This window comes from Uloborus diversus, chromosome 4, assembly GCF_026930045.1.
Source record: "Uloborus diversus isolate 005 chromosome 4, Udiv.v.3.1, whole genome shotgun sequence".
NCBI lineage: Eukaryota > Metazoa > Arthropoda > Arachnida > Araneae > Uloboridae > Uloborus > Uloborus diversus.
The window spans coordinates 152,670,167-152,726,186 of record NC_072734.1 but is presented as its reverse complement, the minus strand read 5'-3'; the positions used below and the strand labels follow the sequence as shown (position 1 = coordinate 152,726,186).

The 56,020-nt window shown below is 34.6% G+C and overlaps 1 protein-coding gene across 2 annotated transcripts; it reads right to left on the bottom strand.

The window, feature by feature from the left end:
* Positions 1–344: 344 nt before the first annotated feature.
* On the bottom strand, positions 345–31,203 carry LOC129221599 (uncharacterized). 2 transcript variants are annotated; one of them, XM_054856119.1, is made up of 3 exons: positions 31,070–31,191; positions 19,646–19,811; positions 345–5,626 (listed from the first exon to the last, which is right to left on the bottom strand). In XM_054856119.1, exon 3 carries the CDS (start codon positions 5,541–5,543, stop codon positions 477–479), a length of 5,067 nt encoding a protein of 1,688 aa, XP_054712094.1. In that variant the 5' UTR covers positions 5,544–5,626; positions 19,646–19,811; positions 31,070–31,191; the 3' UTR covers positions 345–476. The 2 variants fall into 2 exon arrangements, with proteins under 2 accessions (XP_054712094.1, XP_054712093.1); XM_054856118.1 differs by lacking the exon at positions 19,646–19,811 and having other exon boundaries at positions 31,070–31,203.
* Positions 31,204–56,020: the final 24,817 nt, after the last annotated feature.

Sequence of the window (56,020 nt, the reverse complement as noted above, 5' to 3'; positions counted from 1 at the left end):
GCGTTATTGAAATTTTTAAGGGCGGTTGTTTTGAGGGGTGTTTTTCTCATTTGGGGGGGGGACTCTTGCTTTAGGGGGGAGTCTCCGTGATATTCAGGGGGAAGCTGTCTTGCCCTTTAAGGGGTGGGCAACCCTGCACTACTGGTGTGCTTACATTACTGTTGTTTGGAATGTGAGCGGAGGAAAATTTTCGCACTTTACCTATTAATGAAAATACTTGAAACGTCCTTCTTTTTTTCTGATGCAAAAACAGAATGTTGATTATGATGATTAATAGTTGATGATTAATTGATGAAAAGCAAAACAGAATTACTGATACAAAAAGACAGACAAAAGTGCATAGGTACAATGGAAATATAGAATTTAATTTGTTAACTGTTGAAATTACAGCAAATATTTCACTTCTTCTGGAAGTGATTAAAGTCAAAAAATAGGGAAACTATGAATTTCAAGTTAAAGAGCGAGACTTTTCCTACTTAAGTGGGAAGAAAAGAAGAAAAATAGGAGAAGTAGGACGAAAACGAGCTCTGCGATTGTGCGTCCTTTTCTGCGTGATGAAAGTTGCCTAAAATGAGCATCTCGCCCGGTACGGCCACTTTTTCAAAATTAATGTAATTATCTTTTGGGAAGAGCAAATTTTTAATCGCGAACAACGAGACTGGAGCAAAGCTGATCTTGTCCAGATATAGCACGATTTTCGGAGGAACTTGATGCTGTAATATTTTATTAATTTTGGCTCCAGCGTCATCCTCACCACAAGGGCCCCCTCCGGATACATGGCCACTGGCAATCAGGGTCGAGTTCTTTATTTTCGAGATAAAAGTTTGGTCACGCTCAGCGCCCTCTATATCATTTTCTATGACAGCACTGACGTTCGAGAGTATCTTGGTCTGAATATCTTTCTGACTGTGAGAATGACCTGTAAAAAAACTGTAGATATCCCAATATTCAATAACATTAGTCACGTGCTCCTTCGAAGAAAACAGTTGAATCTGCCCGTCACTCTGTGGCTTCATTGTCATCCCCGATAAATTCCAAACGATCTTATTTTCAGGGAGAGAGTAATGATAATATACGGGATCACTGTACATGGAAAAACGAAAAGTATAACTCAACGAACTCAAATCAATGTCGGTAGCTGAAACGGGCGCATTGGTGAACTCCCCGTACCATTTTTTACTGTCTAGGGATTCTTTTCCTATCAAACTCCACGCTGTAGACTTATCCAAGCTCTGCGGCAGAACTTCCGAAAAGAATAAGCCACTGCGGACGAGCAGCGAAGCCTCACTGCCTTCCGGTAATGGTTCGGGCACGTTGTTTAGGTAAGCCTGAGTCTCGTTTTTGAGAGCGCGATTTCCCGTTTGGATGAAGAGCTGCAAGATGCCCACGTTGGCTTCCGTCTTCAACAACTTAAACAGAAATCCGTTCGGCTTCATGGCGTCGGTGACGGGACTGTGAGTGAGGTCTAGCCTGTTGATGAGATACTCCACTCTGTTGTCAACGAAATAAGCCTTGATTTTTCTACTCAGCTCGACCTTCTCCTCGTCACTTATTTCGATGTCTTCCACGCTGAAAGCACCCTCGGCCATGTTTAGCTTTACGTCCAACGTGTTGTTGCCCTCCGGAGTCCTTCCCGACACCTTCGACAGTTCGACATAGGCGGTGAGCGTGTTTCCCGCTATGCTGACCTCTCGATCACACTCCTCCGGATTGTCTTCGTACCTATCGCACTTGGTCAACGTTCCCTTTTCAATCGGCATAGCCAGCTTGACAGTCTTGGCATTGTTCTCATCAAAAGTTAACAGCGGGTAACCGTATTCCAAGTGGAACTTTTTGATCGTCGTGACTCGACTCGTTTCTTTGATTTCCGTGACTGCATCGATAATGTTTCCGTACGTGGTGTTGTCCTTGAGATCGTCGTACTGGTCCCGTAATGCCCTGTTGATCGGTTCGAGTGCCATATTGAAGACGACATCCCAGCCGTTGGTCGCGTTGTTAGCGTCGTATAACGTTTTGATTAGGCTGTCCTGCGAACCTCTAATGCCAGCTTGTGCCACGGCGTTTCTGTGCAGAGTTTCGACTTTTAAGGCACGGGCGACGATTTGCGCACCATCTACGACTCTTGTCGGCGCATCGACGATTCTGGCTTTGACGGTGAACTTCAGCCGGATGTCGACGGTAACGCCGTTTTCGAAAACCAGCCCGCGATTGATCTGTGTTTTGGGCAGCGATACCGACCAGGATCCGAAAGGCGTAACGCAGTTCACCCCTTCGGACCACGAGTTTCCTTCGTCGGCGAAATTCGGCTCTCCCGTAGCCACGTCGTACTCGTAAGTGCGTTCGCGCCGTGGGGTGTGAAAGCGAATGTTTTCGCGATCGACGTTGCGGTCGACGAAGGGCTTGTTTTCGAAAGTCAACTTAACGAGGAGTTTTCCACTTTCGGTAGATTTTACGCCCACGACTTCGGCGACTGCAGATAGAACGCGAAGGTTGACGTATTCCCTAAATCGAGGATGGTTGGGGTCGATCGTGATCTCGAACGCACTCCCGTTGCTGACGCTATCGGCTATCACCCCCTTGATGTCGATGCCGATGGGTTTGGTCGTCGAAGCTTGATACTGCAGCAACAGGGATTTAGCTCTTTCCGTTTCCTGGCTTTGCGTGATGCGAGAGCGCATGAGAGTCAACAGACTATAACTCGCTATCGGCGTCGGATTCTGCAGCCACGCGTACTGCAAAGCCCGATCCTGAATCCGAAAAGATTTAGCCAATGTCGCGAACATCTGCTGGCGCTGGTAGTCCAAACTGCGGGTCAATCCGACGAGGTCGATGGACTCTCTGTCCAGCTCTTGAATTTTCTTTGGATGTAAGGTGCCGACTAACTTTTCCAGGCGGTCTGCTTCACGCTTACTGAATGATTTTTGGCACCGAGTGGTGTAAATGTCGCGCTGGATCTGCAGCAGATTTGACTGAGCACTGGCTAATGCCTTGCCACGGGCAACGAGGGTCTTGAAAGCGTTAACGACTCCGTCTTTCTCGGGAATACTCGGTCCATAAGCCATTACTGTACCCAAATTTAGGAGCAATTCTTCCCAATGTAACACTGTTATATCGCCATAACCCTTGCCGTCCATGCCATCCAGCGCTTTTTGGGCGTCATCGATATTCTGTATCGAGCCAGACAGTGAACTGTAGACTTTCATCGCGGCATTAAGCACATTCAGCAGCTTCTGGACACGCTGTGCTATTGTGCACAGCTCTTTTACTCCCTCAAGCGTACTGGACGGAATTGCAATGGCAGTGCCCAAGCTAAAAATGTTGGTTACTACGTCTAAGCCGCACTTGATGGCTTCCATAGTTTCCCATTTTTCAACAGCAGCTTTGTATCTTTGCCCAGCGTTATCGACTTCAACTTGCTGCTCGAAAACACAATTCGATAAAGCGTCGATTTTGTTCTGCTGAGCCTTGGCTTCTTTCTCATTTGCAGCAACGACAGAATCGTAGTAACCAGACAAGTCTTTTGATGATTGAGCATTCGCTTTGATCAGACCAACGAGTAGTTTCCCGGACTGTACAATATTTTCGTTTAAAGTTTCGGCAGTGACGTTCGTTAATTCGGCTAGTCTGCGTTGATTAATTTGGATGGTGTTTTCATTTATTTCACGCTGGATTTCTTGGAGGAAATTCAGAATTTTCTTCACTGAAGTTTCGTACTCGGTCGCCGGTAAAATCGGCACGAATGCCCCATATCCGCAGTTGGGGGAGTAGTTGCTCAAGTCGAGCGCTCGGAAGCGCAGAGTCAGCAGGTCTCCGTCTTGGGTATCTGACGGAATGACCTTCCCGACCCATTTCAGGTAGCCGCGGGCGAGCTGTTGCGTTGGGCTATCACCTTCTGTGCCAGTTTGTACTCCGAGGACAGCCTCACCAAACGCCAGCGAAAACTCGATACTGTCTTTCAAGTCCGATAAATAGGCGGCATTCGGCGGTCGCCTGACGTCATCGGTGACAGACGGCCAGCCATTTTCATCCAAATCGTAGCGTAAACCGTCGGCTACCAGAAAATGTTTATTCCCGTCGACGGTCTGGAAACGTGCCACGCCGAGGAAATGCTCGCAACCGAGCTGCAGACCATCGAATCCTTTTCGACTCAGCGAGATGATGTTGGGTCGACCGGTTGCCCTCATGTCCAACTTGTATCCGAATAATCGGACATTTTCTCCAGGCAAATCGACAGCTTCCTTTGACGTGCCGCTGATGACATATCCGTAAGAGGTAAAAAATTTCACTTCTTCCTGCGTCCTAAACTGCATTCCATCCAGGTCTAGTCGCGCTTTGTAGACATTGATGGTCGGAGTAGCGATGGTCGAAACGACACCGGGTGTGTCTTCGAGAATCATTTTAGAAAAATCAGGGTCGGCTCGCGGTTTGAAATTAGGATTAATGGCGTCACCGAAAACTGTCGACATGGCTCTTTTAAAAATGCGACGCCACAAGGTCGCTCGCCTGTCCTCGGTAACTGTTGATAGTGGGGCGAGGGTAAGTCCGATAGGTGCCTGTCCCGTGAGATTTTCATTCAACCACGTGCGAGAGACACCGGTATCTTCGCTGAAAATCTGGAACACGCTGTCGTGTTTGGCCCAAAAGTTCTCCTTCCACAACCCTTTGCTCAAGCTATTCCGAAATGCTTTGCTATTGCTGAAGCAGAGAATATTCCCGTACTTTTTCACGTAGCCGAAATGCCCCGCATTTGCATCCGTTGTATAATACGCGAACTCGGCAGCCGCACAGCCAGCGAAATCGTTTTTTTCAAAACTTTCTTTCACTTTCTCGAAACGTGTTGCGTCGTAAGCAAACACTTGGACAACTTGGTCACCAACAGACACCGACGAAACGAAGTGGGTGCCGTATTGCGCGAACTGAGCCAAGTAGGCGTTGGCGTCCTCTCGCGTCAAAACAGGGAACGTATCCTCAGTCGCCGACGCTGGAAAATGGCGCAGGCTTGCCATGGAACGCGTGAATTCGGTCTTAACCCCGATCCGGGGGTCAGGTCGTGAAACGGGGACTGTGGTCCAAAAGTCATGCTGCTTGATCGCATGAAGCACTGTCTCGTCCTGGCGAATGAGTTTGACGAGGACATAACGGAGATTGGGATCTTCCAGAGGGACGCCTATAATGTCCGTCAGCTCTTTCGTTGCCCTTTGCCCCGTCGGCGCAGATAGTAGCAGGGGCCCTGCCGGAAGAGAAGGGGGCGCACCGTCTATAGCTGAAGCGTCATCTATCTCGTACCCAAGCAATTCAGTCATCAGACTTTCTGCAGTTTCGTGCAAGCTTATCACAGGGTAGCCCCACTCACCTCTTTCTCCAGAGGGCGCTGGAGATTGTAGGCTTATGGGTTGCTCATTCGGCCTGTTGAGGATGTCTAGCTTCCCATTCGCGGGGTTCCAGCCGGGCGCATACCCCTTCACTAGGTTAGCGGCGACTCCCAGTTCCAACTGAAGGGAGTTGCTGTGCTTTGAATCGTCGACTTTGATTGTTTCCGTCATTTTTGCTTCCCTGATCGTTTTTCTGTTGATGTGAATTTGTATTTTTATGAAGCCCCTGGCGTCATTTCGTGTCTCTTGCTTCACTGAAAAAAAAAAAAAAAGACAAATCAATAGGTTTCTTTTGCCAATTGAATTTTTTAACATTCACACATTCCAGAAATCATTCCTCAAGTACGTTATTTAAGTGGAAGCATAGAACTGAATACATGAATTTTAACACCAGCGTATCGAGGTCTCCAGAATGCCAATTGGTCGGTAAACTAGAACAAGTATGACATTTTCGTCGAAGTTTTGTATCAAAAAAAAGTTTAAATTTGGAAAAGAGATGTAGGGGAGGGTGGCCCAAAGCGGGTAGGTTTTCGAAGAACTCTCGAAAATTATAGTTTAGGGATTTTTATGGCAAAAACTTTGGTTTTGTTTCCTTGCAGGGTTCTTGAACTTCAAAATAAAAAGTGATTTTTGTATTCTTTCAAATCCAATATTTATTTTTTATCAAACTTTACAAACATTTGAAAAACCCGCTTTTCCCTACTTGGGAGCCTAAAGCGGGTAAGTTTACCTAATTGTGGTTTGGTACATTTGCCAATCAAACATGAAGTTATAAACAATTAAAGTAGTTGACTGGCTACCTGGCATTATATAAAAATATATAAAACAGTTGAACTTATGCAATTTCAAGTCAGCACAATTGTTTATAAAACATAAAGAAATAGCTGATTAAATTAATAGACTAATTAATTGCCATCCTAAAAAATAACATTTTAAAGCTATACCTTTATATTGAAATAGAAAATCTAAGTCAGCACAAGAGTCAAGAAATTATAAATAAATATATGATTAAATCCGGTACCCGCTTTGCCCGAAGGCACGTTTTTAAGACACACACATTAAGTTCACAGAAACAAACGAAATGGCTACCGCAGTTTGTAGGTGGATGATGTCAGAATAACATAATATTATTGACAAGCAATAAAATAAGCTGGTCTTCGACTAATCACAAGTTACAAAACTTCCTTTTTTTTTGAGCAATCAAGATTGCTTATTGTTCTCACTTAACTGTTTTGATGTCCTATGATTTTATTTTCCCACCAGCACCCTCTGCAGTACCACCGTCGACCGGCCGCCTCACGATGCTGCTCCTATAGCGAAAACCGTCTCCAGGTTGCGTCAATATCCTACACACACACGCATACATACACACACACACACACACACATACACACGCCGACACACACATACACACATACAAACACAACACACACTCGAACACATACACACACGCATACATACACACACCTACACACACTCATGCCTGCACACACACACACACACACACGCCGACACACACATACAAACACAACACACACTCGAACACATACACACACGCATACATACACACACCTACACACACTCATGCCTGCACACAGACACAAACACATATCCTTACACACACATACATTCCCTACCCCCACACAAATACTCATACACACAACTACCCACACACTCATACCTGCACACAGACACAAACACATATGCCTACACACACATACCCCCTACACACAAACACACATACCCCACACACACGCCTACATGCACACACACACACACACTCGTGATTTCGAAAAACATAATTTGAATTCAAAAGGTCAAAATTCAAATCAATTTTTTTTATTTTTATTTATTTTTTTTAAAGAAATGTTATGTATGTATCATTTTTTGTTTAGTTTTAAACCTGGTTGCGCCCTGCCGCTTCACTGCTGACTCGCTGGGACTGATTAAAACACGGAAGTGTTCATGTAAACACGACATACGTATGCATCGCCGCGTATATACCATGGGGGGGGGGGGCATACCAAGGCCTACCCGCTTTGGGCCACCCTCCCCTATGGCAAGATATTACTCCCAAACAGTTTAAGGGGTCTAAGGACCCTTAACCTTCAAAATGTTCGATTCCTGGAAAAAATATATCGACTGGAAAAAATATATGTTATGCCTGATTTAATTCTGAACAATTTGATACCTTATTTATTACCATACGCAAAAAACTTTTCAAGTTATCGAAAAAAAGCGTATACTTTCCCCATAGAGATTTATGTTAACAGCAGCTGTTTAACCCTCTTTTTCTCGGGTGCCGGTTTCTCAGGTTTCTCGTTTTGAGAGCATATCTCAGAAAGTTTCTTATATATTTCCATAAAACTTTTTGTGCATGTTTGTCTGGTTTATTTTTATGATCTAAACCTAAATTTATTTATTTTTTTTTAAATTATTTATTTATTTTTTTTTAAATTATTTATTTATTTTTTTTGAAATTTTATAAGTTAATATCAAAATTTTCCAAAATTTTGGGGGGGAATATATATATTTTTTAATATTAACTTTTACTTTTAGTTAAAATTTAGGTTCAGATCATAAAAATAAACCAGACAAACATGCATGAAAAGTTTTATGGAAATACATAAGAAACTTTCTAAGATATCATGCGCGCAAAACGAGAAACCGGCACTTGAGAAAAGGAGGCTTAAACAGCTGCTGTAAACATAAATCTCTACGGGGAAAGTTTACGCATTTTCACGATAACTTGAAAAGTTTTTGACGTATGGTAATAAATTAGGTTTTAAATTGTTCAGGTTTAAATTATGTATAACATATATTGTTTCCAGAAAATAGAAAATTTTGAAGGTTAAGGGTCCTTAGACCCCTTAACTATTATTGCAAATCACATAATTGTTAAAGTAAATGAGTGACGTCAGACTGGTTGGTAAGAAATCTACTACAATGCATCTGCTTTACAAGAACTATTGAAGAGTAAATTGCAAGACAGTAAATATCTTTCCGGATTTTCGCATTATTCAACTGGGACTTTTTAATAATTGGCCAAGTCTGCTTGGCTATGTAACTATGAAGGATTAACATTCCTGTCTTTTCCAAATGTGAAGCAAAAACTAATTCCTTTAAATGCTCATTTCCTATCAAATATTCAACGTTTATGTTACAAATGACCGCACAATCCTTTTTACTGTATGTTGTCTGGTTTTCTGTGAATGGACGACATTTTATGAGCATCTCTACGCGCCATAAGCAAAAAACATGCAAAATAAATAGGGATTTGTGAAAACAAATGCCAATACCTTTGTGGATGCATGAGTTTAGTTTTATGAAGATGTATAAAACTATACTCTGTTTGCAAAAAAAAAAAAAGTAAAACCATGAGGGAATCATCCGAATGAAATGAAATTTGCAGTAAATGGCTGTAGTGGGAAGTTGAAAACAGTGCATAATTGTTTAATGCATGCTTCAAGCAGATAATTGCAGTGGAAGTCCGTCCTTTGAAGGAAGCGGACGTCGACCAACCAAATCCGAAATCCCACACAAGCTGAATAAGCAGCATATAAGAGAAGTAAAAAGCCACGGAAGAAGTTGCAAGTGTCGTACTGAAAAGAAATCTCGAACATTTCTCGTAACTATAAGGAAGGGGCCGACTTTGGGCTCCAGCGCTATGGATGTACTCGTTACTACTCAGATTAGCCTCTACCCGTAGCTGCTGAGTTGGCCATGATACGAAATAGTCCCCCCGATCATAACTCGGCCATTATGACGTTAGATAACGCACTCTGGAAGACAGCGTTCACCGGCACAGCGTATAACACGAATGCGGCTATCACGAACCCGCAAACTAAAGCTGGATTCGTCCGAGAACATAACGTGTTGCCAATCAGCTGCCAGGTGCAGTGCTTATGAGCCTATTGCTGAAGCAGCCCTCGATGCTTTTGTGGAGGGAGTGAACTCACCCCACCAAGATCTAATTGAAATAGCGCCCTATAGTCGCTGAGTGTAATAAGAGTCACGATGCGCACGAACGCATACTTACAGTTGATTATGGAGCATCTTGATTTATTTATCTCCATGGTGAAAATATACAAATGAGTTCCTCAACCAGCTGTTTACCGGGCGAAACTTTTAAATAGCCAGAGGCATGGCAGTCAAGATTCGGATTTCCGGATGTTAGAACGGCGGCCAATAAAATGAAAAGTCAAAAACTATGAAGTAATAATAATTATGAAGTGCTGACCACAAGACAAATTGAAATAGTAGTTGACTTGCGGACCCCCTTGTGTATTTGCAAGGTGCCTCACGTTTAGTGCGCAGAAATCGAATGCGCATAGCAAACTTTTGTTGTCACACATCAGTTTATGTTTCAGCATGAGCGGATTTCCACCTTGAATGGCTCTGTTTAGAAAGTAAGAACTGTTTTTGCCACCTTGAATGGTACTCTAATTAAGATAGAAACAAGGTTCGAACGTCCTTTCAAGCAGATGAAAACGGAGTAATTTTTTAAATCATTAAAAAAATTGCAAAATTTGACGATTTTTGTGTCCCGGACCCCCTTAAAGGATATTAAAACGGGTCCGAACGTTTTGTTCGTTGAACCGGTAATCGTTGTAACGGGATTTCACTTTTTTTCTTATTCCTCTTTCAGAGAGATGCTAACTTCAACTAAGAATAACTTCATAATCATTACTAGACATCTTTAAGAACATTAAGCGAATGCTTAAACAAGTATATTAGTGGCCCCTTTTTTACCACTAATATACTATGTTCATTACACAATTATATTAGTGGCAAAAAGGGGAGGGAAACTGCAATTCTTAGCAAGTAAATTACACTTCAAAATAGTTCTAGACAAATTTTTTTAGCACTATCTGAAGAATCTAATAGGGTTAGAGCTCCATTACTCTTTGTCAATCTAGAAATTTCAGCAATCAATAGAAAAAAAATAGGGTAAAATTTTAGGCTGTACTTTCCTGATAGTGGTTCACTCATTTGTTTCAGAAATATAAACCTTTTCGTATTAAAACCCAAGTTACAGATAAATACAAAAAACTGCTACAGTTGTCGGAGCACTGAAATCCAGGGCTCGGCCACGTGTGAATGCAGGAGTCGGCCGTTTCATTTTCATTAGTCTTATGAGATACTAGTGGCACCCGCACGGCTTTGCCCGTAGTAGAAAATAAAAAGTCATTTGGTTCGCCTGTATATTAAAAAATAATGGATGATGAAGTTCTCGCCAATTGGCTACGTTAAATGGATCGCCCATGTTACGGTTCCACGTTATGATGATTTCGTAATTTACTATTCCACGTTGTGATCATTTGCTCGGAAATTTTTTTTCTTAAAATTGGTATAGAAAAAGAACAAAATCTAATTTTCGAAAAATCGCTTCGAGGTTCGCACCCCCATGCTACAAACTAACTTTGTGCCAAATTTCATAAAAATCGGCCGAACGGTCTAGGCGCTATGCGCGTCACAGAGATCCTGACAGACAGAGAGACTTTCAGCTTTATTATAAGTAAAGAAGAGCGAAAGGATTTCTGCCCAATCTAAGGCGAAGTTGACTGCACAGCATCATGAATTACCCCAGCAATTCCGAAAGGATTCAGCAATCCCGATGTCCTCGCAAAGTTTATCTTTGGGTTATCTTTCCGACTGCAACCAGCTTGGACATATGCATCACATCCCAATACCTTTTTACTTCCTTTTACAAAAAAGGAAGTATTGTATTCGCGAAAAAAATTTCACTCAAAAATCGACTTTAATTTCCATTTTACTCACCCCCGAATCAATGTTGAGTTTTTTCTTTCAACTCGACCACACGTGGATATATGCCTAGCAACGTACAGACACCCGAAAAATCCATTTTGACGATCCCCGAGTTAATTAGAACGCGTTTTCTCGTAACGTCTGTGTGTACGTATGTGTGTATGTCGCATAATTCAAGAACGGAATGTCCTAGAAAGTTGAAATTTGGTACTTAGACTCCTAGTAAGGTCTAGTTGTGCTTCTCCCTTTTTGGTTGCATTCGGATGCTCCAAAGGGGTTTTTTTGCCCCTTTTTGGGGGGAAATCATTGTTAATTTCGATGTAAACTCAAGTGGTGTTATAATTTGGCGGACACTTGGCAATATATCGCCAGTCTTTTAATCGCCAACTTGGCGACAAATTTGGCGATAATTATTTTTAAAATCAGGTTTCAATTTGGCTACTGTTTATCATCATACAATTTTGATACGGCATCAGCCGTAATATGGAAAATGCTACAAGTTTAGAAACATTTAATTTCCCCTGCTGTTTTTACTTCCTTTTACAAAAAAGGAAGTATTGTATTCGCAAAAAAATTTTCACTCAAAAATCGACCTTAATTTCCATTTTACTCACCCCCGAATCAATGTTGAATTTTTTTTTTTTTTTTTCGACTCGACCACACGTGGATAAGTGTCTAAGAACGTATAGACAAGCAAAATATCCATTTTGACGATTCTCGAGTTAATTACAACGAATTTTCTCGTGACGTCTGTATGTACGTATGTATGTCGCATACTCAAGAATGGTATGTCCTAGAAAGTTTAAATTTGGTATGTAGACTCCTAGTGGGGTCTCGTTGTGCACCTCCTTGTTTAGTTGCATTCGGGAGTTTCTAAAGGGATCTTTTGCACCTTTTTAGGGAAAATTCATTGTTAATTTCGATGCAAACTCAAGTGGTATTATAATTTGGCGGGCACTTGGCGATATATCGCCCGTTTTTTGGTCGCCAAGTTTTATCGCCACCTTGGCGACGAATTTGGCGGATTTTTTAAATTTTAAATCTGGTTTCAATTTGGCCATTGTTTGTGATATTTAAAGAGTTAACTATTGAATCATATTAAAATTGCCGATAATGGGGAAATAACATTAAATTGGAGTAAAAGGAAGTCATGTGATGCACACATCAGCTCGTCTCACGTCCATCACAAAGAACGATCATACACACAGTATACAATAAATCATCAATTTTGAGAGGAAAATCACATTTCACTACCTCAGTTAACCTGTAGGGTGGTTCGAAAAAAATCGATCTTTTCAATTTTGTAATCGCGTTACCTCTCAAACGTGGCAGTTTGGTACCCTCCATCGGGGAAAAATAATAAAACAATTCTAAGTTGACATCTTCAGTTCGCGCATAATTTGAAAAAATGCTAAAAATTGAATTTTTCAAAAATTAATTAAATCAGTTTTTTGTATTTTTTCATAACGCAACAACCATAAATTGTCATTATATCGCTTAGTTTAAGCCTAAAAAATATTTCACAGCTTTTACATAAGATCTTTCAGTTCGCGCATACGCTTTAGATTGGGCACAATTTAAGGCATATGCGCAAACGAAACAACAAATGTAAAAGCTATAAAGTATTTTTTTAGCTTCAAACTACACCATATACTGTCAATTTATGGCTATTGCGTTATAAAAATATAAAAAAACTAATTTTATTATTTTTTGAAAAATTCAATTTTTAACATATTTTTTCAAACTTTCAGCCTTATGCGCCACGCGCGAACTGAAGATGTCAACTTAGAATTTTTTTCATTTTTTTCCTCCTATGAAAGATAATAAACTGCTACTGTTGAGAGGTATCGCGACTCCGAAATAAAATGAGCTGATGTGTGCATCACATGAATTCCTTTTACTCCAACTTAATGTCATTTTCTCATTATTGGCAGTTTTAATGTGATTCAATAGTTTACTCTCTAAATATCACCAACAGTGGCCAAATTAAAACCAAATTTAAAAAAATAAAATAATAATAATAAATATTTTTTTTTCCAAATTTGTCGCCAAGTTGGCGAAAAAACTTGGCGACCAAAAGACTGGCGATATATCGCCTAGTGTCCGCCAAATTATAACACCACTTGAGTTTACATCGAAATTAACAATGATTTCCCCCCCAAAACGGGCAAAAGACCCCCTTTGGAACATCCGAATGCAACCAAAATGGGAGGTGCACAACTAGACCCCACTAGGAGTCTAAGTACCAAATTTAAACATTCTAGGACATTCCGTTCATGAGTTATGCGACATACATACACACATACGCGCATACATACGTACATACAGACGTCACGAGAAAACGCGTTGTAATTAACTCGGGGATCGTCAAAATGGATATTTCGGGTGTCTGTACGTTCCTAGGCATATATCCAAGTGTGGTCGGGTTGAAAACATAAATTCAACATTCATTCGGGGGTGAGCAAAATGGAAATGAAGGCCGATGTTTGAGTGAAAATTTTTTTGCGAATACAATATTTCTAATGCCTAAAAAAAATAAACTTTCTTTTAAAAGCTGCACCACAAACAAAGTAAATTTCTGAGTAACATTCAAAAATAATGTCTATTTAAAAAGGAAAATAATTCGAAGCATCAGCAGAAGCCTCCCAGAGGGGTGTTTAGAAAAGACGAAACACTTTTTTTCCAACATAATTGGCCCACCCCTTTGTCACAAAGTTTCGCACTTCACCTTACCCTCTCCCCTCCCTGGTCATGTGTTAACCAAAAAGCAATTCCCCTCCCTCCCACTTGCCACAAACGATCATAATTTTGCTAACCCCCCCCCCCCCACCACATTAAAGCGTGACATTATTTGAGGGCGATCCCTTAGAAATTAAACGAATTCCTTCATGTTGAAGAAATAAATGATATTTTTAAAACTATCGAAAATTTCCGATATTTTGATATAGATCGCATATTTGATATGCAGGGTGTAACAAAAGTCCTTGACACATTAAAAAAATTCATAGAAAACCAACAAATTGTCGTATCAGCAAGCATACACTAAAGTCTTCAAAACAGTAAATGCATCCTCAAATCACTCTTTATTATTGCAATATGTAGACTTAAAATCAATGTTTCCTTCATTATTTGTAGCTAATATATCATTTTACATTTTAATCAATTTTCATGGAATTAATTTTGCATTAGCTGTTTTACTTATTTTTCTTCTGTTAGCTATTTTTTCAGTTCTTTTATTCAGAAATAAAAAAAATATGCATTGGTTGGTGCACAGTCATTAGACATTTTCTTTTTTTATGACCATTGTTTAATATTTAATTAGGCACTTTTAATATGAATTAAAATTGTTGCATTAATACTAATAATTTTATGAATATAAACTAAAAAGGAATATTATATTACTTTGTTATATTAATGATGTAATACATCATAAAAACATAGTACATAACTTTTTGGTTATTTTTAATAATAAATGAACAATATTAGTATGATTAATACAATCTATCCCTTAGAAATTAAATGATTTCCTTCATGTTGAGGAAATGAATGATAAAATAAATACTATATATAACAATACAGTCAGGGTTCGAAAATATCAAGATATTTTCAAAACTATCGAAAATATCCGATATTTTGAGATAGATCGCATATTTGATATGCAGGGTGTCCCAAAAGTCCTTGACACATTAAAAATATTCATAGAAAACCAACAAATTGTCGCATCAGCATACACTAAAATCTTCAAAACAGTAAATGCATCCTCAAATCACTCTTTATTATTGCAATATGTAGACTTAAAATCAATGTTTCTTTCATTATTTGTAACTAATATTTCATTTTACATTTTAATCAATTTTCATGGAATTAATTTTGCATTAGCTGTTTTACTTATTTTTCTTCTGTTAGCTATTTTTTCAGTTCTTTTATTCAGAAATAAAAAAAATATGCATTGGTTGGTGCACAGTCATTAGACATTTTCTTTTTTTATGACCATTGTTTAATATTTAATTAGGCACTTTTAATAAGAATTAAAATTGTTGCATTAATACTAATAATTTTATGAATATAAACTAAAAAGGAATATTATATTACTTTGTTATATTAATGATGTAATACATCATAAAAACATAGTACATAACTTTTTGGTTATTTTTTAATAATAAATGAACAATATTAGTATGATTAATACAATCGATCCCTTAGAAATTAAATGATTTCCTTCATGTTGAGGAAATAAATGATAAAATAAATACTATAAATAACAATACAGTCAGGGTTCGAAAATATCAAGATATTTTCAAAAATATCGAAAATATCCGATATTTTGAGATAGATCGCATATTTGATATGAAGGGTGTCCCAAAAGTCCTTGACACATTAAAAAAATTCATAGAAAACCAACAAATTGTCGTATCAGCATACACTAAAGTCTTCAAAACAGTAAATGCATCCTCAAATCACTCTTTATTATTGCAATATGTAGACTTAAAATCAATGTTTCCTTCATTATTTGTAGCTAATATTTCATTTTCAGGGGTCTGGCCAGAGGATATTTGGGTCCGTTAACGGACCCTTCACAAAAATCCGATCAACCAAAACGGACTTTCACAAAATCCCGGTCAAACAAAACGGACCTTTCACAAAATCCCGATCAAACAAAACGGACCCTTCACAAAATTCCGATAAACAAGATCGGATCTGTCAAATTGTTTATTGAAAGAGCAAATCTGAAAGCAAAATAACGCATATTTCTGTGTATAAACCGATAATTTTTTGGAACCTTTTTTAAAGTCAAATTAGAGGGATCAGCTTATACAAAATTGGCTAATTTTGAAAAAAAAAAAAAAAAAAAATAGACACTCTTGGAATGCTCTTGCACGCGATAAATAATTGCTACTGCCAAATAAATATAATGGTTGTTTGTTTTATCACAGCTAATTAGCAGCGGTGTTTTTGTAAACTTTTCTGAAAAGTCATTGGTAAGCACTTTTCTCCGCTCATGATTTAATAAACAATAATAATATCTACGAAATGAACTTAGAACTGCAAAGGGATAGTAAGGGTAAGGAAAAAATATGATCGCTTCAGATAGTGTTACCAACTTCAAAATTATCACCACTTAGCGTCTGGCGTTGAACCTTTATAATGACTTGATTAGAAAATATTCTCATCATTTTGTCGGCTTGTCAATATTTGCGTTTTTACGGTGCGGTGCGATGTTTAATTGTTATTTTGGGAGAAAATTATATGGGTTTTGATTTTTCAATGCTAACAAGGATGATTAACTTTAAATAAACTCTTTTAGTTACCGTTTTTTTTTCTTTAGATGTCTACATTTTGAAAAATGCAATCTTTTAACATCCGATATGAGAATCATATTTTGTTCTTTTTTCAAGCTAACTTCGCTTTATTAGGATTCAAATAAATGAAAAGTCTCTTTATTTCTGTTAGAACTCTCATTTCAAGTTTTTAAAGCAAAATTCCATTTTCTGTTATGAGTCAAAAATTAAAATGCTAAATAGATGGTTTATTTTATTTTATTTTTTGGGTCAACTGTGTCCACAGATATTAATGATATGTTTATCATAGGACTCTAAAATGCAATTTTAAAAAATTTTTATCAAAAATATTTCTTTTACAAGCCGTTTTTATACTTTTGATGCCTTCACTTTGAGAATTGCGATCTCTTTGCATCCGCTATGGGAATCCGATTTTTCGAATTTTTAATGACTATTACGCTTTGTTAAGAGGTAAACAATTGAAATATCTTTTTATTTTTGTTAAAATCACGGAATTTATAAGTTTTAAACGAAATTCTGTGCTTTTTAAGAGTTGAATGCTGAACCCTATTCTGAATTTTATTTTATTTAGTTATATTTTTGTTACAATTATTTTAAGTACTGTACAGAAATATATCTAGTATAATTTAACATAATGTAGAATGGTAGATAAATATTGAAATGTAGAATGGTAGATAAATATTGATACTTGAAAGAGCGATGCCCCCCCCCCCCCCACCAAATATCAGAAAAAAACCCAGAATGATTTTCTCGACGTAGAAGAGGAAAACACTCAACTTTAAGTTTAATTGATGCAGTTTTTGCCATCTCTAAATTTTAAAATTTCGTTTTAACAAAAAAATTTTTTTTTTTGCGAAATTTTTTGATTTTTCACAAAATTAATTCATTTTTCACAAAATTATTTGATTTTTCACAAAAAACGGACCCTGTGAAAAATCCTGGACAGACCCCTGATTTTACATTTTAATCAATTTTCATGGAATTAATTTTGCATGAGCTGTTTTACTTATTTTTCTTCTGTTAGCTATTTTTTCAGTTCTTTTATTCAGAAATAAAAAAAATATGCATTGGTTGGTGCACAGTCATTAGACATTTTCTTTTTTTATGACCATTGTTTAATATTTAATTAGGCACTTTTAATATGAATTAAAATTGTTGCATTAATACTAATAATTTTATGAATATAAACTAAAAAGGAATATTATATTACTTTGTTATATTAATGATGTAATACATCATAAAAACATAGTACATAACTTTTTGGTTATTTTTTAATAATAAATGAACAATATTAGTATGATTAATACAATCGATCCCTTAGAAATTAAATGATTTCCTTCATGTTGAGGAAATAAATGATAAAATAAATACTATAAATAACAATACAGTCAGGGTTCGAAAATATCAAGATATTTTCAAAAATATCGAAAATATCCGATATTTTGAGATAGATCGCATATTTGATATGCAGGGTGCCCCAAAAGTCCTTGACACATTAAAAAAATTCATAGAAAACCAACAAATTGTCGTATCAGCATACACTAAAGTCTTCAAAACAGTAAATGCATCCTCAAATCACTCTTTATTATTGCAATATGTAGACTTAAAATCAATGTTTCCTTCATTATTTGTAGCTAATATTTCATTTTACATTTTAATCAATTTTCATGGAATTAATTTTGCATTAGCTGTTTTACTTATTTTTCTTCTGTTAGCTATTTTTTCAGTTCTTTTATTCAGAAATAAAAAAAATATGCATTGGTTGGTGCACAGTCATTAGACATTTTCTTTTTTTATGACCATTGTTTAATATTTAATTAGGCACTTTTAATATGAATTAAAATTGTTGCATTAATACTAATAATTTTATGAATATAAACTAAAAAGGAATATTATACTACTTTGTTATATTAATGATGTAATACATCATAAAAACATAGTACATAACTTTTTGGTTATTTTTAATAATAAATAAACAATATTAGTATGATTAATACAATCTATCCCTTAGAAATTAAATGATTTCCTTCATGTTGAGGAAATGAATGATAAAATAAATACTATAAATAACAATACAGTCAGGGTTCGAAAATATCAAGATATTTTCAAAACTATCGAAAATATCCGATATTTTGAGATAGATCGCATATTTGATATGAAGGGTGTCCCAAAAGTCCTTGACACATTAAAAAAATTCATAGAAAACCAACAAATTGTCGTATCAGCATACACTAAAGTCTTCAAAACAGTAAATGCATTCTCAAATCACTCTTTATTATTGCAATATGTAGACTTAAAATCAATGTTTCCTTCATTATTTGTAGCTAATATATCATTTTACATTTTAATCAATTTTCGTGGAATTAATTTAGCATTAGCTGTTTTACTTATTTTTCTTCTGTTAGCTATTTTTTCAGTTCTATTATTCAGAAAAAAAAATGTGCATTGGTTGGTGCACAGTCATTAGACATTTTCTTTTTTTTATGACCATTGTTTATTATTTAATTAGGCACTTTTAATATGAATTAAAATTGTTGCATTAATACTAATAATTTCATGAATATAAACTAAAAAGGAATGTCATATTACTTTGCTGCATTAATGATGTAATACATCATAAAAACATAGCACATAACTTTTTGGTTATTTTTAATAATAAATGAACAATATTAGTATGATTAATACAATTTTTATACTGGAAGTACCGTAGTTATTAAAAATAAATACCTTAAATATCAAAATATCATGATATTTTCAAAATAAATATCAGAAATATATCGTATATCACGATCTGTATTGACTGATATATATATGGGCAAACCCTGATTTGCCTAAATAGAACTCAGGGTTCTGGAACCTTTGGTAAAGCAGAAAGTCTAGCATAATCGCAAAACACTAAAAAATTTCCGTAAATTTAGGCGCATTGGCCATAAAATTATACGGTAAGTGCCCTTCTTCGAGGAAACAGGGCAGTGACCGTAATTGTAAAAAAACTACAGTAAATTTAAGTTGCGTTGACCGTAAAATTACGGGGCAGTCGTCCAGTCCCTTAATCTGTGCAGAATACGGTCATTCCCCGTAATTTGCTGGCTGATAAAGATCACGTGTCGTTGTCACGTGTTTCTACGCAAAGAAGCGGGAAGGAGAAAAGCCAAGATGGCTGCCTTTTGTTGAACGAATGTTGGCTTCCAACTAGATTATTACCTTTTTAATATGTAATATATGATATACGTCTTACAATATCTGGACTAAATATACGTATTGGAGAGTAGGGACTGTCTTCCAGGCTCTCATCTAAGTATTGCTCCTAGGCGTCGAAAAAAAAGAAAGTGTTGTCTTCCTGTCTTCCTCGCCATGTGTATTCCAATGTCTGGAATCAAAATATTAAGTAAGTGTTTTTTTTCTATACTATTGTTTAAGTGTAATTTTAATCTGCTGTTCTTTTGTAATTAGCTATTTTGATAACAATAATTTGTGAGCATTGATTGATGGCGAGTACCGAAGCTTCGCTGTAACGTTGAAATTTAGAATTGATATTGATTGTATCAAGACGTACTTACATAGTACAATGTATGCAAACGTGATGCAATATAAACGCACAAATGAATATCATACTATGCTCCATGTGTTTTAATTTCCATAGTTTCATCCAAAAATTTCTGCAATATTTTTCTAAATTAATGTAATTAATTAAAGATGTTGTGCATGAGGGCAAAATGAATTATTTACTAATTCTCTGCATGCTTTATATTCCTGGTTTTAAATAACCATGATCAATGACTAATAGGAATTGGTTACATTTTTTAGATTGTTTTTAATGAACTCAAATGTTACATTTAAACCAATGAAATAAAACATAGGTACGTAGTTGAAAATAAATTGCTTTAGGCTACCTATTAACGACAGATTCGTTTTTAGTAGAAAATATAAATAATGACATCATTGTTTTCATTAGTTTCACAGCTAGAAATGTTTAAAACATGTTTCATACATTTTTTTAATAGCTAAATCTTTAAACAGTTATTCATACAATTATTATAAACCAAAAATAATGTGATGAAGCATGTATTTCTTATCAACTTTCAACACTTAATTACTGAATTGTTTCTGGTTCAATGTGCCTAAACTTATAAATTAAATGTAAATTTCTATAATAATACTATGTTTTACTGTAACTTACAACTATTCATAACTTAAAATATAATGTTTTGTATAATAATTACTGTAAGAAGAATGTTCACATCATTAACTGATGTATTGTCTGAATGAAATTGAAGCAGTTTTCAATTTGCTCAATCTGAGCGGACGAGAAGCCATGTCTTTCTAGTAGGAAACTTAGGCTGTGTTTGCATCATAGAAGTATAATCTAGGTTTTTTTGGGGAGGGGGGGAGGTGATTAAAGTGGTGAGATTGTGCTATTGAAATTTACTGTGGGTATGCCTTTTTTAGAGAGTCGTTCATGTGACTTATAATATCAAATAACTTTTTATTGGGGGTTGCATAGCCAGGATTTCATTTCTTTAAGGGTCTAATATACAGAATACAGAGTGGTTCAAACGGGGTGACCCCCCCTCCCCCATCGCATATTCAGTGTTATGTTCATTACGCAGTCACTTTACAGTCTTTAAAGTAGTAAAAATCGGCAGAGCACCATCTATGTCGTAACACAGCGGAATTCTGCTCCATGTTATTGCAGATGTTTTGCTGGGTTCGGAGCAGAATTTTAAACGCAATGTTCTAAACGCCAAAATTGAGTGGAATATGGTGCAGAATTCAGCTGTGTTGCAACATGGATCTTGTTCAACTGAAGTTCTTAAGACTTCAAAGTAACTGTTAAGCCCGGCTCTATAAATTTTTACCCTCTTGCAAAAACTTAGTGGGTCCCCTCCTAGACTAACAGTGTATATTGTTTACGTAAATAAGTCTCAGTACTAGTTTTTTTTCCTTTTTTTCCCCTCAATTTCTTGGATCGTGGATCTCCCTTAAGGATGTGCCCCCCCCCCCGAACTGCAGGTACTCAGATCGGAGCCTGAACTGTACAGCAAACATTCAACCATAGTAAAATTAAATGAGGGTTACTCCCGCTTTCGAACCACTCTGTGTATTATACATTGAAGCACAGTTTATACGTTTATCTTTTATACGTTTTTATCATTTATACGTTATCAAAATTAGTCACTGCTGAGTCCAATACATAATAACGAAAACCTATTATACTTTTTTTTATTTATACACTTATTTCATGCAGTACTTTCAAAAACGTATAAACGCTGCTTACTTGAAGTTTTCTTATATACGACTAATGAAATTATGTGTGAAACACAAATATTTTCATTTTTGAATTTTTTTGGTCATTTCAATTAGGGTCTAGATCCATGAACCCTCCCCCTGGTTGTACTACTGTTTTTTGAAGTGTTTCATTCAAATAGTGTTATAATCGAATGTTTGTTGTCAAAGGCGCGTTTCAGGTCATTCTTTCGAATGATTTGGTTCTGGTATGAATGTTTTGACTGGAGTGTATTTTAATCATAATGGCAGGTTTATAGGAGTCATGGTTGCAGGTCCTTGAAGTGGGGGAGGGGCAGTGGTGGATCCACAGAGGGAGCAATTGGGGTGATCCCTCCCCCCCCCCCACGAATTCACAAACCGAAATTTACCTTTGCAAATTTAATTTTGTAAATTCGAAAAATTTCCGGAAAAGGTTTCCAAACTCTCCCCCTCCTCCCAAACTCATCACAAAAAATCGCCAACTGTATTTTTACGACTTTTTAGTTCCAAAATTTTTTCAGGGGAGAGTCCTCAACCCCCTCTCTCCAATGTCATCAAAGATCGTCAAAAATTTTGAATTTTTGGATCTTCAATTTCGAAAAACTACCCGAAATCAAAAACGTTTTCGAAAATGTCGTTCATTCAAATTTTACGGGGTTCTTGAATCAGAAAGGAATGGGCCCTTACTGTTCATCCTTCTATTCTACTTTTGAATTTATGCTTTGTCTTATGTGTGTACGGTTATAAAACTATTTCAACGGTGTAGTTATTGAGTAGTACTTAATACATTCTAAACTACTGGGTTTATACATTTTTCTTTTTAGTTTTTTTGGTTTTTACGCAGTCTGGTTTTTTGTTTTTATTTAATAATTTTTTATTTAATCTGGAGTTTTTTTTATATAAATGATGCATAATCATACCTACCATTTTTTATTTTGCTCCATATACTTAGTTGAATTTTCTTTCATCCAGACAATCCTTGCTTTAAAGTTTTTGCTAAAAAATAACTTCTGGATCAAGAAGTGTTTCATCGGAATTTATTTAGAGGTATGTATTAATATTTTATTTTAAGAAATGTTTTTCTAAACTCTATTGAGCGACGATCAGTTTCTTTGCTCAGAAACTAACGATTGTAATTTTTCTACTTGTTACTTGTATTCAGTGCTTTTATTTCTGGTCGCTGTTGTATTTAAATGTTATCGATATGAAAAAATAAAATTTTATAATAAATTTAAAAGAATATAAAATGTTCAGTATAATTGTGCCACAGAGTAATGTCCGATGAACTGGACACGAAAACAGAACTCTTCATTTTGTAATCTTAGGTAGTCTATTTGTATTGTATAGGTATGAGAACACGTCCTATTTGTATTGTATAGGCAGGGCGCCCATATGCAAAGTTGCAAGGGGGGGGGCTCAAATATTTTCCCTCTATATTTTCCACATGGAAACTGATTTCAGGACAGATTAGAGTCATTAAAATTTGACATTTTTAATAACTTATTCATTAATGGCTGGAGAAGAAATGTTTTTACATTTTTGCAAGGAAAAAAGTACTAAAAGCAAGGAAATTCTAATTTCAAGGGGGGGCTCTAGCCCCCCTTGCACCCCTATATGGGCCCCCTTGCCTTATACGTATATAAACTACTGTATTTTGGATTAGCAACATGTGTTACAACCAAGGATACTTGGGCAGTTTTAAACAGTTAAAATCTCAACCCTGGCTGTCCTACTGCATACCCATCCATGCTCGTCATTGGAGGGGGGGGGGGATTTCCCCCCTCCCATTCTTTCAAGAATAAAAGATGAGCATGACTAGGGTATGCATGGGCGCTGCCAGTTAGGAGGTTTTAGGGGCTCAATTCCTCCCAGAATCCTTGGTTTTAACCCCATTGCCGATCCTAATGCCTAACGCATTCACAGTAGTTAAAATGCCGGGCCTGATCCTACTTACGACAAAAGAAGTGCATTAGCCATCTTTTGTGGTACAACTTATAAATGATGAAAGTGCATAAAAAATTCTGAAAATACTTGGGTGTCAATTAAAGCAATAACTTAGCCAGAAATAAAGCACCTTGTGGGACATAAACAATACTAATTAATTTTAAAAGCAATGAAAGGAAGTTGTATTCCAGATTTTTACTTTAAAAAATATTAAGTGAATTTAAAAAAAAAAAATACTCTAATTGTTTGCAGGTTATTCATTAAGTATATTTGAACACAAAGTGAGTGGATAATAATGTCGGCAGAGAATTATGACCCTCGCCTTGTATCCATCGTTGCATGTAGGATGCGCAGATTTCCATATTTATTTTGAAAATACAGTCAAACCTTATTAAAACTAAATCCAAGGGACCTTTATAATCTATTGGCCTTCACCTTAGTTTATCTTATCAAAATATCAATCATTAACAATCAATAGGACAGGGATCACAAATGTAGTTTATCTTAGCAGAAATTCATTTTAAGCGTGTTCAAAATAGTATGATATGTTTGATATTTTGTTTTCCAATTGCGATGTTTGCAATCTAAGAATTATATTAATCATATCAGTAACACTCATTTACTATTGAAAAGAACCAAAAGTCGACTGCTAATAAAATTTACTGTAAGGGTGTCTTTTTTAGGAATGTCCTTCTTTGAGGCACCGTCTTTTAGGGGATGAGGATGAGCCTCCACTATTGTGGAACGGACACCTTCGTGGTTTTTTAAATGATTGTTTCTTTAGTGTTTTAATTAAATAGTGTTATAAAAGAATGTTTGTTGTCGAGAGTTTGGTTATTGATTTCTTCTGGATGATTTGATAGCTCAATTATGTTTTTGAGCGAATATTTTATTAGAATTCTAGTCAAATATTTGACTGAAGACTGAATATTTGGCTAAAAAATGATTTATAATTTTTGTATTTTATTTTATGGCAATTCAGAATTGAAGATGCTTATCTATTTTCTGTAGATTAATTATTTTGTTTGAAGCATTACATAATATTTTGAATTGTAAAACTTCCGAAATCAAAATACTGCAAAATTTAATTTCTGAGTGTTTTCTTTGCACGTTATAAATTGCCTTTTTTAAACATTTGTGAGACGAGAAACGTTTCACAAATTGATTTTTTCTGCTTAGTGTTTCATACCTAAGAAGTCCAGTGGCACTTTGTGCCTCCTCATTGCAGATTTGAGTTTAATTCCCCGTTGGGCACAGTTGACTTCACCTTTCATCCCATAAGTGGGTCAATAAAATGAGTACCAAGCATGCTTGGAAACTAAACACTGGAGGTTCCACGTTTGACTGACCACCTTACTAGAACACCTGCCTTTGCACCCCACAGCCCTCTGTCATGAAGATTGATATGGGCACGGTGGGATTGCCTCCAATTTTGCGCCACTGAGTTTAGTTTCATACTTATGACTTATAAGCGGTAAAAAAAAAATGTTTATGTGGCGTAAGATATAAAAGAAAGTGAAAAGTTGCGAAACTTAAATGTAACATCTGAATGTTTTCTCTTGCACTAAAATCACCTTAAATGTTTCATTCTTCAAACAGTATGCCTTTTACAGTAAAAAATTTTGGGAACAATTCATTTAACAATGATTTTTAATTTCATCAAAAGTATATTGATTTAAACCTGCCAGCAATTTTTGAATAACAAGTTATACTTAAGTATATTTTTGGTTCACAATGTGTGAATTTCACTTCCATGGCATGTCACACACCTTGTGTGGCTGTTTATGTTGCTTAATAACTTGATTAATTAAAAGTATATACTAATTTATTAATTATTCCTTTCACAAGTGCCTCAAATGATAATTGTTTAAGTATATTTAACTTTTTAATAGTGGTTTAGTTCATTTTAGTAGGACAAGAAGTCATGTCGCACAAAAATTTACTAAATACTATTTTACATGTATTTGAAACTACTAATTAAACCATACTTTAATGAAGAGAACTTAATTATATTCCCACTAATCATTAAAATAGCTGATTGATTGCACAATTAACAAAACTACCACTTTGATATTAAATTGGCCTCAATTTTTAAATACTAAAAGTTATTTTTATTTTAATTTCTATGAACAAGGGATTATTTTATTTTTTATTTATACGTAAAATAATTGGAACTGAGCTGGCCATTGTTTATGGTTACTTCTAGTAGGTAACACTTTCATGGAAGAACGAAAAAAAAAGGAAAAAAGGTTTCGAAATTGAAAAATATTTGCATTCAAAAGTTATGTTTTCTGAAGAATTACCCAAATGTGATAATATTAGTAAATAACAGGTTGGATGTTTGTACTAGAGTACTATATACACATTCATTCTATATACACATTCATGGTATAAAAAATTGTTTGCCTACTAATTGTCAACTATTTATGTTATTTACTATTCAATTGCTGACTAAATATTAAGGTATTCAGCCAAACCAAGTATTCGGTTTTGTGTGCCAAATAGCCAGCAGTATACCAAAAATCAACTGCATATTCAATGTATCCCTAATTTAAACGAAGAGCTTTTTCAAAGTTGGTGGGTATGCATGTTAAAACCCAGTGTGCATGTGTGGTTGAAAACATTGTCCTACTATTGAGTGCAGTAATTTAGTGTGGTTGAATATTACTTAGGATGATTACTGAGTACTCAACCCAAGTTCATGCTACTGGGTCAAGTACTGAATATAGATCTTTTTTTAACGAACAACTGACATACACAAGGGAAAATTTTTCTGTTATTGGAATATTTATATGGATATTAAGCATGAAATAAGTTTTCAATTAAAAAGAAAATCCAAAAGGATTTAAAGTTTAAAATTTAAAACTATTTTTTCAGAATTTGTGGGGGGAAAATTGAAATTGATTTAAAAAACTTAAATTTTTCCATCACAGTTCTTTCTCGCGTTAAAAATTAATCATAGATAGTTTCTTTGTGCTTTAAAAATTTTTGACCAGTACTTTTACTGGGAAGTCTCTTATTTTGGGGTAAGGAGCTGAAGATTCCCGTAGTTTGTCTTTTTCCTTCCAACAATGCAACATGTTTTCTGTCTTTACTTTTCTTTTTGAACTTGGAAAAAAAAATACAAATACTAAACCTGTACAAATGCATCCTTTAGGACTGGACTCAGACTCCAATATTATTCCTATAGCGAACAAAAGTAGTTTTATTCAAATATTATGTTTTTATTTATAAAATTTGTTTAAAAGTTTTATTTATGTATGGGCAAATGAAAATTTATGAAATAAAATAGTTTATTTTTATTTATCTTTTGTGGCCCCCCTTAGCCCCTCTACTAGAAAATCTGCTACCATGCTTATGTATGGGGTCAAAAAGCTTGGATGCTTATGCTCTGAAAAAAGGTGTTTTCAATATCTGTTTTTATCATACTGTAGATGCCCGTCAGGAAATAGCCCATATTGGCACTAAAAATTCCAAAATGTTTTTTCCCTGAAATTTCCCCTTATACTTGTACTACAGTTGCAGGTTTACCCCAAGATCTTTGCAAGACTCCAAAGTGCTTTATGTTTAATTATATCTCTTAATGATCATCATTATTGTTTATGTTTTCAATTGAATATGATTCATTGTTTCTTTCTTTTTTTGAAATTGATGTTCACTAAATATTCATAACCTCATTTTGTTTTCTTTTCAAAACAGACCACATATTTTGAATTGATGTTGGAAAAATGCTTTTCTTTGTCACTCGTTTGATTTGATGAAACAAATTTTTCGATATTTACGTGTTTACCAGCTTTTATGCATTAAACTTAAGATTTATACATTTTAGCAGTTACGATGTCTTTTGATCTAGCCTTAATTTTTTGTTTAATTTTATTATAGCTTTTATTTCTATGTATGCATGTGCTTTTTCCTAGGATTCCTGGAAATTATGTAAAAATCCTTTGAACATCATATTAGGGAGGAAAACCTTATGAAACCAGGGAAAGGGGTGAAAAAAAATAGGGTGCTTTAAAATGCTTTATTTTGATTTTCACTATTTAGTGAGAATGCTGCTCTGCTTTAAATGTGTGAAAAACAAATCATTCTTAATTTTCCTTATGGTGATTTCTTTTTAGGGCAATATTTTGGATAAGTTACTGAACTAAAGGATCCAAAAGGAATAAAGATTTGGAAAAAGTGATTCAACCAAGTTTTGAAAAATTTGACCATAATTTCTCTTCTGAAAAAGTTTATTTGTAATTATGTTGTTATTTAACTTGTAATTAGTGTAAAATAAACCTTTTTGATGTTTTAACTTCTTTGTTTTCATTGTTGACACTTCTGGATATTGTCTCTTCTTATTTCTTATGTAGACATGCTCACATATTTTTTTGGTAATAATTTTTGAGCTAAAATTCTTTCTCTCGATAAAATTGTTTTCGAGATGCTTACCTTTAATGAATACTTATGGTGTTTAAAAATTAATTTATCCATAAGTTTATGCTAGCTAGTAAAAAATGCAGTCTATTTTTGAAGTCGACTGCACAAGTTTTTAATTTATGTATAATTTAATTAATTTATAACTTTTTTAAATATGAAGTATAAATATGTTTTTTAATAATTTATATAACTTTTTTGAATATTCTATGTTCTTTGAATGAACGAGGTCAGCAAACAAGTAAAGGCAATGGACGAACCATTAAAAAAACACTAGTTGCCAATGTTGGTAACATGTGTTTTAGCGATGAAACGAATTATTATGTATGTAAGCATTTTATATAAAATGTTAAGTGTTGTATTTTACTATAATCCATACAGTAAAAAAGTTTTTTTTTTTTTTTTTTTTTTCAGTTAAGTTTCCCTTATTTCACGGGATTTTTTCTATATTTCTTTTTATACTTCTCTCTCTTAAACATGCATTCTCATTTTTAGAGATCATTTAATAGAATATTTATAATTCTGGCAACTGGGGTCCTCAAACTGCATTACTAACAGTGTTAGCCTATTTTACGTGTTTATTGAATTGTAAAAATGACTTGCATTTTATTGTGTTCTTAAAACTTTTATTCATAACTTGGTTCTTATATAACAATAAACTAAGTTTTAAAGCACCTAATAATTTATGGGCAATGACAATAAAGAATGACATTTTTTTATGAACATCATGTTAATTTACAGGAGGCAGTGACCATAGAAAAGTTTTATGAGCATAACGCCAATTTACGGGCAGTGATCCTAGAAAATGAATTATAGCTTTTACGGAAGTAATATCAATTTACGGGCAATAGGCGTAGAGAATAAATTCTAGCTTTTATGGGAGCAATATCAATTTACGGGCAATAGGCCTAGAAAATAAATTTTAGCTTTTACGGGAGCAATATCAATTTACGGTCAATGGGCGTAGAAAACAAATTCTAGCTTTTACGGGCATATAGTCAATGTACGGGCAGTGGCCGTAGAAAGAGGAATATAATTTTCACGGGCACATTGTCAATTTACGGTCACTCCCCTTTTATTTTACGGGGAGGAAATTACGGGCAAACCTATTATTTTCACGGTCAGGAAAGATTACGGGCAGAATATTATTTTTACGGGCAGTGACCGGACCATTTTCTGCCGGTCACTGACCGTATTCTAACGGTGAAATTTCTTACAGTGCATTCATAGATAATTATAAAGTACTCTATCTAAGTTTAAAAAATATTTAAAATTCTATGAGCATTAAGTAAAACATCATCAGGTGAAATATACAAAAGAAATTTAACACATGAAATTATAAGCCTAAATATTTATTGCTTCTTTTTTTATTTTTTAGTTGTGGCCTTTTGAAACAATCTTTAACTGTGCAAGAAATTGTTTTCTCGGAGAGCAATGTTGTTTCACTCATTCCTTCAGACTAAAAATTTGATCCTTTTTCCGATCCGTAGCAAAGAAAATTAATTATAAAAAATTTAAACGTCAAATTTACCAGCAGTAAGCAAAGCAAAGTTGGTTGTAAAAATAGCGCCACTTCTACTGATCCATTCTACTGACACGAAACCAGGGTTGGCAAGGTTTTGGACACTACGGTCCTGTCTAAAACCCTTGTGTCCAAAACTGTCCGAAAGTGTCCAAAACTCTATTTTTAGAAAAAACGTATTCTGTGAAAAAACATTAAAAATAAATAATAAAATATTTTATATTGAACATTAATTCAATGAGAACATTCAACTTATTTATGCAGATGATTTTAATCTAGTTACATATAAGTTGAATTATTTATTAAAATTTCAATTTGCATGCATGAGTTTATTTATTTTGATAATAGTAACCAAATTTCCCTATGTTTACGCATGTGTGCAAATGAAAGCAGGTTTGGCAAGGTTTTTACCATCCTGTTCAAACCCCTTGAGCCCGAAAGTGTCCAAAACTTTTTTTGAGAAACTATATTTTGTGGGAAAATATCAAAAACAGAACAAAATGTGTCGAAATTATTTTTTTGACTGTAAAATATATTCATTTAATGTGAACATTCAAGTATAAATATACTATATGTAACTTATTCATGCAGCTGATTTTAGTATAGTTAAATAAAAATTAAATTTTTCATTGAAAATTTCAATTTGTATGCAGGAGTTTTATTGCCTCCATAAACCAAATTTTTCGACATTTATGCAAGTGTGCAAAGGAAAGATTTCAAAATGTAGTGCAATAATTGACTTAAATGCAATAAATTACAATTTTTTGTAGTTACAGAATGTATTATATTAAAAATATGAACTAAAAAAGGACTAGCACATGTTCTATAACATAAGTGTAGTCATCAATTTCTTGTTCTTTAATCTATAATTTAAAAAATAAATTTTGTTAAAACATCATGTAAAACTTATTTGCAAAAACCATTTTAAAAAAAAGCTTTTTTTTTTCTTTTTCCTAAATATTGCACATTTAATAACATTCCTTTGTGTTATAAATGGAACTGACATTAGTTGTCTTGGTAGCGTTGTGAATTTCCTTTGATAACTCTGCCAACTGTTACATAAGGATGTTTTTACGCAATAGCTATTAGCAATTTTTTTAAGTAAATTTTTTTTAAATGAACATTTGAGAAATTTTTTTATTAAATTCCATTAATTAAACCTGATTAATATCTATATTTATACATTGCGAATATTGCAGTAAATACGAGTTGATTAGATTACACCCCTTTAGCTTTAGCATAGTTTTGGACAGTTTCAGACACTTTTGGACAGTTTTAGACAGTTTTGGACGGTAAAAACCACCTGTCCTGTCCTAAACCGGTTTTGGACAGTCTAAAACCCAACCCTGCACGAAACGGGCAGAAATAACGAATCAAATTTGCAAACAGTTCCAACAATTTCAGCTTCATGGAGTACAAACGAACCAGAAAATAAATTTCTTATTCCTTTGAGCAAGAAATAATTAAAATCCTACCTTTGGAACTCTGAATCCGTACTCGATTGCTTTAGAGAGACGATGTTCTACGTCGAAACAAGATTCTATTCTATTCTATTCAAGAGTCACAACTGACTTCAACTGTATTTATGTCGAGGTCGAAACAAGATAATACCCCGTTTACACTGGCCGAGATATACTAGTTTATTTTTAAACGGTGTTAAAGTTAAACCGCGAGCCGAAACGGGCGTTTACACTAGCGTTAGTTTAAACACGTTTAACCGTAACTTCTTGTTTGTTTACATTCTGTCATTCTGCTGTAACGTCGTTGCTTTTTTATTTTCATGCTCGCTTACACTGTTTTTGTTATTAAAGAAAATAATATTCAAGACTGAATCATATTTTCTAAGCACATTGCGAAATATATTTAGCAGTTTGTACGATTCTTATTTATTTTTAAGCAATTTATGTTCAAAGCATTGATTTTGTGCACGAAAAAAAAAACCCTTCAAAATCAAAGCTTTGAACTTGAAATCAGATTAATAGAGTGTTTTGAAACTTCATTGTTGGGAAATAAATGATTTCCTTTACATTTTCTTTCATGTTTACGTTTCATAGATGAGAAGAAAGTAGATTTTGTACATCAATAACAATTCAAAGGTGAAACGCACTGTCTAGTTTTGACACAAGTAAAATTTTTCGGTTGATAAATATCTCAAAATGTTTAGACCAGAATAAAAGTGTTCTTAGTTACCTGGAAAAATTTAGGAATTTGTAATTACAAACGAGCAAAAATCGACTTTTTAATTTTTTTTTAATCTTGAAAGTAAAGCTAATATTTTGATCAGTCACTCTCATGAATACATAAAAATAATAATAAAAATTTTCACTTTGTTCTTTTTTTCCGAATGGAGAATATGTATTTATGAATTAGAACTTTTTCAGTTCTACAGATCATACACTAATCTTTTTAATTTATCTACAGTGCATTGGTCTACATTTTGCACAGCTGAGTGCATTTGACATGTATCCAATTAAGGTGAACATATCGGTAGTGGCCACTGCTTCAACAGTGCCCACTTCAACGTTTATATTTGAAAAAAATAGGGTTCCAGGTTTTCCAATGGATTCAAACATGCAGGAGGTAATATCGTAAGTGCACATTTGATGAAATTGTAATTCCATTGGGATACCTGGAATCCTAATTTTTGAAATATAAACCTTGAAATAGCCACGACTGAAGCACTGGGCCACTATGGGTGTATTTACCTTAGAACCTGTTTTTATTTATATTTCTGTTCAAAAAGCTTTCGTAGTCGTCAATCACTGCTTTCGAGAAGGATATAAATCCTTTTCTTTTCCTCAGCACAATTATTTCGATTTGAAACGGTTGCTTTTCAATGTAAGTACTTATAATTATTTCAAGTTATTATAAGACCCCCTTCCCCCTCAATTAGCCAAATATAGCCTAATTCTGCCTTTTAGGGATTCTTGTTCTCCAACTTCGTACCTCTCAAATATTGTTTAATAAGCAATTTAAATGAAGATCATATTTCTTCCCTGAGTGCTCACGAATTCCCCACAGAAAAACATTTTTAAAAAGTCTTTCGATAATGAAATGCTATACAAATCATTTGTTTCAAGTACACAATAAAATTCACTTTGTGACATATTGTCAGACCACACCCATTTATATTGCAACCTCTCACTTTCATGCTCATTTTTCTGCAAAAACAATTTTTTTTATTGCGAAAAAATTGCATTTTTTATATATTTAGCAAGGATGTCTCTGAAAGGAGAACCAACTGTATGAATGGTTTCTTAATTGTTACACGTAGAAGTACCTACTAAATTGATTTCCCAAGAAAAAGTCTTTTTTTTTTCAGTGTAATTTTCCTAAGACAAAAATTAAGACATTTTTGCATAAGAACTGCACCTTTAAACCTGTGCTTCTTCGGTATATTTTTTTCCCACCTTCGAACCCGAGCGCCTTTTTTTCTTTGCCCTTGAACAAACCTGTGCAACTTCAGATTTTATGCACCTGTGCATTTTTTGTTTTTAATTTGCGGCCTCTTAGGGTACCCAGTCTGCCTCTGCATATGCGTATGATCCTTTTGTAATGATGAGCCTATCTTTCTTGTTTTTCACATGTTTTGTTTTTAGTTTCAATGCATGTGTTAATGTTACTGGTAATCTAAGCTATTGTATATATTAGCTTCTCTTTTATATATTAGCTTTTCGGATTATCCGGCAAATTAGCTTATCAGATGTTTTTCTTGCTGCCCTGTTCTAAGAATAACCGGAAGTTAGCTGTATTTTCATAACTTGAGAAGAAAAAAGGGTAATGAATATACAGTACAACTTTGGTTTAACAACACCCGATTTCCTCAATTTAATGATACACTTTTCCGGATTTCACTTGCATTGAATGTTCATGCTCCTGGATTCAACGATTCCCTTGGCAATTGTTAAGTCAGATTATACTGTACTTTTTTCTTAAAGAATGTAAAATCAACTTATTAACAACTTGGTTTTAGAAAAAGGAATTAAATAAAAGCTGTAATATGTTGAACTTGAAGTGTAAATTATGATTTCTTTTAAAACAGGCAAAAACAAAGTACAGCATTTCAACAAAAATTGATACTCATTCTTTAATTTAATGCTTATTTCCACTGATATTGCAACTCTTGGGGAACGTACTCGTTTCACAAGGGACTATTTATTCATTCTGGTTTCAAAGCAGTGGGTAAAAAAAATAACCTACTTACTGCTGCAGTTTATGATGCAAAAGATGTTCTTCTAGGTGTTTTCAATTTTATGAGTTTTTAATAAAACAAATAACTTTTCCTGATGATTCCAGGTTCTCGCTGACAAAAAGGAACCCAGAATGTTAAACAATACATTTTAGGAGATGTAATTGATTATCAAATAAATAATCAAAAATGAATTGAAATATCAAAACATTTTCACATTTCATTATTAGAGAACATTCGTACATTAATCATTTGAGTAAAAGTGGGCTTTGACAGTACCAGTAAAAAGGCTATTTGCAATGAATTCGAATTTGCACCATGCATTGTTTTTTTCTGTGATCTTCTGAAAACAGTTAAATCCTCATTTCCTGAGTTTATCAAAATCAACACCACTTCAGAAAACTGAACGCCCAAAGTACACGGATGACATAAAAAAGTAGAGAAATATTCAGTTTTGTACCAAAAGAAAAGGGGAAAATATCCCCAGGGAGATTGTTGTGAAATAATAATAAACACACACGTTTTCAATTAAAAAAAATATATTTTATTAGCATCACACACATACTTAAAAAATAGATCTTAAAAAGTTTAATGGGTCAAGTTTAACTTTTGATCTGGGATTCTTTCTTGCTAGGTACTAGGTTTTTGAATAACCTTTTTAAAAATAAAATTATATGTTGAAAGATCTGTTTGTTTGATATAAAGGAGAGTAACACAACTTTGTTTTATTATTTTAAATCTTCAGTGACATCAATTTCTTCAGATGCTGCAATACAAAGCATCTTTCTTGAAATCCATCCGCTTCTTTGTGTAGAATTCTTTAAGGTATATGCAAACTGAAAAGCATAAACAGAAAGGTTGGTATTAATTAAAACCAAATCTCCCTGTTATATGCCATTCGGTAATGAAAGGAACTGCAAACAAATGTGATAAAAATGCTACAATTTTCCTTCACACTTTATCCAGGCTTAGGACTCGCAGCTGTCAATGCTGGCGTGTTTAAAAATTGTTTTTACAAAAACTAAATTTTAATTTTTAAACTGTTGCATGAAATAAACTAATGCGTAGACATGTGCTACAGTCAACACTCTTCTTCAGAGTAGAATGGATGTGCCTCAGTTTTAGGAGTCTCCTCTCTGTAATAAAAAAACTTGATTAATTTTCCATTACAGTGAAAATAACATTTGACTTAAAATAACTGTAAAATAAAGTTAAACAGAGCATTTTGGGAAACAAACATGTAGAGATGGACTGCAATGGCTAGAACTTCTACAGTTACGTTGTTACTGAAGGAAATTTGACAACAATCGTGAAATCAAATTCAGCTTATTGAATATTTCGACTCGACGAAATTCAGCTTAGCAAAAATAAGTAACATACGTTAGATATTCAGTTAAACAGGAATAAATATTCACTTCGACTAACCACAGTTTTTGTCTTATCTAAGGTTGACTTAGGTAAGTTTCACGGTACTTGGCTCTAAGTTTGTAACATTGCCATAAATCGTTCTTTTGTATCTGTAATTCAATGCAAAACATAATGCCACACGGATCAGATTTGCAGGTCGGATGTGGCCTGCGGGCTGTAGGTTGGGCATCATTGCACTGGGTAATATGAATGGAATGATCACTAAAGGGTGCTATTTCATGTGCAAAGAACTCTAATAAAGTTAAAACAAGGTATTTAAGGGATCAAAAACAAGTTTTCTACACTAAATACAAAAAAAAAAAAAATTATCTGGTTAGGAATAAAATTCACATATTGTAGTGGCGATTGGAACTAGATAAACCACAATAAACAAAATCAACTTGAATTCAAATAACTCTAAGGGCCTCCTTGGCAGAAGCTGAGTCTTCTAAGCCGGAGGCTATGGGTACGATTCCCACCTTGCCTTGGGTGTTCATTCATTCTCATGTATTGTAAAACTTTCATGTCTGTTGTCCTGAGAATAAAATTCGGAATAACGTTGCAGATTATTAGAGGTACAAAGTTTCACTACAATGAATAGCTAATGGTGTAATGAAATCGAAAGACTCTAAAAACTTCGATTACTGAAAGGTTATACAGGAAAATAATAAATTACTCCGCAATTCATGTTGTAACTCTGAGAAGTATGTGAGCAGAATTATTTTAACCAATATTCAAGGTATTAAAACAGTATGAAAATGAGTAAGGAATAGCAAACAAAAATTTCCATTCATAGGAACAATTTAGTACTACAGTCAAACCTCGTTAATAGGAACTCGACAAAGAAGCCCAAAATATTTCGTGTTAACCGATTTCCACATTTACCAGATTTTGTCGAAGCTGACAAGTTTTTTTTTTTGTTTTTATGACTCAGAAAATATAGTAACCAAAGTACATTTGTACTAAAATGTTCGCCCAAGCATTTGTATTAATAGTTCAAGTAAGAAACACAAGTAATTCGAACCTGGCATTGGCTATTTGGGGCATTTCTTTACGACAGTGCATTTTCAAACATCTGATCGAAAGACTGGATTTTTGCTGCAGTATTGGCGGGTAAATAAACACAATTTATTGCTTTTAGACCATAAACCTCTACATCGGCAGAACAGTTGTCTTGAATCAAACTTCTTTTTTCACAATGAAATTTTAAATCTACGTTTATCAGCCACTTGGTAAAGATTTCACTGTTCATCCAAGTTTTTTTACTGTAAGCATAGTCTGCAGCTAAAGTTTGTTTTTACTTGAAGCAGCGAGATTTTCACAATTTCCCTACAACAAGGAGAGAAATTTTTTTCGCTGGCATTCATGTCGCTTGTGTCCAAGTGCAGATCTTTTAACTTTCGAAAGTAATTTCAAATAAAATGATGAGAATTTAATTTTTTCTTCTTCCTTTTTTTTTCCAAGACCTTAAAATATTCTTTGTCTTATGCGAGAATTCGTCTAAAATCTTTTCGTGTTAAGTGATAGATTTAACACTAATTTGTAGCTTTATCTGATGGGGAGTCGCATTTACTTCATGCGAAGCGAAATTTTGCGATAAGCAAGTTTGTGTTAACGGGGTTTGACTGTACTCACTATCACAAAGTAGTACCTAACGTCTCATAGAACTGTTTCCAGGGTCACTACTTCAAATACGCCAGGCTGTCTGGGGCCAAGGCTGGCCCTTCATCAATTTGGTTCACAAGGGTCCCTCTCTCACATAAACTCATAAAATGTATAATGCTGTGATTCCGAGCCAGATCTCTAGTTTGTGACATAACCCTTCTCGGCGCTGCAAATAAGTTTTTCCATATGTAAACATAAGGAATGGCCAAGAGTAAATTTTAGCAAAGCTTTGTGCATTTTTCCAATTTCCATTATCTGTAAGAATTAAAATCTTCAAGGCGTTAGGTATTATCCTGGATGCCGGTCCGCAACACACAGAATATCAATCTCTTTTTTGTTACTTTTTACAGAAAACTGGATTGAAAGGTTTTACAAAGAATGATTCCGAAGCTGGTTTGTTTCAAATTTCTACATCATATGAGACTTTTATGTGTTAAATAATCATGACTTATTGGAACAAATTTCAAGCTGAATTAAAATCTTTCCAAAAAACAGTTCTACTTTAAGGCGGTATCTAACTTCTGGGCAAAATTAATGTGGAAGCAACACCTTTAACAAAGTGTTTAAATATGGCCAGTATAGTTTTGCTTTTAATAAATCACAGTAGTTTAATTTTCCTTTTTAACCCTTTTAGTACAGAACAGTAATGAAGATTAATTTAAGATTCTTGAAAAGTAAACAATAAAAATTTCAACAAGAAACATCTACCACTAAATATTTTGTACTTAATTTCAATTCATTCTCAACGAATTGATCTTTAACCAAAAGAAACTATGAAAAATGCTTTGAAACATTCAATGACCTATTTTATGAATGCTTTACAAATATATTATATATTTACTAAAAAATTAGAACTATGTACTTTTTTTTTTAGTTAAGCATTTTGAAAGGTAAAATATAAATGAAATAAAAGCATTCAAACTTACCAGATTAGAGATGTCAGATTTTCTGATTTTGTGTTGAATTACATAAAACTTACAATTTACTTACGTTATAGATTTCCTTTAATTTTTTGTATGTACCATTAAACACTTCCAACGCTAATCTATAGGCTTTCATTTTCCGATCACTTCGGGGATTTTTATTTTTCTTCCCCGATTAATTCAATGTAAAAATAGTTGTAAACATGAGCAGATTTATGCAATAAATTTGGTCTCAAGCTCTTTGAAATGTGATGCATCATGCATACATAATCATAAAAACATAAATAATAGTTATGAAAGCATTAAAAACACATCTGACAGATTTTCATAAATTTTTCAGCAACTTAATATCCTTTTCCGGCGAATTTCCTTTTCATATTTAGCGTTGCGGCGGCCATGTTGTTGTAAATAAACGTGTTTAAAGCAGTTAAGAGAGTTTTCGGAAGTCTCTTAATTTTAACACGCTTCCGAGCAAAGTTAAACTATCACATGACCGAACGACGTCATATTTTAAACCAACTTCGCAGTTAAACTAGTATAACTCGGCCAGTGTAAACGGGGTATAATGGATGAAAGTATTCGTTACAGTTCTTCTTCTTCTTCTGGCGCTTAGGCGCGGTGATGTGGTGGACACACATGCCTTTAATCGGCAAAAACCTGTTCTTAAACACTCTTCTTCTTCTTCTTCTGGCGCTTAGGCGCGGTGATGTGATGAGGTGTGGATACAGAGTCCCTACTCTCCACTACGCATGATTAGTATAATGGACAGTATTCATCTGACGTCACTGCGGGTCAAAACCCTCACTGCAGTGCATTGTGGGAACTGTAGCAAACGAAAATCCGATACTACAGCGTATAATAACACTTGCTTTTGTGCGGCTTATAAACTCTTCTTTCTATTTAAAATGGGAGGTTTTTTAATTTTTTAACTAAGAAACGTTGTAAAAGAATGATGAACGATTCATTTGATAAAAACTACTCTCTTTTTTTATCGTATTTTCATGGGTTTAAGCCAGTTTGGTTCCTTATCTGAAAAATGGTGAAAACTCGAATTCTCTTTTTATTTTTCCCTTTTCTCGGCATTTTCCATGCAGTCGTAAGTCCGTATAAGCTCTAAGCATGTTCATTATGTGCATGAAGTCCAGTAATCTTTTAAAAAAACGAGTTTTTTTAGCGCTACTGACACTACGTAATTGGTCAAAATACCCGCAGACGGACAGCTGATGGGACCGTTGCCAAACCGTGAATAAGGTCCATTAGAGAGGAATAATCATTATGAGAACCTTACAAATGAATCCGAATCAAATCAGAATAGATCCATACACATTAAGGCAGACAAAGCGAAAGAAAAAAAAAGTAAATAAAAAAAGAAACAGGGACAACAAAGAAGAAAACCAACAAAAGAAAACTGAAACCAAATGAAAAGAGGGAAAAAGTATAAGATTACAGCACATGTGAGGCGAACGACACAAGTCGTCGGCCGTAATGAGGAAACCGAAGCATCTCTTCATTACAAAAGGATTCAATAGGATTGGTGTAGTTTCTTAGGAACGGGATAATGTTATCACGAAATACACTGTGTTTAGGGCAAAAAAAAAAAAAAGAAGATGAATGAAGTTTTCGGCCGTGTTGCACGTAGAGCAGTTAGGGGAATCAACTTTCTTCATTTTGAAAAGTTTGTCTTTCGTCAGGAGCGAATTAGTTAAGATTCGATTCAGAATTATTTCTGTTTTCCTGCTTTGTACCCAAGGTATTTGTTTCTCAATTGGTAGCACTCTGTAATTGAACTTGTTATAGTGTTTGGAATTATTCCATGTAGAATTGCGTTCAGTTTCACTTTCGGAGTTTAAGTAGTTCCTTATGTCTTTGTGTGTGCAAATTGGGATGATAGGAGTTGATGCATTATTTTCAGCCTGTTTTGCTAGAGCATCAGCCATCTCGTTATCTGGAATTCCAACATGAGCTGGTAGCCAATACAGTTCGATTTTGTTATGCTTGGCGAAAGATTGTAAAAGGGAACGAGTTGAAGTTATTAAAGGATCTTCGTTATTTTTTGGGTTATTCAAAGCTTTTAAAGCGCTTAGACTATCGGATAAGATTATTGTTGGTTGGTTTGTTACGAGAAACTTAGCAGTATACCATATGGCAGACATTTCCGCAGTGAAGACTGAACACATAGGAAGGATTTTGAGTTTCTTTCGACTTTTAATGAACTATTGTATATACCGGTTGCAACATTGTTGCTCTTAGGCAGGGCGCACACCTAGAGGATATTTGTCTGAAACATGCCCACGACGTTTGTCTTACCTGCTTCACGTCGGCGACAAAACATTTTTCAGCGCACATTTGACAGACAACCAGCGGGGAACACGGTATCGAGCGCGCATGCGCAGTGCTACATTTATCAGTTGTCAACAAACATGGCGACGTTTCGCGGGTGAGATAACGATTCATCTGATGATTAAGCTTTGTTTTTATTGTTACTTGCAGTCGAAGAAGAAATTAATATAAATTTCAGACTGAGTTTTTGTTTATTGATGTTTTCATTTTAAGTTTTTTAGTGTTAAGTACCTAAATTAAACTTAATCAAAACCTCTTGTAATATCCTATGAATTTTCAAGAACTAATCAATTGTGTGTGGAATGTGGGTCAAAGTGAAATAGTTGAGAAAACTTTCAAGATGAACAAATTTGAAATTTGTCCTGAAAATGACGATACATAAAGAACGAACAATAAATTTTACAATAAAACTTGCGCGAAAACATATTTTTTTTAAAATTATTTTTGGCAGTAAATTTGTACCTCCAAAAAAAAAAAAGGTATAAAATGTAATTTTTTTTCCGCTGGGCAAAGAGAAAAATTTAATATTTTTTCTCATGAAACGTTTTTTTATTTGATTATTAAAGTTATTAAAGATATCTTTTATTAAACAAATATGGACATAAAAGAATGCATCAATAAATGAAAAGAAAATGAAACAGATGAATAAATAAATGAGTGAATAAAATAGTAAATGAATGAATAAATAAGGGAATTATTAAATAAAGGAATGTAAATGAAATAATAAATAAATACGCAAGTCTAACTGTACGACGTATTTAAAGTACAAATTAACTTAATATTAAACAAATAAATTCGGCACCGAATATTAAATATTTGAAACGTATTTGATAACAAGAACTTTATCATTTGATAATAATAATAAAAATGTTTGACTTACAAACAGCGCAATACATTACAATTTGAGTATCAAATTTCGAAAATTGCTTTTATTTTACTGAATTTTCAACACTAATCACGCAATTCATTAAAAGATATGGAGGTGCTAAAACGTTTAATATTAAAAACATTAAGGACAGTGTTATTAACATTTAATAGTTATCCATGTTAAACCATATCAGTTATCTATTTAAAAAATATTATTATTCAATAATACAATGATTTTAGTGGAAAAAAAAAAAAAAAAAAAAACATAACACTTCTATTTTATCGTCACAATTTTTTTTTTCTAAAAAATTGAACTTGGTGCATTCTCATTTAGCACGTTTTGACCAATTTCTTCAAGCGCCTCAGACTTTTTTCAACAACTGAACTAAGTTTCAACTTTGAATGTTCATAGTTTAGTAGTTAAATTGAATACCTCTTAAAATAATTCATTTCATTACACAAATCATTGAACTTACTCATTTATAAGTGAACTACAACGTGCAAAATGGTTCCAAAAGGCGTCAAATGCATACATTTCTGTATAAATTTTACATTATCACAGACCTCATGTAAAGCTTAGAATAAATATATCATAAATCCAAAAGTAATGCAAAAACATTAACAATATTATCATAGTTCTTAGTCTTTGAAATGTAATTTTCCAGTAGAATTTAGCTTTCTTCCGACATTATTCCACGCTATCTCCATTTATATTTTGTTCGAACAATCCAACGATAGTAATCAAATAATTTTTCTTTTTGTTTTCAACATTTTTGATAAAAGAGATACTAAATTAAGCGCTTTCTAGCAACACAACACTCATCGTTCTGTTTTGTCGTTTACGACGCGGAAGCGACCAGAAACAAATATCCCTCCTGCTACGCTTCGAGGGAAGAGGGTAAGACGGAGACAAATGTCGTACCCCCGCCCTGTCGCTTAGGTGTGCGCGCTCACTACAGAATAAACTAATTTTTCGGACCGATTGTCTGAAACCTGTCTGCGAGATGTTCAGATCCATCTGTTGCCCACACCTGGAAATTTTCTTTGCTCTCCTTAAACATCTTAAAGTGAGATATGATCGCGGAGCTAACCTTCACGGTTTGGAATTCTTCGTCTTCGGTCCGAACTATTAGTTTTTGGTACTGAATCTTCCAGATAGGTTTTCTTTAAGTATTGGGTTTTCTTTTAAGTGATTCGTTTTTACTATAAGTTCGAAATATTGCCTAATCGCACTTTCAATTTCATTTTCCTTGTTTCCTTTCTGTAGATTGATCGTGCATCGGTAATTCTTGTTTTTTTTTTGAATAGCTGCTTGCAAAAGAATTGGACAGATTTCCAGTGAACTCTGCGTTGTGTCAGGTCTATTTTTGATTGGAATCTGATGAGGTCATTTGGTGCAAAGTTGTTTATGCCTAAGGCAATTCGGATGCCCGTATTTATGATGGTGTCCATTTTTTTGTAGTTTCGTTTGCTATCCTTCGTTCTAATAATTATGCCGTAGTCTAGTTGTGGTACCAAAACCTGTTTGATAATTATGACCAGACATTTATTGTTTAGGCCCGTGTTTCTGTTGCTCAGCCATTTCAAGGCATTTAATATTTTACTTGTTTTATATTCCAAGAGTTCGATGTGTTCTTTCCATCTTAGATTATTTTGCCATGTTAAGCCCAGTATTTTGTGATTCGTGTTCCAGGAGATACTTTTATTATTGAGATAGAACGTTTTTCCATTCTTTTCTTTTTTAGGAGAAAAGTCAATCAAGCTTGATTTTTGCGTTGAGATTGGCATTTCGTTATCATCGGTCCAAGCTTGTAATTGTATTAGGCATTCTTCCAAAGATTTTTCTGCGTCTTTTTTTTTTTTTTTTGTCATAGACCAAGAGCGTTACATCATCAGCATAGGTAAAAATTTTGGCATTAGTGATATATTGTCTTAAATCTGAGATATACAGATTGAAGAGCAGAGGGGATAAAATGGCACCCTGTGGCAATCCACAATGAACACTACGCGTGTCAGAGCACACTCCCCTCCATTGAACAAAAATTTCCCTTTCGGAGAGAAAGTCCTTTATCCAAGTAATTAGTTTGATATCTAATTTTAAATTTGATAGCTTATTAACCAATTTTGTTATTTTGACATTATCATATGCTCCTTTAAGATCCACACTAATCGCATAGATAAAGTACTTCTTTTTGCGGCATATTTCAATGTGCTTCAGAAGGTCGTATAGGAATTCATTAGTGCTTCTTTCCGCTGTGAAGCCATAAATATAGGTGGGTAAGATGTTTCGCTTCAGAACCCATGTATTGGTACGATTGAGCAGGATTTTTTCTAAGATTTTGACAGTGGTTTGGGTTAATGCTATTGGCCTGTAGCTGTCCACGAATTTGGGGTTTTTAGATCCTTTTTTTATGGGGATAAGTTTCGCCATTTTCCAAGCTTTGGGAACAATTCCCGACCTTAAGCTGTTATTGAATAATTGTAGTAGGGAGTGTTTACCTATTTCTGGTAGAAGTTTTATTGCTTTAATCGTTATCCCGTCGGAACCCGGGCTCTTGTTTTTCATGTATTTCAATGCATTTTCCATTTCATCCATGGAAATTTCAGATGTTAGATTATCTGTGGGAGCACCTTCTACGGTTATTAAGGGCTGTGGATTGTCTTCATTTTTATTAGAGAAATGTTCAACAAAAATATTTGCTTGTTCAACTTTTTCTGTTACCCGGTTTCCATTAACTTCTAGGATTAGATTATTGTCATTTACTGTATCCGTTTTGACATGTTTGATTTTTTTGATTGAGCTGAAAATTTCTTTTGAATTTTTTATGTTATAGTTGTATTTCTCCCAAAAGGTTTTTTTTGCTCGTTTTACGGCTAATTTAAACATAGCTGTTGCTTTTTTCATTTTAATCCAGTTATCTGTATTTGGTATTTTTTTTAAATTTTTTAAGCGTTCGCTTCTATGCGCTTTCTTTTTTGCGCACTCTCTATTAAACCATTTTAAGCCTGGGTTTTTATCGTAAAATTTTATGGTTTTTGATTCTGCAATTTCTGCTGCTTTCATTGCGTTAGTTAAGTCAACCGTTTGTTGGTTAATATCTGTATGATAGGTCATTTCCATGAATTGTTTTTGTAAATTCTTCGAGACTTGTGTCCAGTTCGTATAAGTTTTTGTGGTAACTTTTGTTCTAACTGGAGTGTCGGTTCTAATTATAGTCGGAAAGTGATCGCTCTGTCCTCTTTCATCAAGTCGAGTCCACGAAAAGGACATCACGATTTCTTTGCTAACTGCAGTTAAGTCAAGAATACTGTCTTCCTTACCTCTATTGATGTGTGTTGGGGTTTTATCATTAAGTAGTATTAAATTTGAGTTTTTGAGCCAATTTCCAATTTTTGTCCCACTGGGGGGTAGAGAGTGTCCCCAAATTCTTTAAATCTGGCATTGAAGTCCCCGGTGAACACTGACCTGTCATTTTCTAATTTCCTAAGTTGGTCAATAATAAAGTCATTTAGGGAGCCTGGTGCTCTATAACAATTAACAATATCATAAGATCTCTTACTATAGACGACAGAAACTACTAAAATTTCTAACCCTGTAGAGGAAAAAGTATAAGACAAATGCGAGGGAATATCTTTTCGTACATATGTACACAAACCTCCTCCTTTATGTGGGAAGTTCTTTTCCACACCATAACAAATATAATTGGAAATAAAAGGTAGCTTACCTACTGGAAGCCAGGTTTCTTGGATACAAATAGAAACCGGGTTGGTCCAAGCAATAAAAAATTTAAGAAAATCCAAGTTGGCAAGGAGACCACGAATGTTCCAAGAAAGGCAGAAAACAGCACCGGGCGAAAAGGAATTAGTATTCATCTGGAATAATAATATCAGGATCAGGCTCACAATTATTGACGTCGTAATTATTGTCGAAAGGAAGAGGGCTGAGTGGAAAGCCGTACGGTTTCCCTTCAATATCGGCAACCTTTGATTTGATTTGGCTTATCTCTATTTCAATATTTTTAAACCAGGAACTTTTGAGTTGTTCTTTTACGATTTTAAGTTCTTCAACCACTTTGGCTAGATTCTCCGTTAATTTTTCTATCTCTTTATTCTTCTGCGTGATAATTTTTTCGAGGTTTTGGATTCTTGAAACCTCCGCTGCAGGCAAAGTCTGCGTTTCATTTTCACTTTGGGCCGACAATCCTTCGGCAGCCACCTTAGCCCAAGATTTTTCTTTTTCGGTATCTGGATTATTAAATCTTTTCGCTATTTCTTGATAGCGGGGGCATGTTTTACTGGTGCTGATGTGATTTTCTCCACAATGGAGGCATTTAGGGGTTGCTTCACACGATTTGTGGTTTCCCCCACATTTGGGGCAACGTGTTTCGCTCTTGCAGTATCTCCTTATGTGTCCATATCGCATACAATTGTAACAAATTTTTGGGTTCTCTTTGTAGCTTTCTAGTCGGTACCGAATGCGTCCTACGTAGACGTATTCTCTGGCCGTTTTTCCCAATTCCTTTAGGAGGATTGTAGTGGTGGGTTCTGTAGAGTCCCGTTTGGTAAAACGTATTAGACTGAAAACATTTATTTGTTCTTGTTTTAGTCTTCCTGCAAGATAGTCTAAACCTATGTCTTGGCTCACTCCTTTTATTACGTATTTGGTAGTTATCGGTTCTTCTATGAGACGCGAGCTGACCTCTGCTTCATTAAACTTCTTTAGTTTGAGCAGGTTGCTGGTTGTGTCAATACTTTTAGTGCATATGACCAGATTTTGGCTGCGCGTTATCTGTACAGTATCCTCTTTCTTTGTAATTTTTTCAACTGCTTCGTGGAATTTTTTTGTTTTTACTAATCCAATTTGTCTATTAATACCAGAAAGTAAAATTTTTGCTTTCTTGGCTCCATCATCGAAAGACAACTTTAGCTTCTCATAGATGGGCAGGTTTGTTTCCCATACAAGTTCATTTTTTTAAGGGACTTATCTTTAGGGTTTTGTTGGGAACTATCTTCACTCTTACGTTTTGAAGACCCCATTCAAAAAGAATATGAGCTTCATCTGGAGGACACAAAAATAAAGCGAATAAAAAGTGCAGCTAAAACAAGCAAAAGCACAAGGAAAAAACACAAGTAGATAAGGAAGGAAAGAATTTCCGAAATGGCGAATGAACACAATCCACATTGAACACCACGCGTCCCAATCGACCCTCTTAAACACTCGAACTGGTTTTTGAACCAAAGTTTACATTTCTTTACATGATAGAAAGAAATTTATTAAAATGAAATCAAGTGGAAAAAACATGACCAAACATGAACCAAGCAAACAAAATACATTACACTATATTAATACCCTGTTCGCACTGCAACATTTGATCCGGGTTACCGCTGATCCGAGTTAAAGTTAACCCATTTCCCTTTTCTCACTGTTCGCATTAGCTACCGCTGATCCGGGTTAAAAATACTCTAGAACCAGTTTTTAAGTGAGAAAACTGACTGGTGTAGAGAGTATTCTAAAGTTTGTTTTGGTTTTGCTTCTCGCTCGAAGTTTGCTGCTTAATATGATGCACTCGCTTAATTTGAGAAGTGTTAATTCTTTGGGCAAAAACGACAGTTCGTGGAGTATAATGTCTGATGAAGAGTGGGCGAAGAATTTTCGCATCGGGAAAAACTTGATGCTTCCCTGTGCGAAAAACTTATGTTTATTGGCCGCCAGGATACAAATTTTAAATACTGCATACCAGTTGAAAAAAAAGATACCGTTATACTTCATTATTTTTCCCAATAAAGATGTGGAGTTAAGGAGGCTTTAAAAAATAGAAATGAAACGGTTTTTTACACATACACTGAATATACACTGTTTTCCTAGCACCGGTAAGATATTTTAATATGGACCTGAAACAGTGTGATCATCAAGCATAGCTGCAAGAATTGCATTCATTTGAAATCAATACAAAAGACTTTAAAAAATTATGTGCACTACAGAAAAAAAAAAAAAAAATTCCTCATTTTCATGTTATTTCTTTTTTTTTTCATTGATAATAAAAAACTAGTTCGAATAAGCGTTTTTGTGTTATGCACGAACAAAAACAAAGAACTAAATAATTAGTAGCCCAATTCATAGCGAAAAATAATAAAAAATATCTAAATGCAAAAGTAAGATTTCCATACATATTTCTTCGTTTTAAATGTGCAAAATAAAGTAGTAATGTAATTGGTAGCCTAAATTTAAAAAAAAGTGTGCATACCCAAAAGTTTATTTCTCCCCAATTATGCATGATTGATTATTTGCATCGCACGAAAGAGAAAAAAAACAAAAATCACAGTCATGTTATAATGATTTATTAATACATGTGATTTAATAAATTAACACGTAAGAAACACAGATAAAAAACAAATTAAAAAAAAGAAAATTAATTTGAATTCTGAAATTTTGAATTCAAATGATGTTTTTCGCAATCACGAACTGAGACAGGACCCTACTCATTGGAGTTATTGTTTCTAGAAACGGCTCCTGTCCCCCCCCCAAGTCTGCCTCTCCTCCTGGGCGGTTACTTGTGCATAGTTGTGTGTGTGCGTAGACCTGTGTGTATGCACGTAGGCGTGTGAAGTCGTGTGTGTGTATGTGTGTGAACGTGCGTATGTGTAGGACACGGACGCCTCCAACCATGAGAAGTGGGTAGCTCAAAACCGGAGCAGCCGCGCCGCGCCGCCAGCAGAGCCTCTGCTGCAGAGGACGGTGGTGCTGCAAAGGCTTCTGGTCCAAGTTGAAAAAGGCACGGACACCAAAAACGGTCAAATGAGAACAATAAGCAATCGTGATTGCTCAATATTGACACAAACCTATAGAGTTTCATCAAGTTTCCAATTTTAGTTTTGATTTCCTCCGTACTGCGGATGATAACAAACAGCGACATTTCTTTGCTATTTTTTTCAAAAATCAACCGATTTCTTTTTGACTTATTCAAATCGTTTACGTTTTCTTTCCACATTTGGATCAGGAGCTTTGTCCATTAACAAATGAAACTACTTGATTTTTTGTTGCATGCTTTGCTGTTTAAAGTTGATAGAATTTCTTGAAATCAGAAATAACATTAGGACTGCAGCCAGGCTCTTGATAAAATTTAAAACTGTCTATCAATTCAAACTATCTTTTAAAAACATTCTGCAAAACCCCGCTGCACTTCTCCCAAGTCTCATATCATGGCCAACAGCAAAAATGTCAGTGAGTTAGAGTACCACAATGGTACTAGCACGTTTTTAAATTATATTTGTTAATTTTTCAACATTATTAGTTTGGAGAATCTCAAAATTTGCGAACGTTTGTTGCTCGACCAGAGGCTATATCCGCCTAGTCAAGAACTATGGCCAAACTTTGGAATCTGAGAAATTATTGAAGTTTTATTGGGACCAGGCGACCAAACTGACAAGGGCCCACTGGCTCTCTGCGGCCATGCACTTTCCAAAAAAGTAGTTATACAGAATTAGTTTCAATAATGTAAAACATTTTGCAAATTTAGAAAATTTCCTGTGAATGGTATTTGCCTCCTCGTATGTATTATCCAGAGCTGGCTAATTTCGCTCTTTTCTAACCAAGTCCATTTTCCTTGAATTTTACTTCCTAGTTAATGTTTAGCTTAAATTACTAAATTTTGCATACATTAAGATAATGCAGCATCAATCGTTAAATATTCAATATTTCAGTTCCTGTATTCTATCTCAGAGGCATTTTCAACTAGATTGTGTTCGAATTGATCAAATTCTGTCGACCAGTTGTAGCCACAAATTTACTTTATGTGGGGAAAAATAAATTTCTGGCTGTGCTAATGGTAAGTACAATTGATCGTATTTGATTTCATCTAATTCTGTTACAGTTGAGTATGCCCCTTAATCTAACATTTGAAAAATCGTTATCGATTTCGTTCATTGTGCCTTGTTTCGTTAGACATTAAGGATAATAAGAACCCCTATAGCAAAAAAAAAAAAAAAAAAAAAAAGATTAAGAGGACTGAGACAGCACTGAATTAATTCTGAAATAAAATGTAAAAAAGCTTTTCTAGCTGGTCCAGTAAATGCATCAGTAAGAGTCTAAAGCTGCTTTTTCCCCCTTATTCAGCAAGAATGTATCGCTGTCCCATTTCTGCCCTACAGAAAAAAGATATTGGAGAATATTCTCAAATCAATAAGTGATTAAAAATAAGTTGATACATAATGGTTTCCAACAAGTAACAAATGGTACTTTTTCATGAAGAATCACTAATGATGACTAATTAAGGCAATTGCACTTGTTGCGATTTGCAAAGTAACGATTCTGTCTCGACACATGCTATTATCCTTCCTTCAGTAACATCACCACCGTTAGTACTTAGCAGGAAAAGCTTTATCTTTCTACTTATTTACTAATAATAAAGCTGAAAGTCTCTCTGTTCGGCGGATGTCTTGATCTCCATGACGCGCATAGCGCCTAGACCGTTAGGCCCATGGCCGGATTTGGAAGTGTGGAGGCCCCGGAGCAACGAAGGAGTGGAGGCCCCTAATCAAGGTTCGAAAAGATCATATTTTCGAAAATATGCAATACTTCGATATATATCCGAATATTTTGATACATACGTATATATCCGATATTTTCGACCCGTGAAAGTTAGGATATTTTGTAATAATTTTATTGTGGGGGCCCTTTGTTGTGGAGGTCCCGGGGCAGTAGCCCCACCTGCCCTCCCCTAAATCCGGCCCTGGTTGGGCTGATTTTCATGAAATTTGGCACAAAGTTAGTTTGTAGCATTGGGATGTGCACCTCGAAGCAATTTTTCGAAAATTCGATGTGGTTCTTTTTCTATTCCAATTTTAAGAACAAAAATATCATAAGATGGACGAGTAAATTACGAAATTATCATAACGTGGAACCGTAACACAAGCACAAGCCAATTGGAGAGATACGAATTTATCATAATGTGGAACCGTAACATGGGTACAAGCCAACTGGCGAGAAAATTCACCATACATTATTTGTAAATATACAGGCGAACCAAAAGACCTTTTAATTTTTCTATTATGGGCAAAGCCGTGCAGGTACCACTAGTGATTAAATAAAAGCTCTTTCTTTAAAAGTAGTTTTTCTGCTTTTCAATATTTATACAGTAAGTAGATTAAAATACATCCCTTTTCAAAAAAATCTCACAATCCGAACGGGGTGCGTTTGATTCGGATAATTGTAGTTGTACTGTAATTTACAAATTTTTTGATCTTCTAAATGCAGTATATGTTCTTAAATTCTGGTATTAAACATTTTGTGTGATCCATATTTCTAATTACCATCAGGGCCGTCGTTTGGGTGAGGATACCGGACCTATAGTACCGGGGCCCGGAGCTTTGAGGGGCTTGCATGTCATAAAGCTGTTTTTCAAATAATAATGTAAATAATTCCATCAAAAAAGTTATGCTACTTTCTAAAAAAAAAAAAACTTGCATTGCATTACCATTTCTCGATAGTATAAATATAAATGAAGTACTCTTGGGCAACGAAAAAATAGCAAAAGTTTTTGAGTACAATGGGGGCATAATTTCTTAAAACTAGAGTCGCATATGGTATCTACTTAGAACTGATCGAAGCAAAAACCAACCTGATAAACCTAAATCACCAGAAGCGAATACAAAGATGGTGGTGGGTAGAAAAAGACAAATGTAATATGTATGTGTGATAATTTCAACACTTCATTCAAGGATATTTCTATTTATCTTACAAGTGCCTGAATCATGTTTTATTTTAATTTTTACAAAAAGAACTTTTTATTTCGAAATCAGATCATTTTCCTTGGTCCGTCCAACTTTGCCTTACTGAAAATTCATAGTTACTTTGCTTACCTCAGACATGACAAATTATCCAATTTTTACACAATAAAGGTACACTATTTGTAAATATATTTTTATGCTAACTTCAAATTACAATTTTAAAATTTACATTAAAATTTAAATATTCAGTTATAAGCAAGTAAACAATGCAACATCACATATGAATGCAATTTTAAACTATTCATCTTGAAGTTCTTAAGTGTGTGATGGAGATTAAATTAAGCAAACGGGCATAAAATTATGCATTAGGGAATAGGGGCTCATGGGGGGGGGGTAGGATTAAAATTGGCATTGGGCCGCATTTCTGGCAGCAGCAGCCCTGATTACCATCAAAGTTTTAAAGAGTCAAAAGAGAGAATTTTTTTTTACCGAAAATGACTTGTTTTCAATTTAATACTGGAAAATGCAAAGGTGGTATGGTTTTGCAGTAAAACTTGGTTTGCTGCATCTTGCAGATTACGGAAAAGGTTATTCCGCTGATGGGTGTCCTTCATTACACTAAAAAATATTTAAGGGTCCTGGCATTTAGTCTCCGTCTAAAGCGACAAAAATATGTCTTTTGAAATTGTCCGACTGTGGCATATAATCAAGATACTTTCAATCTAGGAATCATCCCCCAACTTGTATCTATGGATAGACAGTGAAAAAAGTTTAACATGATAACTCTTAACAGAAAATATGGTTAACACGAAATGATATTGTAGTCTGGACAGAGTACTGTGTACTTTAAATCAATTCTTTTAACACGAAAATATATTTTGGTCCCTTCAGTTTGTTAAACTTTTTCACCGTGTTTCAAAATCTCATTTTTTCCCCCCGCCAGAAATTTTTATAGTCTAGCACGTCCAACTACTTTTTCATGTCACTGGAAAATGTAATAAAGTATAAATCCAGATCCTATTAAACTGAACTTCGAACAGTCATTTAGATGTACATACTGTATAAAAAAAAAAGTGAAAAAATGTGCTATGTATTTTGTAGGCCTTTATTATGGTGTCAATAACAGCAAGTTGGGGGTGATTGTAATTTTTACTGTGTACAGTATAGGTATCTGGTCTCAATTAATAGTTCATTTTGATTAACTATTACTATCATTAATTTGGACAACCAGTATCCTTTATTAGTCCAGATTAATGAGATTCTACTGTATATGCGGTACGAAAGTACTAAAAAAAATGATGGCAAGTAATTTCAGCGTTTTGGCAAAAGTTATTACGTGCATTAAAAATAATTGGCGAATTATTGGAATAAATACATGTTTAACAGTTGTCAATAAGAAATTGGGGGTTTGTAAAATGATTTTCGCTACTTTTAAAACTGGAAGAATCTTGTAGTATTTGATGAAACTTTTCTTCAGAAAAAAACGAACAGAATTTTCTGTCAATATGTACAAGGAATGGAATTCAAAAAGAAATAAATGACATATGAAATTTCCATTTAGCTTGAAGCAAATAAAAATGAATCGTGTTCATTAACACCAACACACTAAAATACTTTTTCAACAATCTTAAATGCCGATCTGAAATGTGAAATTTCAAGTAGACATTTTGTCAGTAGTTGAAAAAAAAAATCAAAATGATTTAAAATTTAAGACTGAAAATACACTTTTCCCATATTGCTCTACTGGCGCTTGGTGCGGCGGCCATGCAAAATGTAAACAAGTTTCGCGGCAGCTCGAGATCACGTGATCCGATTTAACTAAGATCAGAGGCTTGACTCTGTTTGCCAAAGTGGGTTAAGTTAACTCACTTTCCGACGAGGGTTAAGCGAAATCGTTGCCAAAGATAACTCACTAAACTTCTTAACCTGGGTTAACTTGTCAGTGCGAACAGGGTATAACTCTATAGGGGAGTCGCAGCACACCAACGAGCAGGCCCGGATCTATAAATTTTAAAGCCTCTGCAAAAATTCTGTAGAGCCCCTACTGAGACAATACACATATACAGTGTATATTTGTATTGTTAAGTCTTAGTGTTATTCTTTGTAATTTTTTTTCTCCAATTTCTTGGGCCGTTGGGAGCCTTAAGGACAGCGGCCCTCCCGCACTGCATGGTCTGCGAACCAGGTATAGCTTACACACTCACATTGTGCCATTTTCAAAAACTTCAGTGTGCCATTTCTAAGGGGTAAACTCCAAGCTGGGCTGGCGTCCAACAAGAGAAATCCCCAGCGCATTGCACCTTCACGTCCGAGTATCACTTACGACAATGGACTGCCGAGCCCAGTAATACGGGGCCCAGTCCTCTACTTCCCTTCGTGTGGTAAAACCTAAGGATACCCGTTGAAAGATGGGGTAAGGTGGAGAAAAGTAACGAGTAACTCTATAGAACAGTTCCCAAAAAGTGGGTGCAGCAAAGACATGGGAGGTATCCGAAAAATCCTTGACACAGTTTAAAATTGATCGAAAAATTTCATCAGTATTCCGTTTGCGACATAATACTTCACCTGTTCAGGAATTTTTTTTGTGACATGGAAAAGAAAAAAACTAAGTAATCGCTGTATCGTCACATGATTTTTTTTTACTGTGACGATACAGCTGTCAATGTAAATTGCTTTTTTTCCTCCTTTTCTTTGTTTTTTTTTAACGATTTTATAAAAAAATTCTTGAGCTTGTGGATCATTATGGCACAAACCGCATATTCATACAATTTGTTGCTTTTCAATGCATCTTTTAAATGTGTCAAGGACTTTTCGGACATACTATAGAAATCGACTGAGGTGCCGTAAGGAAGTTTTAGTTCTTCAACGGCTGCCACGAATCAGCAAAGTTTGGAAACCCCTGCTATAGAACACTTCTGGATAATCCCTGGTGGTGAGCCCGAGTGAATTGGTCGCTCTATTCGAACACGACCCCAATAGATTCTACAACACCCCTTCAATTCAAAAATTTCCAAAGCATGTAGTTCCTTTTCAAACTTCAACCTTCATGTGCTGAACTTATAAATCACCTTGATTGCTCCACCCTTTTCCCCCAACCCATTACCATAGCACCAGAGTGCTTATTCACAGACACAGCGCTACCGGTGGGCGGAGCACCCAAATCCCTACACTCGAAAAGGTCAACCGGCATGAAAAAAACATCGTCCGTTATGTCTTCCTCCAATCACGAATTTGCTCCTAGCACTGCTAAAATATATTTTCCCCCATCACGACACAAGGCTTCGGATGATAGCCACAGACATTTCCCTGTTAAGAATGTGTGGATGTGTTATGTATGAAAGTCTTATGTTTGAAAGATATGAAAAATGTATGAATGTGTAAAACAAGATAAATATCTTTGTGCTTAAAAAGTAAAAATAAGAAATAACGTGTAATTGCAAAAAATTGCAAACTACTGCGTACACGTGTTTCGTGCTTACAAGGAACCTCTTTTTTAATGCAAAATAAATGAGCTTATGGATGAAAAGATCTCCGACAAAGCTTTTGTCGGATGTCTTTTCATCCATAAGCTCACTTATTCTGCAATGAGAAAAGAGGTTCCTTGTGACCCCCGAAACACGTGTATGTAGAAAACTGCAATTGTTGCACAATTGTACGCGGCGATTCCTTATTTTTACGCATGAATGTGTGTTTGTACAGATGGTGTGCGTTAAGAGTAATGTGTGTATGTTTCTACAAATAGTAAAGAAACCAAATAGTGCTATACATGAAATAAATTATGAATGAATAGAAAATTAATGTAACGGAAGTATAAATGAGTGAAAATGAATTAAGTGATTGCATAAGATATTAAAATGTACTCAAATAAATGTATCAAATGTGTATGACAGAGTGTAGTGTATGTCGGTGAATGTAAATTGCGTATGAATCATGATTTACTTTTTGTAAGTTGTTGGAAAACGCGCGTGTGTGTGTTAAAGTGCATACCCCCTCCACAAAAAAATGTCCATGGCTATGTTGAATAAACGCTTAAAGCGTTTAAACTTTCCTGCGTTGATCAGCAAACATTAAATTTAAATACGAAAACAGTCTGAATTGATTAAGCAGATATAGCTGTTACCAAACAATAAAAAAAGAACATTAAGAATAAGTTTAAGTATTTTGCTTAAAACACCAAGATTCAAGTTACTAACTTCGAGAAAATATTTATCGCTTAAATTCTGTAAGAATTATTTTTTGCTCAGAAGCCAACAGAGATTTTAAGTTCAAAAACCAAAAATGAAGAATATTGATAGTTTTTAACTGCATGTTCAATATACAACACACTCAAAACTTACAAAAAAAGCAAAAAAAAAAAAAAAAAAAAAAGATGGGATGAATTTACATGGTTCTTGAATAAATAAATGTTATTCACTGTTAAAATTTACAACTAGAAAGTTTGAAAGAGCTAAATTCAATAGTGGCTTCTGAGTGAGTTACATAAATAAAAATAAAAACCTATAAAGAATTTCTGTGAAGAATTTAATGCTTAAATTATTAGAAATCATTAAGGGGTTACAGTACCTCAAAAATGATGAAACGATCAAAACATTTTTTGTTGCTTATTTCAAAACTAAAAACAATTCTGAACACAGGGGAAAAGTTTCATTGCTTTAGTTCAAATATTTAAAAAGTTATGAGTGGTTTTAGGCCATGCTCGCTATATGTTCTTACGCAAAAGAAAAACTTTAAATTGCTTTTTCTCGATGATGTTTTTTTTTTGTGTTTTCATGTCATCAGAATCCCTAAGGATTTTTTCTATTAAAGATACAGCTTAAAAGTAATATTTTTTGCAATTGGGAAAATATATTTGATAAAACTGTGCATTGGATAAGCATAGTATAAATTACTCAAATGTTTAAAGCATGTTAAACCTTTAAAAACCAAATTTTTTTTAAAAAACTGATTTTTTACATAATTAATCAGAGAAGATTTTCTAATAAACTCATAAGCAAATGAATGCACAGATTTTTAAAGATGATTATAATGATCGTTTAGCAAAAACTTTTTTTTTAAATTAGAGCAAAAATCAAAAAGCCTGAAAGATTTTAAAAAATTGAAATTTTCCTCAATTTTTTGAATTTTTTAAAAAAGTAGCCAATATTTTGTAATTTTGAAAATAAATTATTGATCACGAAAGAAATATAAAATTAAGTTAAATTTAAAAAACATGTTTGTTAGGTACTGTGACCCCTTAAAAATCCTTTTACAACGGAGCTCTAGGAAACCAGTACTTAGCTATGAATTTGCGTAGTGACTTTCAGCATTTG

Bases quoted from the DNA above. Each gene is read 5' to 3' on its own strand.
- LOC129221599 (XM_054856118.1), bottom strand. From the start codon at position 5,543: ATGACGGAAACAATCAAAGTCGACGATTCAAAGCACAGCAACTCCCTT.